The 72,089-nt window shown below is 37.2% G+C and overlaps 1 protein-coding gene and 1 pseudogene across 1 annotated transcript; both read right to left on the bottom strand.

The window, feature by feature from the left end:
• Nucleotides 1-7,883: 7,883 nt before the first annotated feature.
• On the bottom strand, nt 7,884-10,575 carry LOC113323193 (mitogen-activated protein kinase homolog NTF6-like). The gene is made up of 6 exons (XM_026571469.1): nt 10,333-10,575; nt 9,557-9,686; nt 9,325-9,462; nt 8,809-9,141; nt 8,522-8,705; nt 7,884-8,418 (listed from the first exon to the last, which is right to left on the bottom strand). Exons 1-6 carry the CDS (start codon nt 10,509-10,511, stop codon nt 8,240-8,242), a joined length of 1,143 nt encoding a protein of 380 aa, XP_026427254.1. The 5' UTR covers nt 10,512-10,575; the 3' UTR covers nt 7,884-8,239.
• A 159-nt stretch (nt 10,576-10,734) lies between these two features.
• Nucleotides 10,735-36,346, bottom strand: LOC113324535 (annotated as a pseudogene).
• Between the last annotated feature and the right edge of the window lie 35,743 nt (nt 36,347-72,089).

Raw genomic sequence — 72,089 nt, forward strand, 5'->3', positions numbered from 1 at the left:
TTTATAGGGGAAAAACAAATATTTAGGGTGTTGTTGGTTTCCTGGAAAACAAATTAAGTTAAAATATGAAAAAGAATTATCCCATAAATAAAACACTAAAAGAAAGTATTTTGTAAAACATTATTTATTTTTTTATCAAAAATATATTTTGGTTGACGCCTACGCGCACATATGCTCATATGCCCACAAGCCCACGTTCAAAGGCATGTGTCGTTTGTGCGCCCATGCCAAACTACCCATATAGTTATATGGTGGAGTTCCTTTTTAGTTTTACCCTTGGGTCATTAGATCAAATCACACCAAGATCAAAAAATCATGTTATTAAACTCATTTTCTCGAACAATCCCCCACATGAATGATATTCCGGTAAAAATCGAAAAATCAGAAAGTGGAATATACCATATAGGAAAAGGTGTTCATAAAGTCTTGAACCCTTAGAGAGAAATTAGTGAAACTACTTTCTAGAGACAGTGAATGTGATGTCTTGAACTGCTAACATTTGGTGTAATTTACGATAACAACCTCACATGATATCTTTTTGTTGTTGCAAAGTTCGTGTCATTATGTCCATTTTGGTCCTGGACGTATTCTCATAATGCACTAGAGAATCAAAGCTCGTATTCTCATAGGAAACGACCCACTTCCTCATTAAGATATGTGAGTTTCTATCAAAAGTGTTACTGCTTCAACACACTCCAATCTTGAACTGAAACTGTATAACTCATTAAGACTTCTCAAAATTCATCCTTCACATGCAATTAAATAGGGATAAAAAATTGATTGTTTATAAATTTAAGGGTAATTTTTGTCATTATAAAATTAAATAAGGATATGTAAGATAAATCAAGTATTAAATTCAGGTGGGACCGAATCTTATGCTCCTTTCCCAGCTTTTAAAAGTTTGGGACTTTTCGAGATATCTTGGATAAAAAGCACGAGTCATGTTGTGACGAGGTCATCCTCGTGGCAGTTTCTGTAAGAGCTCACCTTTTAACCGTTGGATATTACATCATAGACATGGATGAATCTCGAGACAAAATTTAGAAAATAAGTTTCATATTTTTATGTCCATAACCCTAATTTAATTTTATTTGTAGTACATCCAACCAAATCAAATTAATCTTCTTTGACATGTGAGTACATTATAGTCAATTATGAACACCAATGAAAATCTACTTCCCGATGAAAATATCAACTAAGAATGAATCTGTAACTTGGGTTCATTAGAGTTCAATATCCCATTAAGCAGATCACCACATCAGGAGTAAAACCGCAACTTGTTCATGTACACTCTTTTGACATATAATGTTTTCTAATTAGTTTATATTAGTTCTTCGATTAGGCATTTATATTCTTCAATCATACATGCATTTTAAAAATGTTTTTTTTTTTCCATTTTATAAACTCAAGTTTTTATCCTCTCTCCTCTCTCTAAGCTCGGTTATGGAGTAAATTTCTCTATGAGCCTCATGGTCAACATCCGAAGCGCCAAAATTATGGAATTGCAATCATCTCTCTTGATTTTTGGACTACCTTTTTCTCCTATAGATCTTACCTGTCAGTTTTCTTCTTAAAAATACATGGTAAAACTTTTCAAAAGTTTTTTATTCATTCCTGTTTTGTTGCAAATAAGATGTTTTGAAATAAAAAAAATCAGTAAATCAGTTACAATAAAATTCCATTAAAACTTACCATACTAATCTCTGAAAAAAATATTCCAAAATCTTTTCTTAAATATATCTAGGATAATAGTAGAGATTGGAGATAGTTTCCTCTTGTTTTCTTGGCCTTTCGTTTTGGACGTCGCCATTGCATTCTGAATGCTCAATGAAAATGGTAAAACCTTGCTCTCCTTTACTATGGGCCTCCAAGATTTCTTCTGTAAACTCAGCTTCATCTTCGGTATTTTGATAAGTTAACAAATGATGCAAATGGTGATCGCGACACTCATAAATTAACTCATGAAGTAGAATAATGTCCATCTTTTTTTCCCTCTTTTGAGTGATTGAATATGTGTAATGTGTAGATATGTTTCCTTAAATCTAAGGAGAGTCATATATATAATTGAATCCTTTGAAAACATTATTAAGTCTTCTATACATCTTGTACTCTAAATTCATCTATATCTTCGACTTTTCGTTTCTTATCCCCATTACTAAATGTTGTTTTTAAAAATGTTGGTCAATCCTTTTCCTATACGTTACTTACTATTGATTGATAATCCTCCAATCTTTTTCTGACTGATCCAATACATTATTGAATGAGTTTGCAGTTTCTTTTTCTGTCTCCTAGATGTTTTCCGATAACGATAAGTTTTTCTTCCGGTGGGTTTTTGTTCTGACTAGTGTGGGTGTTTGGGAAAGAAGTTCAAAATGGTCAAATTTATAAAATAATATTATTATAACAAAAAAATTGAATTTAAACTTAGAACTGTTGGGCTTTTCTGAGAAGGAGTAAAATTTTTTTGACACTGGTCAATCTTTTCTTTTATCTTTCCCTTAAATGAACAAATCAATCATTTTTGGTTTTTAAGATGCTGGTTCTTATCAAACTTTAGATTTGACACTGGTCAAATTTTTTATAAAAAAAATTAAAAACAAAAAAATTGTTTTCTTGTTGATCTCGTGATTTTGGTGATTGGGTTTGCTCCTTAAGCATCTGTAGGATTGTGACACTGGTCGTTTTTCTTTGTTGGCTTTTCCGCATTGCTACAATGTTTTACATGGTGGTTTCCAATCCAATTTTTGTTTATCTAATTTAGTTTCAACAGTGGCATCTTTACAGCAACTAAAAGTCTTTTTTTTTTCTTATACAAATGATAGGTAAGACTGTACTTCCTCCAATCTTACCCTCATATGGCTAAACCATATTGTATAACGATATGAAGCATTACCTCTACCACATAGGTTTTTCTCTCTCTCTCTCTAAGCATGTCCATTTAACTGAAGTACTTTTTGTTTCCACTTTTTGCTATTTAATGCGTCTCATGCACATCTGTAGTCACTATCCCAATTCTCTTGTAAACTTTTCATTGCAGTAGAACTTCTTATCCCTTTCTTTTAAACTATTCTTCGAAAGAGTTTGTTCCATCTGATTTTGTCCTTCATCATTTAGTATTTATGTTTCTTTTCTGTGTTTCTTAAATGAACTTACCAATGTTGTTGCCTGTGGGGCTACATCCCTTAAATGCTCAACCAATCTTAAGTCGTGCTTCCACTAGAGAATTACCTCCCCACCTTTATTTCCTCTGATTCTTGATGTTGTTAATTGGCGGAGTTTTCTCCACATCTATCTTTGATAAAGACTACATCAAATATGCTTTAAAATATAGATGGGGTCCTAGGATTAAATTCAAAATTTCTTTTATTTTTGAGATTTTGTTTCTAGTTGAATTTCAACGGAGGGAACACATAGCTCTAATACTGTCTTATAGACCATGGCAGGTTTATTGTGATGCATTTCCTATGTGCCCCATATTCTCTGATGGTCTAATTGAAAGAGATGCTCTTGAGTTTATTTCGATATGGGTCCAATTACTAAATCTACAAAACTTTCACTATTATGACTGCATCTTAGCTAGGATATGTTATAAGCTAGATCTCTCTGGTAATGTCGTGGGTTGTAATAGGGGATTACAACCAAGTCCTTAGTCCTTATGAGAAGTTAGGAGGATTGCCTGTCAATAGTATGGAAGTTGAACCTTTTCTCATAATTTTGCGAAGAGCTGGCCTATCTGACTTAGGTTTTAAAGGAAACATTTTCACGTTGAACAACCAATTGAAGGTGTAAAAAACATCCAGGAGAGACTAGACAAAGCTTATACCAATGATGATTGGATAAGCCAGTATCCGGAATCTTATCTCACCCATCTTCTTTTTTTGGTTCAGATCACAGTCCAATTAGATTAGACCTAAACCAGGAATCAAATAATAATTTGTTGGTGCCACTCAAATTTTTTGATACCTGGTTCGAGAAAAGTTCTTGTATTCAACTAATAATGAATACTTGGGATTCTTCCTTGTTGAATGCCACTGAGGTGGTTCTTCAAAATTAAGACTTCAGGAGAAAATCTAAAAATATGGCGGAAAAATGTCCTCGGAGTACCAGACAAAAAAATCTCTAAACTTCTGAAAAGTATTGAAAATATTCAATCTAATAGTAAAAAATTAAATAAACAATTTCTTCTAAATAACATATACCTTGAGCTTGAAAATTTGTATGATACATAAGAACCAATCTCAAAACAGCTCTCACGTGACAATTATGTTAAACTAGGTGAAAGGAATACTAAGTATTTCCATATAAAAACACTTGAACGAAGGAAATGAAATAAAATAGATGTTTACTGAGTCAAAATGGGGATATCTTAAAGCAAAAACTCTAGATTGCCGAAGAACTCAAATTGCAATTTGAAACACTTTGCACTGCCTCTCTTATTGTACATGATCAGGAACTTATGGATTTAACACCAAAAGTTATATCTGAACATGATAAAGATGCGCTACTTGAGCTTCCATCTGCTGAAGAAATTTGGTTGGTATTTAAATCTATGTAGCCAGATAAATCGCAGGGACCTGATGGCTTCCCGGTGGGTTTCTTCAAACGTAACTGGAGCTTAGTAGGGAACCAAAAAATTGTCATCATACAGGAGATTTTCAAAACAAAAAAGATAAATCCTAAACTAAATGAGACTTTTTTTATTCTTAATCACTAAAATAACCCAAATCACCTAATGACCTCAGACCCATAGGTTTAAGTAATACCCCTTACAAGATATTATCCAAACTGTTAGCAAATAGGTTCAAAGTTTTCCTAGAAAGAATGATCTCTCCTTACCTGTTAACATTTTTGTCTTCAAGACAAATTGCAGATAATATTATTTGTCTAATGAAGTAACTCATTCTCTAAAGAAAATAAAAACTAAAAATTGAGGGCTAGGAATAAAATCTGACATGTCAAAGGCTTTTGATAGAGTCAGTTGGGAATTTTTGATACTTAAAAAGCGGGGGTCTAACAACACCACCCAATATTTCGCTTAGAAATCTGTATGAACTAAGTCCAATATACTTTAATAGAGAATCAACTAGACAGTCAGACTCAATCTAGATTAAAGTATATCGAGGAATTAATATCTCTCTCTTGATTTGATCTTTACTCAAGCTAATAACAATCAACGAGTCTTTATCAAATACAAGGAATAACTTGGATGGTACCAAAGACCAATATCCAAGGATCAATCAATATCAATCAACAACCAAAGGTCGGATTTTCAATTGATTGAATCAAATGCACAACCTGTATTATTTCAATTATAAAGATAAAACAATATAATGCGGAAATTGAAATAACACAGACACCAGAAATTTTGTTAACAAGGAAACCGAAAATGCAGAAAAACCCCGGGACCTAGTCCAGATTGAACACAGACTGTATTAAGCCGCTACAGCCTACTCCAAGCTAATTTCGGACTGGACTGTAGTTGAACCCCAATCAATCTCCCACTGATCCAAGGTACAAATATGCTCCTAAGCCTCTGATCCCAGCAGGATACTGCGCACTTGATTCCCTTAGCTGATCTCACCTACAACTAAGAGTTGTTACGACCCAAAATAGAAGGCTTTAATAATAAACAAATCTGTCTCCCACAGAAAAGTCTATCAAATGATCAATCTGTCTCCCACAGATAAACCCTAAAGGTTTTGTTCCGTCTTTTGATAATAATCAAGGTGAACAGGAACCAATTGATAATCCGCTCTTATATTCCCGAAGAACAACCTAGATTAATCAATCACCTCACAACAATCTTAATCGTATGGTAGCGAAACAAGATGTTGTGGAATCACAAATCTCAATCCAATCAATATCTTTTCGATAAGCCAATATAATAAAAGATATTGAGATGAATTGTATTTTGTGTGAAGATGAATGTGAATCCCTTAAACGTCTATTTTTTGATTTCCCTCATGCTAAGTCTGTGGCCATGCTACCTCCTCTTGTAGATATTAATTCAAATAATGATGTTAACTTTTTCTCAGTACATATGTATGAAAACTGGATCGCATGAGTGATAATAATGGTGAAATAGAAATTATGGCAACCAAGTGCTGGTTGATTTGGATATTTAAGGATATTTCAATCTAAATCAACTACTAGCAGTCTTAAATTGCTTTTAGTTGTTTAAAGACATATAAATTTCTAGTCCCCTTTGAAAACCTTTGCACATGTAAGACTTAGAAATGGAACAGTTTCTAATTGTGATGCACAAAGTTCAAATGAGCTTAAAGATGTATGATGGAAAAAGCCTCAAACTAATCAATTAAAGATTAGCTTTGATGTTCCTTGGATTGATAACATCTCACTTGCTAGATATGGTATAGTTTTGTGAAATGAAACAGAAGAAGTTGTACAAGCTAAAGCTGGGTCCATCAGTGCATTCACCGCAAAAGAAGCAGAGGCTTTGAGTTTGCTGGAAGCGGATTGTTGGGCAAAGAGTATGGAGCTAAGTTATTTCTGGGTTGAAGGGGACTGTCAAAGACAAACTCTTTATGCACAGAACAAGTCCAACAACATTTTTTGGAGGAATCATGCGATAGTTTCAGAGGCAGTGAGGATTCTTCAGTCTTGCAACAACTTTTTGGGAATTGTCTTTAAAAACAGGCACGCAAATGGGGGATACATAAGCAAATTTGATTACAGATGCCTATTTTCATTTCTAATACTTTGCTTTCGGATTTTCTTTTTTCAAATTTTGTTATGAACTTTAGTCCAGTAAATGAGGTCAATAGTATGTTGGTAGAAGCAAATATCTCAATGCATTGTAATGGGATAAGGGCAACCAACACACTAGATGATCCTATGTAACCTCTGTTTTTGTTTTCAATCTAAATAATTTTCAAGAAAAAAATACACTTGAACAAAACTTGGTCTCCACTTGGAAGACACATAAAACCTAAAGAGGATCTAAATATAGAATACGCCGTACTGTACCAGATTATACAATACTTTGTTTTGCGCATTTCATGAAATGCTTACGAAATTATGAGTGAGTGGTCCTATTGATAAGTTTAATTTATAGGGTAGAACAATGATCCTCATGGTATATACAAACTCCTTCAAATGAGAATTTACTTGGTAATTACAAGATTCGAACTCTTATCTCCCCGATAAAAGGGAGCGTGAGAACCATCAAATTACTTGATGGTTCTCATAAACTTTCTTTCTAAGCGATTTGATCATCAATGTTGTTACTGATGCCTTCTATTACTTTTGAATGCAATCATAAATAAACAATGCCGAGTTTTTCGGAGCACTCCAGACTCAATCAATTAATCACTCATTAGAGTGACATAATACTCGTCCAAAGTCCACAATATACTTTGTTTTCTAATTTTGTCTCCAAATTTGTCCACATCTATATATCCAAGGGTTCAAAGGCGAGCTTTTATGGAAGCTTTCACGTGGGTGACTACATTACAGCACGACTCTAAAAAGTGTTTCAATTTTTTTTACCAAGCTCCAATATAAAAATTATTCTCATATATACTTTTTGAAAAAGAAAAAGCATTACTAAATCCAACCTTATTCCTCACCAAATTTGATCAGACGTACCTCTAAAATCATCCCTTTATAGCCCAATTTCCTATGCGAAAAAGATATCTCACTCCAAATGACAACATATTTGACTCAGGCCATATATTGCTCGAGATCTTATTGGCAGTCCTACCTAGAGGCCGAACAGGCGATCATTTTCTTATTTGGTCATTTAAGATACTCGAAGTTGTTTCTTAGTATTTTCCAAGAACATACAATAGTACTTCATTCTTCATCCGAAATACTCCAGCTCCAGTTTACACACAATTAGCAGTAGACAATACAGAGCAGTAAGAACATAAAATATCTCCAATTCTTCCGATATATAAAAATCAGTAACTCAGAATTTGACAGAGCAATAAGGTTTGAGTAATGGACTATAAGACTTGTAGGAAACTTGATCACCGTCTCCTTCTCAGCACAAGTTATGGGTTCGAGTAAAAAAAAACAAATGTGAATTAATGGCTTCAACAACATCACTGGAACACAGCATCTCAATGAACACGCATGGAGAACCTATCTCCTGGATCACTCAGCTCATGCATACAATGTGAAAATATACAAACATACCTTTCAAGCGAAAACAATCTCTCCACTGTGTTTTTGCGGGAACGAAGAAAGAGAACCAAAGCAAAAAAATGATTTAGGATCAAAAATTTAGATCGTGTCGTCTGGATTGATTAAGAGACTCCTCCCATATAAGCTGTTTAATATCTTCTTCACTCAAGTTTGACTGTTCAAAATCGAATACAAAGGGAGATGGACAAATGGGTTCCTCGTTGATCTCATGGAGGCTCAACAAATACGGGTGATTCAACGCTTCGTCAACTTCAAAAACATATCACGGAGAAAAAAATTGTTAAATTCTCGAAACATAAGGAATGCCTCCTAAAAAACATTGCAGTTGAATATTTTACTGTAAGAGATGTACCTGTTATGCGTTTGGATGGATCAAATACTAGCATCTTTTCCACAAGATCGATGGCTACTAATGACATATTTGGAAATTTTTGAGAAAATGATTGCTTTGGGACTTGTTGGAGCTGTTTAACATACTTCTTAGCATTATCGCTCTTTATGAAGCCAAGGTCTGACTCTTCTGGTGATCCTAATAGCTGTATTACGACATATTATAGAGAAAGCAATGAAATCAGGTCTAACTTGGTCGAACATATCTTCATTTAGGAAAAACTGCAACTGATGGGAGGATGCTAATACCTCAGTGATAAGTTTCAACTGTTGAACATAATCTTTTCCCGGGAAAATGGGCTCTCTCTTGATGATCTCCATGAGAATGCAACCAACAGACCAGATATCAATTGCACTGGTATATTCAGAACAGTTAAGAAGCAACTCTGGAGCTCGGTACCAACGTGTTACTACATACTCCGTCATGAAATCTGTCTCTGAAGTGGTTCTTGCAAGCCCAAAGTCACAAATCTTCAAGTCACAGTTTGAATTGAGAAGCAAGTTGCTTGGTTTAAGATCTCGGTGCAAAACATTTGCAGAATGTATATATTTCAGCCCTCGTAGTAACTGGTACAGGAAATACTGCCAAAAAGCAACATAAGGTTACTTTTAAATTGGGATGACTTCATGACTTTACTGGATACACAAGTTTATAATAGTTTACGCAAGAAGGCTATACGGAATCTATAGAGGCGAACATATCTTCTCTTAAGGAAATGTCTAAAATAAGATTGACAGATACAGTGTACAGAACCACAAAATTACCTGACAATGATCTTCAGTCAGTGCCTGTGTAGAGCGTATTATTTGATGCAGATCTGTATCCATCAACTCATATACAATGTAAACATCATCAAAAATGTCTCGTGTTGGTGGGCGTATGATATCCTTAATCTTGACAACCTGTTGCAGAAAAACAAGTTCAGTTTAACTTCAACTCTGAGTCTGCGAATTCAAGGATAGAAACTTCCAGAAGAGTTAGTTCCATTTATCTTACATTTTCATGATCCATATGGCAAAGAAGTTTGATCTCCCGAAGTGTCCTCTTTGCATCAATCCTATTATCAAATGCATTTCCAATCTTCTTTATTGCAACCTCTTCATCTGTCTCAGAATTTTTCGCGCAGCTGTATAATAAGAGCATAAATAATAATGCAAGTGCAACACTAAACAAATTATGGGTGAAGAACAGCAAATCACTTATTAAGTTTATAATATTCCACAAAGGGGTATTCAACCCTAAAACTCATCAAGTCTGTATCTCTGTGCTATCAATTTCTCAACAGTTATTTAATGAAACAGTGGACATACGCAATCTCTAATCAAGTGTTGCAGCTCATCATCAAGACTTCCGCATTCACATATTCTTTCTCCACAAACAGTATTTCAATTGTTCATCTCATGAAACTTTTCACTACATACCGCTAAAAACTAATTGAATCAATCAATTCCTTAGCTCCAAAACCAAACAATTTTCACTTTAAACCTTATCCAATACAGAAATACTACACAGTGAATAAACTCTAAACACATTAAAAATCAGCTATAAATTTGAATTTTCCACCACGGATGTACACAAATTTCAATTGAAACTATCAAAACTAGATACAATAACCTTGAAGTTCCCAACTGGACAGTCAAACAAGTAGAAAATAATTTCAAATGACAAAACCCTAATTAAAAATTATTACTATGAAATTCAGATTATTTCAGCTGAAATTAAACTTAAAACCTAAAAATGAAACCACAAATTTAGAGTTGAAAATGTAATACCAAACGATTCCATAAGCACCTCGACCAAGTGGTTGGATTGGTGGGATGTATTTAGCTGAGACTTCAAACAAGTTACCCAAAAGATTATACTGAATGTATTTACCTCCATGAGTTTTTACCCCCTTCACTTGTACTGATTTAGGATCAGATATACTCGTAGCTGCAAATTCTTCCTCCATTTTTAGGTTTTTGGGTGTGTGAGAAAGAGTTTCAGAGTCGAGAGATGATGATATAAAAGGAGATTTTTAGCCTACCCTTGTTTCAATTTAAAAAGTTTGATCAGAAAAATAATAATATTATTATTATTTTATTAAATTAAAGAAAAAAGTAATGGGAATATTGAGTTACGGCCGTTGGATTATTCCCTCCTTTGAGCTTTGAAATTTGAACTTGTATGCATCCTTAAGACTGAGAAATGAGATGCAACATGTCCGGTCGAGGCCTACATTTAGCTTCCAAAGGATGTGCCTTATTCAAGGTGAGTCCAGTACCCTCGGTCATGTCCACCAATTCATCTGTATGAACCCGTTCCCACTCTAAACTTTGAATTAGAGACCCTAAAGCTGACCCAATCACACGCATAGCCAAGGCATCACCAGGACAAGCCCTCCTTCCTGCTCCAAATGGCATCAACTTATACCCATGTCTTACTCCTTGAGTAAATAAAAACCTTTCTGGTTTGAACTTGTTTGGTTACTCCCATGTTTTCGGATCATTTTGTATGGCCCATACGTTCACAAAGAGCATTGTACCACTAGCAATGTTGTAACCTCCAACGGTGCAATCATCTGACGACTAGTGAGGTGTTAATAGTGAACCAGCTGGATACATTCGCAGTGTCTCGAGGATGATGGCATGTAAATATGGGAGATTGTTGAGGTCGGTTTCATCGACTAGATGATGCCGCCCCACGGTGATGTCGATTTCTGCTTTGGCCTTTTTGAGAACTTGTGGATGGTTTAGTAATAGGGATAGAGCCCATTCCATTGTTCCTGCTGTGGTGTCCGTTCCTGCAGATATCAATACCTATGAAGATACGTACATACACTTGTAAGCAAAATAATAAATAAATATTGTAAAAACGATCGCCATTTAGTTTGAGGTAATCTTATTTAGTGTTCCCGTCTTGCTGAATCTCTGCCAGAGAGGTTATTAGATATATATACATATCTACTAATCATCATGTATATATATTACATTCTTAAAAAAATAAATGTGTTTTTGCCAATCCGACGGGCTTCAAAAGGGTTTTCTTTATGATCGATGGCTGGCATTTGCTCTCATTTTCACTCAGAGTGGAGAGACAAATCGTGGTTCAGGATCAACCCGTGTTTTGCGCTCGCATCCAACCGCTCATATCAGCTTAATTTATGCAACAAATCCCCACAAGTCTTCTTACGTTACTTACATAATCTGTTATTTAATCACATTGACTCCAGTTACCAGAAATAGGGTTCTTCTCTCCATCATTATCATTCCAATAATATCAGTGTAATTTATGCAACAAATCTAGAATCGCTTAAATCTCTCCACGGTTTCAAAATTTGCAATAACATCATTCCAATAATATCAGCGTCAAATTTGCCAGAAATAGGATTCTTCTCTCCATGGTTTCAAAATCCTCACCTAATCTAATTTATGCAACAAATTTCCTCCCTCTTAAATTTAAAAATCCTCACCTAATCTTCTCTTCTTACCTAGCTCCTCTGATTTAAGGAAACAAAAACGATTTTCTTTAAAGACCCACTAATAATTTCTTCATCCGTTACATGCAGCAACATCCCTACATAAACTCTAGACGAGTTCATCATCACACCATGTTTCCGTCGTGTTTTTGTGTTCAGAAAATCATCAGGGTGTTCGTTTGTTGTGTTCAAAAAATATTAGGTCAGTCAATTCTATTTATTTTTTTTATTTTTTTTTGGGTATTTTACTTTATTGATTCCTGTCTACAATTGCCAAATCTATGAATGTAATTTATGCAACAAATTTATGCGCTCGCATCCAACCGCTCATATCAGCGTAATTTATGCAACAAATCCCCACAAGTTTTCTTACGTTACTTACATAATCTGTTATTTAATCACATTGACTCCAGTTACCAGAAATAGGGTTCTTCTCTCCATCATTATCATTCCAATAATATCAGCGTAATTTATGCAACAAATCTAGAATCGCTTAAATCTCTCCACGTTTTCAAAATTTGCAATAATATCATTCCAATAATATCATCGTCAAATTTTCCAGAAATAGGGTTCTTCTCTCCACGGTTTCAAAATCCTCACCTAATCTAATTTATGCAAAAAATCTCCTCCCTCTTAAATTTCAAAATCCTCACCTAATCTTCTCTTCTTACCTAGCTCATCTGATTTAAGGAAACAAAAACGATTTTCTTTAAAGACCCACTAATAATTTCTTCATCCGTTACATGCAGCAACATCCCTACATAAACCCTAGACGAGTTCATCATCACACCATGTTTCCGTCGCGTTGCTGTGTTCAGAAAATCATCAGGGTATTCGTTTGTTGTGTTCAAAAAATATTAGGTCAATCAATTCTATTTATTTTTTTATTTTTATTTTTTTGGGTTTTTTACTTTATTGATTCCTGTCTACAATTGCCAAACCTATGAATGTAAGTATCTGAAATAGTCTATGATATGTCGCCTATGTGCTATGAATATTCAGTCATTAAACAAAATTGGAGCCGCTAACTATATTATTTGAACCAGGGGGATGAATTACATGGTGTGGTCCCAAAAAAACTCATATGGAAGTTTGATCCATTGCTGCGCGTTGGTGGGATATATTCCTTGAAAAAGTTCGTCATTCTGGATGAAAAAAAGATATTCCGCCCAGCACACAATGAACACCGCCTTTTCTTCAACTGGGATACCGAGGTCAAATGTCTGGGCGGAACTTCCGCTGCTATTCCTCAATACAAGTTAACCCAATAATTAATACCTCGGTATCCCAGTTGAAAAAAAGGAGGTGTTCATTATGTGATGGGCGGAATATCTTTTTATCATCTAGAATGGCGAATTTTTTCAGGGAATATATCCCACCAACGCGCAGCAATGGATCAAACTTCCATATGAGTTTTTTTTGGGACCACACCATGTAATTCATCCTCCTGGTTCAAATAATATAGTTAGCGGTTCCAATTTTGTTTAATGAGTGAATATTCATAGCACATAGGCGACATATCATAGACTACTTCAAATACTTACATTGTCATCAAGCATGAAGACGTCCATTATGGTGACCTCGCTGGTCCCCATGAAATCTAGTTCATTCCACTTTCTTGAGATTCGAACGCGAGTCATCTATTTTGTGCCTTCCTCGGCTTCACCAATATGGGAGAAAGTTTTGTAAGTGTTTGCAGAACTTTTGGAAGGGCTGTTGACAATATGGGATCCCATTTGGAAATACTGATTGGGTATACACTGCACAAAATTGGAATAAATTCAGTTCGTGGTATATGTTAAATTGTTGAACTATATATGAAAATATATATTAGGTGGGACTTATTTGAGTGATGGGTATAGCTATAAGGACTTATACCCAAGATGCAATGCAGAACAATCTAATACGCGTAAGAAGACAATTATAACAAACAAAATTGAATCATCTAAGATGTTTAGTAATCCGATGATGTTCTGAACACAACAATTTGAAATCTACAATAAAACCATACAATTATTAGGAATTCAATTGGTAGGAACCACTCATTCATAGATTTGGCAATTGTAGACAAGAATCAATAAAGTAAAAAACCCAAAAAAAAAGATAAACAATACTAAAAACCCGGGGCGTCACGGCACGGATCACACCCTAGTATATGATCATGATTTAAGTTGAACCGTAAATGAAACCCTAAATTTAAGTTGAAAAAAGAATTTCCTTAGAAACACTTATTCATATCGTTTTGAATCAATAACTTCGGCAACCTGAAACTTTTTACCAGCTAAACGAACAGAGCGTTCGGTTACCTGGTGATTTTTTTCAGGTTGCCGAACTGTACTGAAAAAACACTTGTTGGCCCCAAAAATAAAGTTCGGCAAAATCCTGTAATCTGATTCTAACCGAACTATTATCTGTCAACTCAATAAAATACTAAAATTAACCCAATAATTAATACCACACTTCAAAAAACATAGTATATGATTCATAAGCATACTTAGTACCATTTCAAGTGTCATTTAATCATCCTCAAGTGCAATTTGACTTTCATGTACAATTTCGTCCGACTTCTTCAAACCTTTCCACATCTCCATGTTATGCTCATAGATAATACACCAACCCAACATTATATCGGGGTTAAATGAAGGCCAATAAGAGGTTCCGGAGATCGGAGGCAATGGATAATCGGGTTCTAACCGGAGGCCTATAAAGTGGTTGTTGTCAATCAATGCAATCACACATCTCCCTCATTTGAGTTGCTCGACACATACCGTTGTTTTTGGGGTGAATGTGAAACTAGTATATTTTGATAAATAATGAACAACACAATTAAATGCCTCGGCGATTAAGTGTCCACATATCAACATGCTCATCCAATAATCCCTTGTGATCGGATGGCCCCCATGAAGACGACTTTGATACCTAATGTATTGCTCAATGAAGAGTTGTGTTATCTCTCCATCCGAATCCACATCTTTTTGAACCGCGTAGTCTTTCTCTTTGGCCAAGAAAAATAATTGTTGTATCACTTGTCTATCTTTCCATTCCTTCCTCTTAATCGTCTCAATTGCATTGTAAATGGAGGACAAAGATGAGTGGTTATCCTTGTTATATTCCTTTAGTACTTGGAGCATTTGAACTGGTGAAATACCCATTCTCCTCAATTTTGCTACCTTGTCCATTTTTTGAGGAGTTAGCTTTGCCGCCATGAAATGTCCTTCAAGATGCTCCGGACGAGGGTGGTTATGACGACCTTCCATAACCCGGAAGATAACCCATCCATCCAAATCTTTGTTATGATTAAATGATAGCTTGAATGGGAAATTAATCTTCTTTGAGAAAGTTTTGTTATTCCTATTTGTCTTTCTCTTATAAACATAACCCTTCCTCTTGTAGCTTTTGTTGGGGATCACCGCTTCTCTCACAAACCATTTCAAAGCGAGTTTTTGTTTCATTCTCATTCAAAACTAATACACACATGTCTTTTTGTGCATGTTGTCTAGCCCAACACTTTGCCTCCGCCGGATCATTGAATACCAAGTCATTCATGTAGTGATGGGATGTGTCCTCGTACAAAATATCAACTGGGGAATGTTGAATTTTCATTGGTATTGGATCACATTCAACCTACGAAAAATAACACAACATCAATGACAACCACAAACAAGAAACACTTAGAAGTTCGTCAATGTAAATTTTTTATCGGCCTTACCGAACTAAGAGTTCGGTTATCTATTCACTAAAATGTTTTTACGAGCTTACCGAAATTTGATGAAAAATTTTCTCCTTAGAAGTTCGACAGCAAATTTAGTTCACACGACTAAACCGAACCCTATGTTCGGCAACCCTGACAGTATACTAGACTAAATCAAACTATTTTTTGTCTACTATATGCTATTAGTTCGGCAACGTTATCTGGAAAAATATAACCGAACTTTGAAAAACCTCCATTAAAAAGGAGTTCGGTTACCTGTGAAAATGCGGGGGTCTAACAACCACACCCAACAATTTGTTTGACAATCTGAGAGGACTTACTCCAATGTACTTTCTAGAGAATCAACTAGACAGTCAGACTCAATCTAGATAAAAGTATATCAAAGAGTTTAATATCTCTAACTCTTAATTCAATCCGCAATCAGCAAATAGAAATCTTCGAGCCCGATTGAATATAAGAGGAGTAAACTTGAACGGTACCAAAGACCAATGTTCAAGTGTCAATCAACGCAAATCAACAACCAAAGGTTGGATATTCTAATTGATTGATCTTAACGCAGAACCTGTGATGTTTCAATTATATAACAAAATATAATGCGGAAAAGAAATAACACAGACACCAGAATTTTAACGAGGAAACCGCAAATGCAGAAAAACCCCGGGACCTAGTCCAGTTTGAACACCACACTGTAATAAGTCGCTACAGACACTAGCCAACACTACACCTAAACAGCCGATTTGGGACGGATATACCGTTGCAATGAATTTAACCAACGGATATAGCGTAGCAAATTTTTGTGCAACGCCAAAATCCGTTGGGCAAATTAATTTGTGCAGCGTATATAAACGTTGCTCAACCGGTCTAGCGACGCTTTATTTTGCAATTTGAGCAACGGATTCTTAAATTTGTGCAACGGCTACATTAATTTAGGAAACATATTACACTAATTTGCGCAACATTTATATACGTTGCAAAACTTTTTACAGGTAAAAAAAATTCGATCGCAGAATTCTGCACCTGAATCAACTAAAAGACCATTGCAGAACATTTTCATGAAAGAAATTTCTGTTATATATAGTAGTATAAATTAACAAGTAACCATAAAAGCATTTGGCGTTGATATATGCATAACGGATATATCTTGAAAATACCAAACGGGTTAAACTAGATACATGAGTAACACAGTGACTTGACCTGTATCTGATCAACATTTCTGGCAGTGATATTTGAAATGGCTCAACAGGTTTCTCTCTTAATGTTCTTACTGTAATTTTGAGTCAGAAGTTGATGGAAACAAGAAAGCACTTGGTAGTCAATCAACACCTGAAAACATAAGCAGAGATCAGGCCAAACACTTTAAACAAACAAACAATTAAAGTCAAAAAGAGATGTTAAGAGAACATGGCACGAAATACACACCAAGTCAGAGACACATTGACAAGCTTCGAACCGGCAAACACATTTTGAAAGGGACGTGTAACAGTGTATTGCTGGTCCAAAGTGCGGTTTGCAGTTGACTGAACACAGAACAAAAAACAAAATAAATTGTAAGAATAATTACCACTACAGTGAAAACAACATATGAAAATTTTGTATAAAGAATGTTACATCAATTGGAGCAACAACGTCATTGCAGAAGTAACAACCCAATCGGAGCCTTTCATCTACATGTTTCACGGATAAACTTCCGATTTGAGAAGACAATGTGTCCTCTGCTTCACTCTTCACGCCTGAGGAACAAGTTAAAGGACCAGCTCCATGACGCATCACTACATAATTGTCAAACCTAATGCTGCAGTAATAGATATTTGCAGAGTAGAACAACTCACCATGTAAGCACAAGATGCAGCTTAAACGTGTATAATACTTTGCACTGCAACTTTCACCACCCAGGATCATCAAAAAATTTCACAAGCTAATAGAGGAAAACAAAATAATTTATTTTAAGAAATATAACAAAAAGAGGTCAACCTTATGATAATTAGTACATAGAAGTGTTGGAAGCCATCGACTTTCCCTGGTATCAGTCAGCAAAGTTATACACGGAACTTGAATCACACCCTATAGATTTTTTCTTTTTTTCTTTTAATTATCCAGGGTATCCAGGCCTCTTAGACCTGACTAATCCCCTTGGGCAGGTTAAGACTATGGACATCTCCATCCATACCTGACTAATTCCCTTGGGGAATGCACGCCATCTCATGAGTTATAAATTCAGATCCGCTGCAAATAAAGCTAACCTGCGCATATTTTAGTAGAATCTCAAAGAAAAAAGATTTGAAAAAAAAACAGGAAGTGCTACTGAAAAGAAAAAGCAGGACGTACCTAGAGATAGCGTATCAATTACTCTACTATGCATGCTAAGCCTATAAGCATTGATGAAAGCCTATATGCATGCTACTCAATTACTCTACTATGTCTGGTTAATTCTCTGAGATTGATGGTTTGAAGCAAAGTGTATTAATTTTATTTGAATTGGTTTTTCACTCCTAATTCAATGTCCTGTCTTTTCATATGCATGCTCCAATCCTCTGGACTCCCCATAACTGGTATAAATATGCAACATTGTATTATTCGGTTTTTCATCCAACACACATTCTCTACTATCTGTTTCATTTACTTGTATCTTCTTTTGATCTGGTTCCTTAGAAAGCTTTTGAGCCAGTCTAGTATAATGGGTCAGCTTAGTAAATTGGCAATGCCTGCTGATCAAGTGAGAGTACTTGATTTAGATGAAGCTGTTGAGGAGTTCCCCTTTAGGTTTGCTGCCCTCCTCTGTGATGACAGTAAGAACTACCATAAGACTTCAGTCAAACACCAACTCAATAAGGCATGGGCTGTCAATTCTCCAGATTTTAAGTTAGCTAAGCCTTTTATTAGAGGTAATGGGATTCAAAATTTGTTTGTGGTGATGTTTAAGAAAAATCAGGATAAGGAAATAGCATATGCTGCAAGGCCTACTTTTCTATTTGGTCAACTTTTCGTAGTCCAGCAGCTTAGTCATGTGGAATCCATCTTTGATTTGGTATGGGAAATCACTCTGATGCATGTGCAGATCAACATTCACTCAGACCTAGGATATGACCTGGGCCGCTATAAAAAAATCCTTTTTGTATTATTTTTAATAGTATTGATTCCAGAAGTTTCGGATTTTATCACCGATATATTCTTATTTTACACAAATTTTTATTTGTAATTGTGAGTTATTAACTCTCTAATTACAACATCTTATATTTGAATAAAATATATCAAAATTAAACCAATAATTTGACCCATGCAGATCAAATTGAACCTTAAATTTAAGTTGAACCTTTAAATCATGATCAACAGAGAACTATTAGGCGGCAACGGTGAAAGTTGATGACATCTTCTTTCATGGAATCATATAGCAGCTGCAAATAGATAGATTCAGAAAGAAGAATATTAGGTCAAATACGAGGGGAAAATTGATGACGTCTTCTCTTTTCTGCTTCTTCATCATCCTCAACTGAAAAATCTCGATGAAATCATGAAGAACAACCTTTGTTGAATCATCCGTCAGCGATTTTAATCTGCAGGGATTTCCGAAGTGAAAACTATCGAGCAGCAGAATAAAAGAATTTGGCATTGAAAAAATGAAAAACTGAATTTTATAAATTATGGGTCTGGGAGAAATTTTCTTATAGAAATGGGTGCGCGCCTGAACTTTTCTGGGTGTGGGTTTCTTAGTGTAAAAAATCTGAAAAATGGGTGTGGTAGTAGTTTTCACTAAACTCAATTAGTTAATAAAATCAAAATTGACCGAGCAAATCCTCCACGATTAAAAAGGAAACTATATTTTACCATTTGTTTACCGTCTTTGCTTTGAGATAGGGTTTTAAAGTGTTGACGACTAATTAGGGCCGGGTGGTCTGTCCGGGCCCAATTTACACCCATGGATCTCATAAAATTTATGAAGAAGCTGAAAAATGCCTAAGGTTGACAAATGCCTTAGTTTCAAACCTTGTGGTGAGTCGTTTTTCAAACCTTAGTTTTGACCAATGAAAAATAAATAAATAAACCAATAAGTAAGTTGATAATTATTCTTGAGAGTTAAGCCCGTCCTCAATTATTCTTGAAATTTTAATCTTCGTGACACCTTTGTGTATGCATAGAATCATCACTTACTCGTTTGACTTGTATATTTAATCTAGTGGGGGATTGTTGAATATCTGATCAATATTCAATTAGGGTTAGATTAAATATATATTTGGTTAGTTATGTAACCTGCAAGAGATAGAGGGTAATAAACAGTATGTTGATTTTTTTGGTTTGAAGAGGCACAAGTGGTTATATGGAAATTTCAATTTTGGACTTGAAGAGACGTGTCCATAAGAAGTGTGACCTAATGCCTAACAACCTAAGAGATATGTCCATACAGTAACTGGGTATTCCAATTGACGCCTTTTCGCATAGTTTCCAAAGAGACATGTCTGTATCTCTTGGTAATCTATATAAGGGTTCAAGTAAACTGGAAAATCCACAAGAATTCTAACTCTTCTCCCTCTTCCCTAAACGAGTAGAAAATACCAGTAGAGTTCAAGGGTGATTCGTCGATTGTTGTTGATCGTCGGTCACACAAAGGCTTGATTGTATCCTGGGAAGCAGTTTGCATTCGATCCCACAACAAACTCTTAGCGAGTGGGAGCAAATAACGTTTTAAGGAAAGCGATTACGCGTTATAAGATTGTTGGAAATTTTTGTATGCATAGAATCATCACATTACTCGTTTGACATGTATATTTAATCTAGTGGGGGATTGTTGAATATCTGATCAATATTCAATTAGGGTTAGATTAAATATGTATTTGGTTAGTTATGTAACCTGCAAGAGGTAGAGGGGAATAAAAAGTATGTTACTGTTTTTGGTTTGAAGAGGCATAAGTGGTTATATGGAAATTTCAATTTTGGACTTGAAGAGACGTGTCCATAAGAAGTGTGACCTAATGCCTAACAGCCTAAGAGACATGTCCATATAATAAATGGGTATTCCAATTGACGCCTTTTCGCATAGTTTCCAAAGAGACATGTCTGTATCTCTTGATAATCTATATAAGGGTTCAAGTAAACTGGAAACTCCACAAGAATTCTATTTCTTCTCCCTCTTACCTAAACGAGTAGAAAATAACAGTAGAGTTCAAGGGTGATTCTTCCATTGTTGTTGATCGCCGGTCACGCAAAGGCTTGATTGTATCCCGGAAACGGTTTGCATTCGATCCTGCAACAAACTCTTAACGAGTGGGAGAAAATAATGTTTTAAGGAAAGCGATTACGCGACTTCAAGCATTGATATTTCCATTCCATACCCTAAATTTCCAACATAAACAATCTCCAAAACTAGCATCGAGCCGTCATATTTGGAAAAGCATTGATGATTCGTTTTATTGCTTGTCCTTTCTCGATTAACTACGGTCTGTGCTTGATCCCTTTAGAGTAGGGAAAGGCACGTAGGCAGCCGCAATGAGTTGCAGTATTGCCGGTCCAGCACATTGTCGCTCATATCATCTAATTGGGAGATGATTGCGACCTTCTGGCCTCTCATATCATCTGGCTCGGTAGCTCGATGCAAGAGATGATTGTGGTCATACTTGATGAGCACATATGAAGTAGTAATCTCAGGACGTACCTAGAGATGGAATAGAGTAATTAATACAGTTAGCTAGAATATGACCCGGGCTTTAGGTTTTGTTCAATCTCTATAGCACGTATGAATCCTTTTCTATCTGCATTAAAAATCTCTCCAGCATGTCGTATCACTGCATATAAATAGCTAATTTCATGCAGTGTAATTCGATAATGATATGTTGACAAAACGTACTGACAGACAATAGCTGATTTGGCAACAAATCTCTACAAATCAATTCTTGCTGAAGCCTCTGCAAAAGAAAACATAAGAAAAGAATATATATTCGCATCATGGAGACATTCTCTTTACATGCACATCATGGCTTACAGTTACATGAATATGATATGGGGAAATTAGGGGGAGACCCAAAAAAAAAATATTTTCATTCTCATGCCCACAATTAATTTTGTATACCGTGACACCCATAATTATATGAAATTATTATATGAATTAATACATAACTGGTTATGCATACTATCTTTTCAGGCATAACTCGTTACGCAACCTAATTTTTCAAGGGTATAATTGGCAGCGCAACTTGGACATAACATATCTAAAAATCAGCGCCTTAGAATTTTACAAACTTTATATCGTTGGAAATCTTTTTAAAAGAGCTTCGCAACGAGTACAAACAAGAATATCAAATTTTTTGTTTTAAATGAAAAAATCGGAGGTGATCCTCATTTTAGGGAAATTTTTTGAAAACTTGATACTTAACAATTATGCAGTCACCAAAAACGATGCATAACACATTCTGCAGACGCATAACGAATTATGCAACCATTTTCTCCACTGCATAACAAATTATGCATTTGGATGACAAAATTATGCATCTATGACAAGTTATATTACCATTTTTTGGTTGATTTTAGCCGTACATATAAAAAATTGATGCATAATGCAGTATGCATCCATATTTACGGATGCATATCAGGTTGTGCATCTATTTTCTCGATGCATAATGCATTATGTAGCCATATTTTCGGACGCATAACAAGTTATGCAGGTTTTCTGGACTGCATAATAAGTTATGTAACAAATTTTGTAGATGCATAACAGGTTATGCATCCATTTTCACGAATGCATAACATGTTATGCAGACAGTTTCTCGAATGAATGACATGTTATGCAGTCATAACCACATCATCATCTTCTTTCATGTTTCATTAACTCCCACGCAAACCATTATCTTTCAGTTATTCGGGGGCTCTTGGTCAAAATCATGTATTTACACCATCATCTTCTTTCATGTATTCACAATACATTACACAGCCACCAAAAAAGATGCATAACACATTCTGCAGATGCATAACGAATTATGCAACCATTTTCTCCACTGCATAACAAATTATGCATTTGGATAACAAAGTTATGCATTGTTTTGGTTGATTTTAGTGCGTACATAAAAAAATTGATGCATAATGCAGTATGCATCCATATTTACGGATGCATATAAGATTATGCATTTATTTTCTCGATGCATAAAAGATTGTGCAACAATTTTATCGATGCATAATGCATTATGCAGTCATATTTTCGGATGCATAACAGGTTATGCATCTATTTTCACGACTGCATAACATGTTATGTAGATATTATTGTAGGTGCATGACAAGTTATGCAACCTTATTTTTTGTTGGTTTCAATACTAAGAAAAAAGTAGCCGCATAACGTGTTATGCAACTGTTTTCTGGACTGCATAACAAGTTATGCAACAACTTTTGTAGATGCATAACAAGTTATGCAACCATTGTCATAGCTGCATAACAAATTAATCAACCATTATGACCAAACATCAACACCAATATGACCAAATACATATGTGGCTTCCCAACCAACAACACCAACACCTCTCAAAAACGACTAAAACTATAAAGTACCATAATAATTCTGAAAAAAAACAACAAAACAAAAGCATCCACAACAACTATTTTCCACTGCCCCTTGAAAAACAACTAATGAATCCATTGAAACCGGCAGCAAACCTTTTTTACAGGGTCAAGAAAATATGGCAAACTGACCCACCTTTCTTCCTTGTTTTCTCGTCAAATACCAGAGCCAAATACTCATGTATTCATAAGCAACTTTTTCTTGAATCCAGCTCAACTGGTAATCTTCTAAACGGACTCAGACACCACTTTAAATCCTCTCCAAAACCTGTGCCAAGACTCACCACTCTATAGTTAAAAGGTGGCAACAAGAACTGGCCGGTCATTCAGGCATTTATCCAAGCACCTTGTGTGCAGTTTTGAGTTGGTGACGGATTGTGTAATGGATGCATCTTGGAAACTACCAGAATCAATTTCTTACCAGAAAATGTGGATTAGAGACAAACCCACTGTCCTAAACATTCACATAAACCTCAGACATTCATCAAAATGCACTTTATTCACTGAAATTAACAACAACAACAACTTGCCTCTCTTCCCTGGCTGATATAACTTATGAAACTGTTCACTATCAATCCTTGTTGTGAAGCCAAATTCGATAAAAACACATCTTCATTTTCTTATCCGCTTCACATTCCTTGTCTTAACCTCCTCCATTACTCACCCAAATCGATGGCATCAACTCGTTTTCTTCCTTATCTCCATCGGCCAAAACTTCCATCTCTTAAACCTTCTATTGATACCTTCACATACGACGACGGAACCACTGTCAAACTTCTGAATTAACCAACCAATTTCTGCATCTTCCTATGTTGAACTCACATCACAATTTCGAGACCATCTGTTGCCATCTTGGAATCAAAGATAAACCCAAGTTCTTAAATCTTCTCAACATCACAGACCCACCTTCGAATTCCTCTTTCTTTCCAATCAACACACAAACTACAACCCATTTTTCGCAATTCAAAATCAGCAATTTCTTCTCATCTGCTTTGATTTCAAAATCTCACAGATCCCCTTTCCTCTTCTTGAACAGCAACCTTCCATCTGATTGAAAAAACCCCAATCTCAGTTTCTTCTTTGATTCAACCAAAATCATAGTAGCAAACTCTCCCTCGAATCTTCGTTGTCTAAATTCTTCGATTTCCTTATCTGAGTTAAAAAGAATTGAAGATGATGAAGAAGAAAAAAGAACGACAACTGAATTTTTAAGTTATGGGTCTGAGAATAATTTTCTTCCAAAAAATGGGTGCGCACCTTTAGTTTTGGGAGCGTGGGTTTCACAGTGGAAAGATCTAGGAAAATGGGTTTCCCTGTAGTTTTCACATATGATATATGTTTGCAAATCTCTAATACAGGCCCACCTCTATCACCACGGGAGAAGCCCAGGTGCTTATCTCGGTCAACCTAAAATTGTTCAAAAATCATGTGTGCCATGAAGCAGAATTTGTTAGTACAACATTCATTTCATGCCAATTTGCACATCTTTTGATCTATGTGATATAAAATGAATTGCTCCCTTTGTTACAATCCTGCATTCCGTCCGAGTCACTACTGTATTAGTCTTGCGGAAAACCTTATCGGAAATCCGGCCCTCTTTTATTCATTTAAGTGTTTGGAGTAATTGACGGTCAAGTTTATCCCATGCTGTTAATCACCCGGATTCGTCCCATCCGTCTAGAGGAGTATCCCAAACACTGGTAACGGTGGTAAGATACAAATATTTTTATGTTGTTGTAATAATTTAATTCACCATATAATGTCATCGCTTTTCGTACAGATATTTCAACGTTGTGCATCACGTGTGAAGAAGAAGATTAATTAAGAACCAACAACAAAGTATTGCTCTAGTTGACATGCACTTGTATCAAATAATATTTTCCCGAAGTACGAAAAATACATGGCTGTCGATACAAAAGTACGAAAATGGTATCCATCTGCCACATTTTAAGCAAAAAAAGTATTCCTTTAACGTATCGTATAAATACTAGTTTATGGTTGTTCAGGACGGGCACATAGATTCCCAAATGGGTCCACTGTTCCTACATTCCCATAACCCAATAATCTCCTAGTTTCAGTTTTTCCATTAATAGCACCGTTATCTAATTTATATTAGAAATCGAAAGGGATAACCACTTCTACCCTTCTTCCACATACCCGCGCCTGTGCCTTAAGTGTCTAGTAGTTTCGGGAATAGTCAATATGGCAGTGATGTTGCCTATATATACTTTCACCGGAACAATAGCATCCATAGGCCAACAACATATGACAATTGTCATGGCGATCTCCAGTTGACGAACTGGACGGAGCCAATTGATTTAAGTTTTCGTAATCAAGTCACTATGGTTACCCATTTACCATGTGTGTGGGGTTTCTTATATACATCCCCATTTATTGCCGCATCTGGTGTTACTGTCAGGTATAACAACAGTGCGAACAAATTCGTTTTGAAACCAAAAGCATACAGTTTATTGCTTGAATAGTTGATCTGGATTGGTTCACAACAATTATGGTACATAAAAAGAAATCACCATAATAGTTCAAGAATTATGGGCATGCAAACAAACACTCACATGAGTATGCTCTAATAGCACAACTTTAGTCCCACAATGAGAAATAAACACTCCATTTATGTTGCTCTCTTTGTTTGCGCTCTTGCCCCTACCATACGAGGTGTCTTTCTTTTCCAATGGTTGGTCTTTAAATTCTCCTCTTGTGGGTTGTCATCGGCAGCCTCAATAGAAACAGAAAAAGGATTCTGAAAAACTCATTAAGTCTGACATTTTCAAAGCTTAGTAAATCCAGAAACGTTATTTGAGAGATAAAAGTTCTGAAATTGGAACCTTTTTGTGGAGATCTGTATATGCTTTTCATCTACGCCGCTTATGCTTCTGGATGCATATGCTCACAGACAGAAGCAGTTGTCGACCACTATTATCCAGGGACGGATTCAGGATGACCGATTTTTCATTTTAGACCCGGACTAATACACATGATTAATCAAAAATTTGGCTAAAATGGGAAAAATTAGGCTTGTGGACCGGAAAGACTACCGGGACTAAAACCCCGGTTAGCCCTCTCATAAATCCGTCCCTGCTATTATCTACACTGTAAAAACTTAAGCTTCATTTTCTTGTTTACTATGAAAACTCGTTACACGAATAAAATATGTACAAAATAAAAGATTACGAAACTTGACAAAAACTGAAGCAAGAAGGTGACTTGGTAAATTTTAGCCGGTGTATGCGCAAAACTGGAAAAAGGCGTACAGTATTATCAGCACCTGTTTCCTTATCCGCGTCCGGAGAGACTGCATTAGTAACCACAAAAAAACTAAAATGAAACCTGAATGATGGTCTGCATTAACCTCAGCAAGTGATACACCCATATCAACTTTGCATTTTCATTTTTTATTAACAGAATTCATCCTCTGATACATATAATAGAATTACTGATTTCTGGAACTGAAAAACAAAAATAAGTTATGAGCATAAACCATAAATTAGTACTTCAAACTACGTATCTAAGTTTTGTCGGTACCTTATTTTTCATTGACTGAAAGTTTTTTCAAACTCCTCTGCGATCATTTTTTCGGACACTCTAAGGCCATAATCACTCTTACCTTGCTGACATTACTAAATCTCTTTAAATTAGGATTACTAAATGCAACATGCACGAATTCGCTCAGTTATAGCGAAATTCATTTTTAAGTAAGGATATATCGCAACCAAAGAATGTCTACGTTTAGCAATTGGATTGTTCCCATTGAATGGCATTGAAATGAAACGACGGAGACATTAAGTTCTTCTGTGCGATTTTTCCTGTTGATTTTAGGCTAAAGACCGAATTTTATAACCGCAAAACACATTTTCGACCAAATGCACAGACATATAGATAAGTATTTTGGTGCAAAATTATGCTGTTCTGTCTGGTAAACACCATTTTTTTAAAACTGTAGGACCAGTTTGAATACTTAAAGAGACCACACTATTGAACCTATGAAGCAACCAAATTCACCACCACTGATGCATAATTATGTAGAACAATCGGAATTGACACATATTTCTTAAATTTCGATACTAATTCGGTTACTGAAAGAGACTCCACATTGTTGAACCTACGAAGCAACCATTGTGAGGTCAAACCATATAAGGTTTACATTCATAGCACTGCCAAAACAACAAATATCAAGAGATGAAAAGCAATCCGGTTGCTCCTCCCTTGCAGTTGAGGAACAATCGTGCAAATTGAGATCTCTAGATAACGGGGAGCAATGTCCATGCATAAGCTCCACAATCAATCGATAAATTAACAGATGTAGCTGATAAACACAATAAAGAAGGAAAAGGTTTTCAGAATACCAAGGTAACTCTTATAAATGACAAACTCTGGCCGGAAAACCCCTTTAAGAATGAAAACAAAACTGAACTTCTAAGATGGTTCAGGAGTTGATACCTCTTGCTAGCGGTGTAAACAACCTTTCCGGGTTATTTCTTAACCCTGCGCGCAGTGCACAACCAATCACTTCCAAATGTTATTTTACATATCTATAAGCAAATCCAGCTGAAACTCATAAAACCCAGTTTCACACAAAGTACCCAAAACTAACACAATCAAAAGAAATATGAAGGTCAGACAAATAATAACACCATCTACACATATCACACTACCACAGACCGCAAAGTTACAAACAAACATGTTGAGGGTTAACAACTCAACTGGTAATACACTTGTGACAGACATGATTAAATCACAATTAAAGGTTAGCAACAACTCATGAATGGTGAAACCAAAGATACCGAAAAATACAGCTAAATAGAATTACTATGAAATAAAGAGAAAGGACAATGACAATATCACCAATAACGCATTTGTAAACTCTTTTCCTTAGAAACACTTATTCATATAGTTTTGAATCAATAACTTCCGCAACCTGAAACTTTTTACCAGCTAAACGAACTGAGCGTTCGGTTACCTGTCTTCACCTCAAGTGAGATCTAGTATATGACCCGTGCCGTAAAGGCCCGGGGATTGAGCTGATGTTGTGGCCTCTTAGCGTGACCTTATTAACTTGGCCAATGTTTCTATTATAATTCTTTTTTTCTTCTTTTGTTAGTGATATGATATAGTTTCTAGTAATACTGATTCTAAAATTTTCATTCCCTGAATTTAGTTCAAGATACACTACATAATTTATTACAGGTATTTTTGATTTTACAGAAAAACAAATAATTTACAATTTACTAATTTATCGAATGAACATTCCGATTAGTTGAGAGGAAGAATCACAATTGATCTTCCTGATTTCCTTCTAAACAAAGTAAGTGAGAGGAAGAATCACAATTGTGAACCTCCAGTTGAAACCAATTTATTTTTCAAAATTACACATAATAGTTTTGATTACCATCACAAACTTATTTGCCAAAAGCACCCCACAGGCAAATACCTCGGGTGGTAAGAAATGTTTAAACTTATTTGTCAAAACCACTCCACAAAGGCAAACACCTTGGATGGTAAGAAATGCGTAATCTTTAACTAATATACATTTTTCATTTTTGGTCTAGTTAATCACGGTTGATACGAAGATGCGAACATATCAGGCTTTAATATCAGGCTTTTGTATAAAAGAAGCTTAATATCAAGCTTTTGTATAAAAGAAGTTCGTGTTTACGCTAAAAAATTGGACCTTTATAATTAATCTAGATAACCCACAAAATTATACACAAATACGATATATAGCCTAAAAATTATACTCCCTCCGTTTCTGTCAAATTGAAAAAGAGAAAGTATCTCTTTTCCAAAAACGGAGGAAGCATACATCATCAAATTTTCAAATAATAATAAGTTCAAATTGATGATATCTAAGTTAAAATTTTTGGCTACAAAACTAGCATCGGCACGTATCAAGATTCAAGTGATGGAGAAGAAAACTAAACATTAATTGGCTACAACGAGTTTGCTAACTGTATGCTGATGATTCAAAAATCAACAAATCAAAGCTGCATTTAACAAAATATTATGTGGCGTGCATGTTTTGTTTTCCCCCTTTTTGTTTTTGAAGCAATAATCTGTTGGTTGCTTCCCATTCAATTTTAATAATAACAATATGTTTTTTATAAGATGATGCATATTAGAAAGAATGTTTAGTATATGAATCTTTAAGGTAATGGAAAGAAATATAGAGGTATTGCCCTTTATAAAGCAACACAATCTTTATGGATATCGTTCTAAGTTGACACACCACAAACGATATATACTTTGTATGCGGTGCAACTGATTTTTTTCATCTAATAACAGTATGTTAAAAAAATGTAGCTTCTCCTTTATACCATAGCAAGAGCCGCATGCACCTTGATTTTTTTTACATTAAACTATCAAGAAATTTCGTTACAAACAAAAATAATCAATGACCATACTTAAAGTGAACTGCACGTAAGCCGTCCATAGAGATTAGAGAAGGTTAACTGATTCGAGAAAGAATGTGGATGTCTATCAATGTTTCGGGATCATTTGTTTTAAGGATGATCCCCTGTTATCATATCGGTTACCACTTGCAAATTACTATCGATTTCAATGCTACAACCGTTATAAAAAATCCCGTGGATTATGATAACGTTTACAAATAAACAATATATTTGGAAGCAAAAAGTATTCATATACGAACCGAAAGTTTCTCCTAGACATCATTCTTACCTTATATATGTATATATATATATATATATATAAGATATCCATTGATTTATGATACCCAAACTTTGGTCTATATAAAACCAGCGAGGAGTTTCCATTCCGATCACATTCTTTTCAAAATATATTCGACCTGTTATATTCGATGACCACGATTAAGTTGCTCATCCCTACGTCTCTTGCCCTAACACCAGGTATTTTACTCTACCTTGCTTTAGGCTTATAAAAATTATTATATTTAGTCGGATTTACCAATAGAAAAAATGTCTTAGTAATCCTGTTATTTTGTTTAAAACATGCAGAACACACTAATGGCAAGCCAAATAACATTTAGTACCAACAAAACCGTGCAAGTATGCATGATGATTTCCAGATAATGGGAGAAATGCCTAAAAGAGGCCGCGATGATGAAGACTGGATGCCAGCTGCGGAAACTTTTTAGTATCATACTCACTCATTGTAGTGCGTTGAAACCAGAAATTCTTTGGGCAAAATTTGGATTGGATATATGCGACGATCTCAGACACACGTTTACAACACAATATGTGATAAAAGATCCAATGGAAGAACAGATTCTGGATTACGTGCTATATTTTATGGAGAAATTACTACAAGAGAATGGAAAAGGAATGAAAAGGGAATTCAGCTCAATGCCAAGGCCGACGGGTAGGTGGGGCAAGGGAAATTGAGTGGGTAAGGAAAAAAAAGGGAAATTATCACTTTCATTTGAGCGAATAAACATCATCGGCTGCTATTAAGCTTCCGTATGGAAACTTTGTTGGAAAAAAATAAAATATTATGTTTAATGGTTGTAATGGTTAGGATCATATCAGTCAAAAATAATTATGGGTAGCAATAAGGCAATTTGAGTGATATTAATAAGGCAATTAGGCAATTCATCAGTCTTCATCGCTATTGACTTGATTAATGATATTGATATTATAACTAAGGATTCGAATGGGTACACGGTTAACCAATCAGATGAAAATTATTGATTCCCAATTAAGAGCAAACTCGATATGTCGGCGAAATAACAATACTTAAATGAAAAAAATAATTACCGCCGTACCCAATAACCCGAGTCGTTACAGCATGGATCATATCCTAGTATATATATATATAATAATATAATATATAGGACAAAGAAAAAAACATTGAGAATGAGAATTGAGATATATACCCCAATAATACCTCGAATCATATGATCAAAATAGCAATCTGGATCTTTGCGTTGAAGCGACAGCAAAACATCAATCATGGTCATTTCCTCTCTACTGACTACTTTATCAGCATCATCAGTACTCTTTGATAATATTCGTCTGCGTTGCTCAATTAATTCCTGCATGAAGTCGTCTCCTCTTTCCTTCAATCTCACCATCTGCTTCTCCACTTTGTTATAAAACCCAATCCATTTCAAAATAACAAAGTAATCTCCCAAACTTGCAGCTCTACTCAAAGCCAACGCCTCTTTAATATCTCTCTGTTGGTTAAACTTCTACACAGAAGTCACTAACAAGCTGGTTAGGACAAGATTAGGAAATTGATGTAATCCTAAGGGAATTAGAAGTCATCTACTTCTAAGAAAAGGAAAGACATGTAATAAGGTAATAGGACTAGGAAAAGGAAGTCATAGTTCTATATATATATGATCACCAAAGTTGTGGTTGATCATATGAGCAAGATTAGATCTTGTGTTTAGTTTTGAGAGATTTTCTAAACATCAATAAAGAGAGTTGTCTTTATATAATCTAAGTTTCATCTTGCAGTTGCCATTAATTGGTATCAAAGCTTGTTTCTAGAGCCATGGAAAACGAAACCACCAAGTTGGGTGCAAAACAGTTCACACCACCATCAATACAAGTTTCAATCCTCAACGCCACAAACTACACAGTATGGGCCATGAGAATGAAGGTACTGATGAAAATCTACAAAATTTGGGAAACAATTGATCCTGGTACATTGGACCCAGACAAAAACAATGTTGCCATTGGATTACTCTTTCAAGCAATACCAGAATGTCTTGTTCTACAAGTTGGTGAACAGGAAACTTCAAAGAAAATTTGGGATGCAATAAAGGCACGTAATCTCGGAGCTGATCGAGTTAAAGAAGCCCGTATGCAAACCTTAATGTCTGAATTTGAAAGAGTGAAGATGAAAGACACTGATACTATTGATAGCTTTGCAGGAAAGCTATCAGAGATATCCTCAAAAGCTGCGTCACTTGGACAATTCATTGATGAAGATAAACTGGTAAAGAAGTTTCTCAATAGTTTACCAAGATCCAAGTATATTCATATCATAGCCTCTCTCGAACAAGTCTTAGATTTAAAGAAGACTAGCTATGAAGATATAATTGGAAGATTGAAAGCATATGAAGAGAGAATCCTTGATGAATAAAACAATGGAGAAACTCAAGGAAAACTCTTGTACACAAACTCTTACCAACAAAACTCTGCGACAACAGGAAGAGGTCGTGGAAGAGGTGGTAGAGTAAACAGAGGCCGAGGAAGGGGAGGAAGGTTTAACTCACACTCACAAGATAGAACAACAAGTAAGAATGATCAAAACCAAGGGAAAGAAAAGAAGGATAGATCAAACATTATTTGTTACAGATGTGATAAACCAGGACACTTCTCCTCTGTATGCCCTGAAAGAATACAAAAGATGGAAGAAGCAAACAAGAATGAAACAAGGGAAGCAGATACAACTATTTTCATGCAAAAAGTTGTATTCTTAAACGAAGGGAAACTAATACCAAAGAACTACGAATCAAAGGATGGAGAAGAAGGAATCTGGTATTTAGATAATGGAGCCAGCAATCACATGACTGGTAAGAGACACTACTTTTCTGAACTCAATGAGAAAATCAAAGGACAAGTGAAGTTTGGGGATGGATCTTCTGTATAAATTGAAGGGAAAAGATCAATTCCATTTCAGAGCAAGACCGGAGAACAAAATCTTGTCACAAACATCTACTTCATCCCAAACTTACAAAGCAACATTCTAAGTTTAGGACAAGCTACAGAAGTTGGATGTGATGTTAGAATGCGACAAGATTATCTAACAGTTCATGACCCAAGTGGAAGAATTTTAGTCAGAGTCTCACGCTCACAGAATAGACTCTACAAGATAAGTCTCATGATTGGAAGGCCATTGTGTCTGAATATGAGACTGGAAGATCAGACATGGAAGTGGCACGCAAGGTTAGGACACATAAGTTTCAGAACCTTAAAGGCAATGTCTCAGAACAAGATGGTTCGAGGACTACCACAGATAAATGATGAAGCAAAAATATGTGAATCATGTTTAGTTGGGAAACAAACTCGTCAAGGTTTCCTAAAAGCAACAACATTCAGAGACTCAAAGCCATTAGAGCTTCTTCATGCTGATTTATGTGGTCCTATTACACCACAAACCCTTGCAAATAACAAATACATATTTGTTATTATAGATGACTTCTCAAGATATATGTGGTCTATTCTTATGAAAGAAAAGAGTGAAGCATTTGACAGATTCAAAGCTTACAGATTACTCAATCCAACAACGAAAAGAGTAATAGTGAGTCGAGATGTGGTATTCGATGAAAAAACAAACTGGAACTGGAAAGAAACTAATGATGGACCAAGTAGGGACCCAGGAATGTTTCACATGAGATAAGGTCAAGTAATTGATGAAAGCGAAGGACCCATAATCATCAATACCAATGGAAACAATGATGTTAATCAAGAAGAAGAAGAGAATAATGAAAACACTGAGAATAACGAAGAAATAGAAGAAGAAGAAGAAGAGATCGATGAAATAACTCAACCCATTCCACTGCGAAAATCAACAAGACAGATACAGAAGCCACATATGCTGGAGGATTATGTTCTTCAAGCTGCAGAAGAATGTGAGATTATGCTACTTTCTGTTAATGATGAACCAAGGAATTTTCAGGAAGCAAAGGTCTCGACTAAATGGCCACAAGCATGTAGAGAAGAAATTATTTCAATCAACAGAAACAAGACTTGGTTTCTGGTTGATAAGCCAGGTGGGGTAAAAGTGATTGGTCTTAAGTGGATTTTCAAAATAAAACGGAATGCCGATGGTACTGTCAACAAATATAAGGCAAGACTTGTAGCTAAGGGATACGTTCAAGAATCAGGCATAGACTTTGATGAAGTTTTCGCACCAGTTGCTAGACTAGAGACAATTCGTCTCTTAATAGCAGAAGCAACATCAAACTCATGGGAAATTCACCACTTAGACGTTAAGACATCATTCTTACATGGTGAATTGCGAGAAGATGTGTATGTTGAACAACCAGAAGGTTTTGAAGTAAAAGGACAAGAGCATAAGGTTTATAAGTTATCAAAAGCTCTATATGGTCTAAGACAAGCTCCTCGAGCCTGGAATACAAAGTTATATCAAATCTTAAGAGAAATCAGATTTGTTAAGTGCTCTAAAGAAACATCAGTATACAGAAGAGAAGAAAAGGGAACGCTTCTTGTGATTGCAGTCTATGTAGATGATCTATTTTTGACTGGAAACTCCCTTAAGGTGATTAATGAGTTCAAGAGAGAAATGTCATCAAAGTTTGAGATGTCAGACCTCGGAAAACTCACTTATTACCTTGGCATAGAAGTCCATCAAGGAGTAGATGGGATTCAGATTAAACAAGAAGCTTATGCAAGGAGAATTCTGAAAGAAGCAGGACTTGAAACTTGTAATCCAACAAGAATTCCAATGGAATTTGGACTGAAAATTTCAAAAGCACAAGAGGAGCCTGAGATTGATCCAACAAGTTATAGAAGAAATGTTGGATGCCTTAGATACTTATTACACACAAGACCAGATTTGGCTTTCTCTGTGGGAGTAGCAAGCCGTTATATGCAGAGTCCACGCAAGTCTCATGGTGATGTAATAAAGCATATATTGAGATATCTAAGAGGAACAATCAGCTATGGATTGAAGTATGGTCGAGAAGGATCAAAAGGAATTGTTGGGTATAGTGACAACAGTCATAATATTGACCAAGATGATGAAAAAATTATAACTGGTCATATATTTTATCTAGGAGAAGCACCTATTACATGGTGTTCACAGAAGCAAGACACTGTAGCCCTCTCATCCTGTGAAGCTGAGTTCATGGCCGCAACAGAAGCAGCTAAACAATCAATATGGCTTCAAGAACTGTTGGGTGAAATCAAAGGAAAAGAACCTGAAAAAGTTCTCATCAAGATTGATAATAAGTCTGCAATTGCACTCACCAAAAATCCAGTGTTTCATGGTAAGACTAAACACATTCACAAAAGGTATCATTTCATACGAGAATGCATCGAGAAGGAGGTCATTAACGTAGAACACATACCGGGAACTGAGCAGAAAGCAGATATATTGACAAAGGCATTAGCTCGGATCAAGTTTGAAGAAATGAGACAACTGATTGGAGTACAAGATATGTCACGGGTAAGGTTGAAGCTTAACGAGGAGAATGTTGGTTAAACTTCAACATAGAAGTCACTAACAAGCTGGTTAGGACAAGATTAGGAAATTGATGTAATCCTAAAGGAATTAGAAGTCATCTAGTTCTAAGAAAAGGAAAGACATGTAATAAGGTAATAAGACTAGGAAAAGGAAGTCATAGTTCTATATATATATGATCACCAAAGTTGTAGTTGATCATATGAGCAAGATTAGAGCTTGTGTTTAGTTTTGAGAGATTTTCTAAACATCAATAAAGAGAGTTGTCTTTATATAAGCTAAGTTTCATCTTGCAGTTGCCATTACTCTCTAAATCGTTTTGCCTCTTGACTCAATTCTGATTCCTCTTCCTGATCTATATTACCATAATACCTCTTCCCAGCCGTCATTCTCATCATGATATTAACCGTTAACTCATTAAGCACAGAATTCATATTCATTATCTGATCAAAGCTGGCGCTACTGAGCCGTAACAACATTGACCGAACTTCATCGGCTCGAATGCTGTATAACATTTTGAGTCGGCTGGATGAGAAAATTTCAAGTGCGGATATTCATCTTAGGTTACGCAATGAGGACCATACGGAGCCCAAATTAGTTGAGTATATTCATAACCCAAGTGCTTACCTATCAAAAGACGTGGGTTCGCAAAGATTACATCGTTCTTGCTGAAGCATTCCTCGACCATAGATGGTGATGACACGACTATAACGGGTTTAGTACCAAAACAAAGGTACATAATCGGACCATATTTGTTCGAAATGGTGGCAAGGGTTCGATAGAGCGGTAACTTCAAGAGATGCAGATGGCCCAGAATTGGGTTTGAAGGAGGACTTGGTGGGAGATTCTTTTTCTCCCACTTCAGGATGATGAATATTAGAATACATGTTGCAAACAGGGCCAAGGAAAGGATCAAGGACAGAGTTTGCATCATTTTTGAACAAAATGGAATGAGAGAAATTATTAAACTGAGGGGATTAAATATTCTTCTGGTCGTTATTAAATGTGAAGATCTTCCCTTTAGAGCAAGATTTGTCAATCTAATGATGAAAGATTGAATTTTCAAAACATTAGTGTATATTTATTTATATGGTATAATTGATTTATCAGTGCCAAAATCTTCATAATAAATGACGGTTTTATGTTTGCTAATGGTGATTTAAGTTACGGCTAATCAATAATTTCTATCCAATCATCCAATGTGCGCCTGTTTAATTATACGGAAAATAGATTGAAAGATGCAAGAATGCGCGTCCAGTGTGAGTATCGTACGTGTGATACGCAGCCCATTAACGGTTAACCTACCGTAAATGGTTTGAGACACGGCAGGTCTGATCCTAACACAATTACTGCACAGCTTCCAACAATAGCTATCCTCACGTCATATTTGTTGCTGAGGATAAATTACAAGGTGTGCTTAATATTAGAATTTATTTTGGCAAGCATATAATGTAGTTTATTTGTAAACATGGAAATATATCAACAACGTTAAATTCAATGAACCAAACGGTATGTTTCAGAGGCCAGCGTTATTGAAAAGGTATAATTGAGCCATCCGGCATCAGCCAATCGAAACTCAACGATGCTAAGGTGAGTGAAATAGTTATCTTCCGGGAAGAATGTAATAAGACAATAGTCAATCTAACGGTTGTAAGATATTAGCTTGATTCTAATCAGATTTTCATCTAACGGTGAATATTGAATGTTTTGTTAACAAGGTAGTATTGATTGCAAACCTTGATTCAAAGACTATATAAGGGAGAACTCTAGCAACTGGGAAACCTAATCCCCCCACCTCATGATACTAGTTGCGACTAGAGTCGATTCTCATGTAACCTAGGTTTTTCCTAAAACCATTATAGGTTAACGACTTAAAGACTTCATTGGGATTCTGAAGCAAGGCCCAACTATTTTCTATGTAGTTGCGTGTTCTGATCTTACTTTGTTCTATCGTTTTGATACTATCTTCTCTAATATTTGCTCGAGATTTAATCTCTGATAGGTAAGATAAAAAGTAGTCACAAATCTCTTCGTCTCATACTTTGTGATTCCACAATATCTTGTTTCACTACCATACAATTAAGATTATTGCGAGGTGATTGATGTTACTAGGATGTTTTTCGGGAATATAAGTCCGATATATCAATTGGTTCCTGTTCACCTTGATTTATCAAAAGACTGAACAAAACTAGTAGGTATTTCTGTGGGAGAAGATTTATCTATTCAATAAACTTTTTTGTGTGAGACAGATTTGTTTATCAAGTCTTCGACTTTGAGTCGTATCAACTCTTGGTTGTGGGTGAGATCAGCTAAGGGAATCAACCTGTTGGGATTCAGAGGCGTAAGAAACGCGACTATAACTTAATCAATGTGAGATTAGTCAGGGTTTAACTACATTCCAGTCCGAAGTTAACTTGTAGTAGGCTAGAGTATGTACCGGCTTAATACAGTGTGGTGTTCAAATCTGGACTAGGTCCCGGGGTTTTTCTGCATTTACGGTTTCCTCGTTAACAAAATCTCTGGTGTCTGTGTTATTTCTTTTTCGCATTATATTTTCTATATAATTGAAACAGGTTGTGCATAGTTCAATTAATTTGTGAATCCAACCTTTGGTTATTGATTGAAATTGATTGACGCTTGGATATTGGTCTTTGGTACCATCCAAGTTATTTCTCTTACTAATCCGTATTGATGGTGGTTTTTAGTTTAGGGCTAAAATCGTAAAACCTTGCATCTGACGTCACTTTGCAAGGAAACGGTGCCGTGAGTGCTAACCTCTCCACCAGCATATTTATTGGGCCATTCAATATATTTACATGAAATTTATCCAGACTGGCGAACCTAGAAACCATCCCAAACACTCTGTAAATTTCGGCACTTCGCCAATACAAGACTCACTGAGTACTTTCCTGTGCTATGTTTCCCGTCTGAACCCTTAATATCGGTATGGCATGACGGATTTGTGTTCACTCGCAGCGGAGTAGCATGAACCTCCAAGTACCAAAGTTAAGGCCATCGCACGAAATGCTCAGACGGAAAGCACACTGCATTCTGTAGATAAGGATTTTTGTGGCAGCATACAAAATCCAACCAATTATTGTGATAACTCAAAAAAACTCATAAACCCGACTAATTTGCAAAATTAGGGTTTCGCGCCCCACGCAGTACACTAGACCCCGTTGGTCGAAAAACTATGCTTAGTTAAACTAGGCGATTAAATCCGCCACAGCACACTAGAAGTGTGGCCACGCTCTAGCTTGTCGGCCCCACTTCCCATCGACCAATCAGGTCACTTTAAATCCGCCACACTCACACAAAAGTGTAGCCACGCCCATGCTTGGCCGACCCTCTTACATTAACCAATCAGGTTGCTTCAAACTCTCCACAGTGTTGAAAAGGAGGAAACCACGCCAGATGGTCGGAAAGCCAATTGGATTCCAAAAACCCGCGTCGAACGCGCATGTAAGGCACACATGCCAATCGACATTCCAAACATGCCAAGAAGCATGCCAAACTCGCCAAACGCGCATGACAGGCGCACATGCCAATCGGCACGCCAAACATGCCAAGCAGCATGCCAAACTCGCCAAACGCGCATGCCAGGCGCACATGCCAATCGGCACGCCAAACATGCCAAGCAGCATGCCAAACTCGCCAAACGCGCATGCCAGGCGCACATGCCAATCGGCACGCCAAACATGCAAAGCAGCATGCCAAACTTGCCAAACGCGCATGCCAGGCGTACATGCCAAGAAACATGCCAAACTCGCCAAACGCGCATGCCAGGCACACATGACAATCGACACGCCAAACATGCCAAGCAGCATGCGCCAAACGCGCATGCCATGCGCACATGCCAAGCAGCATGCCAAACTCGCCAAACACGCATGTCAGGCGCACATGCCAATCGACATGCCAAACATGCCAAGCAGCATGCCAAACTCGCCAAACACGCATGCCAGGCGCACACGCCAATCGGCATGCCTAACTTGCCAAACGCGCATGCCAGGCGCACATGCAAACGACATGCCTAACTTGCCAAACGTGCATGCCAGCACACATGCCAAACGGCATGCCAAACTTGCCAAAACGCGCATGCCAGGCGCACATGCCAAACAACATGCCATATATGCTAATTAGGGTTTCGGCATGCTAAACCCTAATTTAGACAAAGTTTCCAGGCGCCGACAGAAGGTAGCCATAATCGACGGCTATCCTTCCTCATGAGATGCAATATCAGCCATCCAAGTACGCCACCGAGCTGACAGGCTTGTGGCAACTTTCAGGCGACCAGCCGCCTAAAACTAATGGTCATGGCTACGCCAGGCGCCACTTGCACCATCGTGCCACTGGCATGCACGAGCCATGCCATCCATGCCTCATTACCACTGGCGTGCACCAAAAATGCCACTGCGCCATATTCAGGCGCCAACATAAGGTAGACATAATCAACAGATACCCTTCCCCCCGAGATGCAATCTCATCCATCCAAGTTCGCCACCGAGCTGGCAGGCTTGTGGCAAGTTTCAGGCGACCAGCCGGGACGAGTCTACTAGCACCACATGCTATTTTCCTGCGGAAAGCCCCTTGATTTTAACTTGACACACGTATCAAAGTGCTACATGTTTTCCACGAAAACATTCGAGACACCAAAACATGTCACAAACTGGGGGATACTCATCAGGGTATTGGTCTGGCGGTTTACAGCGTGCGGCGTGCAATACGCCTGTTACAAGAAAGTGTTATAAACCGAGGCGGTTAGTAATGGCAAGAAGTAATGGTGAAATATATCCTTCATTATGGAAACATCAATTCCAGGCGTTACCCGTTACTTTTTTCTTCCACCACTCAACCGTTTCCACTTCCTACGAGACCAGGGTAAGTTTTGTTGCGACTTGTATAAAAGGCCTCACCTATTTTCCACCAAAAACAAGTTTTGGTCAGCAGAACAATACAACATTCAGAAATCACCTGATAGATTTTTCATTCAGCTAGGAAGTCCAATTTTCTGATACAAGTCATAAACATCCAACACCATCACAATCTCAACACTTTCTTCACTTCCCTCCCTAAGACCAACCTTTCTCCTTCACTTTGTCACCGAAACAAGTCTGGAACGTCCATTTCTTGGTTTAGGCCAGATTTGTACAGATTGATATCTCGAATCAAAATTACCCCCATGCAGTACATTGTTTAGGGTTTAGACTCGTTTCTCATCCACACACACGAATTTACCAAAATCAGCAGAAACCGTTTTCACCCATAAACAATTGGCGACCACAATGGGAGATTAATCTATCGGTTTCAAAATCAATTTCCAATTTCCAATTCCCAATTTCATTTTTCAATTCCGATCTCAAGATGATAGAACTCAGGTCCGGATCAGCAACAAACCCTAAAAACACTAGTGCTGAAATCATCTTCGATGTTAACATTTCTTCCATCGGAATTAATGCGCCACCTGCTAAGACCAGCGGTGCGGAAAATGTCCCTTCAGGTGTTACACCTATGATCACGAGATCCAGAGCCGCTGCCGCCACCCCCTAACGTTTCTTCAAGTGTGACAGTTCCAACCGTCACCAGAGCCGCTGCTACTCCACCACCAGGATGAGAGACTGGAGGAGCCAGAATCAGCCGACCTCCTATTACCATTGTTGATTTGATGGAAAGACAAAAGGTTCTCGTAAAGATCCAAACAGACATGGATACAACTCGGAAAGAGATACCTATTTTCCTCATGACACTAATGGAGCGACCACCACAAGAGTCACGTCAACCCCAGATGGAGCTGACAAGGAATACTTTTAACATCCGGCGCAGGCACTTCAGCAGGATGCGCGTTTATAGATGAAAAGGCTCGCGTTGCTCTTCAACGCCCAGTAGACGGGAATCAACAATCCAATTTTATCATACGTGAAGATCAGGAACGACTTCTCCAAAATCGAAGCAGAAATCAGCAACCCTCCTGAGTTCACGAAGACCCTCTTCCCGTCAGGAGCTGCATGATTTCTGGGGACTTGGCCCACAAAACCGTGCAGTCTATGATGAAGCATTTGCGTGAGATTCTATATTTCTCCAAAGTGCAACGTCAAAACATATTTGCAGCCCTCAACCGCACTGTATCAGGAAAACAACTGTTTCCATCCAGGGAAGCCGTTCCCATACCCCAACCCCTCCTGGAAAGCACGGTTGATAGATGGAACTGGGGACTCCTAACTACTGTTCACTTAAAGGATGTCGAGTTTGACATCACCACGGCCTCCGACTTCACCATTGTAACCGTCAAGACTCTGAGAGTTGCGAGAGAAAATCAAACGAAAGAAGCGTATTTCTTTCCCATGAGGAGAAAAACACGACTTTCCGACCAGCGTTATTTGTGTGCCGTCTTCCCATATGCCATATCGTATCAACTCGTTTTTTGAAGTCAATGGTTAATGGGGCCCTCACTGGAGTTCTCTCCAGAAGACGCTTCAACATTCTCTCGAGAAGCCGCTCCGCTTCTAGAGCCAGAAGCCGCTCCGCTTCAATGTTTCTCCCCAGAAGACGCTTCAACATTCTCTCGAGAAGCCGCTACGCTTCTAGAGCCAGAAGCCGATACGCTTCAACATTTCTCTCCAGAATCCGCTTCAACATTCTCTCGAGAAGCCGTTCCGCTTCAATGTTCCGCTCCAGAAACCACTTCAACGTTCTCTCCAGAAGTCGCCACTCCTCACTGTCAGGATCGTGATCACAACCATCCAAGGTTCATAGTTGTGGACACTTTTTGATCCATCTCTTCAAAGCTCGTGGTTGTGAACAGTTTACTCGCTTACGCATCCAGCCAATCACTTTGCTTCCATGGACGCCCATACAATTCCATCCAACCTACTTTGTTTCCACGACAATGTAGTCTCTTCTGATCACATCTGCTGCCAAGAACTGTTGCCGCTCTTTTGTTGATACCAGCCAGAGCTTCACCATAGCAACAATCACTACAAAGGTAGAAACATGTAAACCACACTTGGGTACTGAGGCTCTACATGGAGTTCCTTCAATGTCAAAGCTCAGAAGACACGGTCAACCAAAAGGTCATAGCCACTACGAGGTCATATACTCTTCAAGGGTGTAGCATAAGGATATCATCACCTATTTGTCTAGAAGGCGCCTTCAACACTTTTCAAGGTCGTGGCGGATCCCAAGCCTGCTCAGAGAAAACAACTTCAGAAACTAAAGATAAGTGCAACTGGGGACTGCTCATCGCAGTCCATCCCGACAACCATCAAAGATTCATGAGATAACTCCAGAGATGCGGCTGAAACATTTTATTGAAGAAACAGAGGAAGCCACGATTAACAAAATAATACTCTTACTTCTACCTCTTCGTCGTCCATAATATTTCGTCCATGTGACGCAATTAAAGTAGGCTACACACGGGGACTACCAGCATGAGATGTTTTCAGTCCCCTTAACCATGTTAAAGTCGTACGCGTGCATCAAAGACTCCAAAAGCACGCCATAAAGACACATTCACATATCCGGCCACGCCACCAGATCTAATACAAGTGTAACTGGGGACTGCTCACCGCATCCCATTCCATACAATAGTCCAAGATTCAGAAGATAGTTCAAAGGATGTCGCTTGGAACGAAGTCCATGAAGACTTGATAGCAACACATCGTTAACGGAACGTCTCTCAACTCGTCTACTTCACTCAATGAAGATTTCAACCATACAAGCATCCACAACATGTCATCGTCGCGATCAGAAAGTCCAGACACCAAATAACCTAAAGTCAAGGATGGACCAACAACGCAACCACGATCTCCAAGATTAGCCCTGATATTATTTCATACATCCATTCCAAGAGTGCAATGGAGTTTGGTAAATTTTGAAATTCACTGGAGAGGTTAGATACTCATTCTTCTGGAGTCAGATCCTCATTACATATTCTAGAGAAGATCGGCGCTACTGTTGGGTGGCTACATGCGAGGGCACCTACCTTGAGTTCTCCTGGCCCGCCTTGCTACTGATTATAACTATTGGAGATTGCTTTGTTGTCGTTAATACTCACTCTACCGCCACTAAAAATGACAAAGGATCCAGACACCGCAGACGAAAGCACGAATCCAGATGAGCAACAAAAAACAGAAGAGGGGCGATACCTCTTTTCATGCGGACAGAGTTTCTAGAACTTGAACAGAATAAGGATTCCTTCTTGCTCCATAAACGGGAATAGATGACTGGACGCACCACGCTCATGCTCCATAGCCGAACAAGCAGTACGCCAATACCTCCGCTCCATAACCGAACCGGCAGCGCGCCACAACGAGGAACACCAGTTACTCAACCTGCAAGGCTCCATGGCTCCATCACTCCGTGGTCAATTAAACTCCCATGGCTCCAGCACTCCGCGGTCAAGCCAACTCTCATGGCTCCAGCACTCCGTGGTCAAGCCGACTCTTCGACGCTCCAACATTCTGTGATCCATCCAGCAAGCCTTCTGAGTGCCATTTTCATCATTCCGCGGACTGAAGCCAGTTTCCACCATTCCGCGGACTGAAGCCAGTTTCCACCATTCCACGGAACTGAAGCCAGTTGCCATCCTTATACGGAACTGAAGCCAATTGTCGTCATTCCACGGAATTGAATCCAGTTGCCATCATTCCGTGGAACTGAAGCCAGTTTCCACCATTCCACGGACTGAATCCAATGCAGCGCCATCTCTCTGCTCCACGACCAAGCCGATACCAACGGCTCCACGTCCAAGACGACGCCAATGGCTCCACGTACAAGCCAGCAACGCCAATGACCAAGCCAAACCATGCCAACAGATCTGTGTCCCAAGCCGAGAAAACGGATCCACGCCAATGGCTCCACGTTCAACCTTCGTGCCAAAGGTCCGCGTCCAAGCCAACAGCCATCTCAGCCATTCCGCGTCCAAGCCAGCAGCCATTACGCGTCCAAGCCAGCGCCACCATCTCTGTACGGCCAAGCTAGTATTACCACTCCACATACATCCCAAGATATCCGCGCCATCCACCATGCCAAGCTAGCCCTGCAACCATTCAAAGCAGTTCCATCTCCACCAGCCAAGGAAGCGCCATCCTGGCCGTTCAAATCAGCGCCATGTCCATACGTTCTGTAACCTTTCCATCTAGCGCCATTCACCGATTCGCGAACCAAATTGTAGTACCATCTCTGCCAATCGGTAGGCAAAGTTTCAGCACTGACGCCAACACCTTATGACCAAGTCAGAATTACGTAGAGCCGCCAACACAAGGATCACAGATTCCTCATGCCTTCCGCTAAAGGTTAGTTGAATTTCCTTGGCAATCTCTTCACGTATTGCTCTTTCGATTTTACTCTTGTCTGTCACCATCTCATGCTTACCCCGCAACAATACCACTGTTACGTGCTAAGCAGGGGACTTAATGTTGATGGTGGTTTTTAGCTTAAGGTTAAAATCGTAAAACCTTGCATCTGACGTCACTCTGCAAGGAAACGGTGTCATGAGTGCTAACCTCTCCACCGGCATATTTATTGATCCATTCAATATATTTACATGAAATTTATCTAGACTGGCGAATGTAGCAACCATCCCAAACACTCTGTAAATTTCGGCACCTCACCAATACAAGACTCACTGAGTACTTTCCTGTGCTATGTTCCCCTGCAGAACCCTTAATATCGGTATGGCATGACGGATTTGTGTTCACTCGAAGCGGGGTAGCATGAACCTCCAAGTACCAAAGCTAAGTCCATCGCACGAAATGCTCTGACAGAAAGCACACTGCATTTTGTAGATAAGGATTTTTGTGGCAGCATACAAAATCCAGCCAATTATTGTGATAACTCATAAAAAACTCATAAACCCGACTAATTTGCAAAATTAGGGTTTCGCGCCTCACGCAGTACACTAGACCCCGTTGGTCGAAAAACTATGCTTAGCCAAACTAGGCGATTGAATCCGCCATAACACACTGGAAGTGTGGCCACGCCCTAGCTTGTCGGACCCACTACCCATCGACCAATCAGGTCGCTTTAAATCCGCCACACTCACACAAAAGTGTAGCCACGCCCATGCTTGGCCGACCCTCTTACATTAACCAATCAGGTTGCTTCAAACTCGCCACAGTGTTGAAAAGGAGGAAACCACGCCAGATGGTCGCAAAGCCAATTGGCTTTCCAAAACCCGCGCCAAACGTGCATGCCAGGCACACATGCCAAGCAACATGCCAAACTCACCAAACGCGCATGCCAATCGGCACGCCAAACATGCCAAGCAGCATGCCAAACTCGCCAAACGCGCATGACAGGCGCACATGCCAATCGACATGCCAAACATGCCAATCGACACGCCAAACATGCCAAACTCGCCAAACGCACATGCCAGGTGCACATGCCAATCGACACGCCAAACATGCCAAGCAGCATGCCAAACTCGTCAAACGCGCATGCCATGCGCACATGCCAATCGGCAGGCCAAACATGCCAAGCAACATGCCAAACTCCCAAACGTGCATTCCAGGCACACATGCCAATCGGCACTTGCCAAGTAGCATGCCAAACTCGCCAAACGCGCATGCCAGGCACACATGCCAATCGGCATGCCAGGCACACATGCCAATCGGCATGCCAAACAACATGCCAAACGCGCATGCCAGGCGCACATACCAATCGGCATGCAAAACATGCCAAGCAGCATGCCAAACATGCCAGGCGCACATGCCAGGCGCACATGCCAATCAACATGCCTAACTTGCCAAACGCGCATGCCAGGCGCGCATGCCAAACAACATGCCTAACTTGCCAAACACGCATGCCAAGTGCACCAGACAAACAACATGCCTAACTTGCCAAACGCGCATGCCCGGCGCACATGCCAAACGTCATGCCAAACTTGCCAAAACGCGCATGCCAGGCGCACATGCCAAACGGCATGCCATATATGCTAATTAGGGTTTCGGCATGCTAAACCCTAATTTAGACAAAGTTTCCGGGCGCCGACAGAAGGTAGCCGTAATCAACGGCTATCCTTCCTCATGAGATGCAATATCATCCATCCAAGTTTTCCACCGAGCTGACAGACTTGTGGCAACTTTCAGGCGACCAGCCGCCTAAAACTAATGGCCATGGCTACGCCAGGCGCCACTTGCACCATCGTGCCACTGGAATGCACGAGCCATGCCATCCATGCCGCATTACTACTGGCGTGCACCAAAAACGCCACTGTGCCATCTTCGGGCGCCAACATAAGGTGGCCATAATCAACGGCTACCCTTCCTCTCGAGATGCAATCTCAGCCATCCAAGTTCGACACCGAGATGGCAGGCTTGTGGCAAGTTTCAGGCGACTAACCAGGACGAGTCTACTAGCACCACATGTTATTTTCCTGCGAAAAGCCCATTGATTTTAACTTGCCACACGTAGCAAAGTGTTACATGTTTTCCACGAAAACACTCGAGACATCAAAAACATGTCACAAACTGGGGGATACTCATCAGGGTATTGTCTGGCAGTTTACAGCGTGCAGCGTGCAGCGTGCAATAAGCCCGTTACAAGAAAGTCTCATAAAGCGAGGCGGTTAGTAATGGCAAGAAGTAATGGTGAAACATATCCTTCATTATGGAAACATCAATTACAGGCGTTACCCGTTACTCTTTTCTTCCACCACTCAACCGTTTCCACTTCCTACGAGACCAGGATACGTTTTGTTGCGACTTGTATAAATAGGTCTCACCTATTTTCTAGCAAAAACAAGTTTTGGTCAGGAGAACAATACAACATTCAGAAATCACCTGATAGCTTTTTCATTCAGCTAGGCAGTCCAATTTTCTGATACAAGTCACAAAATACCCACACTTCCAGAACAACGATTCTGGTCTCAACACTTTCTTCGCTTCCCTCCCTAATACCAACCCTTCTCCTTCACTTTGTGACCGAAGCAAGTCTGGAACGGACATTTCTTGGTTTAGTCCAGATTTGTACAGATTGATCTCTCGAATCAAAAGTACACCCGTGCAGTACATTGTTTAGGGTTTAGACTCGTTTCTCATCCACACACATGAATTTACCAAAATCAGCAGAAACCGTTTTCACCCATAAATAATCCGGCTCACAAATTTATATCTATTCGATTGCAAATTCATTTGAGAAATTGAGATATAACTCTTGGATATATTTTTCTTAATTGAGTCTGAATGTCTAGTTGACTCTCTTGGAATTATATTGGAGTTAGTTCATACAAATTTCCTAAACGAAATATTGGGTGTGGTTGTTAGACCCCCGCTTTTTCACATCATATCTCTGTTTGTCCCAACGAGGAGTTTTGTGATAAAACCAAAGCATGGATGGCAACTATTGACTATTGTTCTGAGGAAGCATCCTGTGAAGTTCTCTCACATATTTTGCTGATAATCACACTTGTCTCTCCAACAGCTCTGACTATTCTATTATAAACAATCTATCTTCCTCAGAAGAAAAAATTGATCTCTTGACCAAAAATTTGTGTTCAATGAAGATTATGTTTCTACTGGAGAAGAAATCATGGATTAAAAGAATTGAAAATCTAGAGTGTCAACTGGAAAACTTAAGACAAGAAAAAACGATATCTCGCGTTCGTGATCACAAGAACAAGAATCGATTCTTTTCGAAAAATTCTTTTAAAAACAGTAAGTATGTTACTCCTAAAAACGTGTCACGGTCAAACTCCTCTTGTAAAGAGAAAGACCAGATAAAGTACAAGGACACAGCAGATCATCCTAAGTTTTCCTTGTGTAAAATCATGGATCACCTAAAGTTGGATTGTACATCAACGACAAAGGTTCTTGTAAAATATTCTTCTAATACTTTATATCAGAAGAAGACAAGAAAATCTCATAAGAAATTAACGCCACTTTCGAAGGAGATGTTCAAAACCATTCATAGCCTACAAAAATTGATAAACAGGGCGTGCAAAATGTTGCAAGAATGTAAGATGTCTTCTTTTGGTCATTTTTCTATGATGAATAATCAGAGACAAGGAACAAGGAAAAATGTGTTGAAAGCACCTTCTCCTCTTGAGAAACCACCTGATCCTTCATTGGATAAGAGGAAATACAGTTTGTAATAGTTTCTAAGGCTATTATTATTTTCCTCCGGATAAGAACCACAACCTCTAAGAGGGGTGAGAAACTGTTCCTAGTGTATCATGCTTCTTGAGCTCTGTTCTGTGAATCTGCTCTCATGACTAACTTGTTTCTGGTTTTCTTTGTTGTGCTATAAATTCGTTTATTGAGCTAAGAAACCTTTTCTTGTGTTTTTTGTTCGTGAGTATATCTTGCAAACATCCTGGGTATGTGTACAAAATTTTCTGACAAAGCTTATCCGGGTAACCAAAATTTTTTAGGGTTTTGGTCAAAGGTCATTTGGGAAATTATCCTTATCATCTTCTTTTTAAGGTTGAATGTTTTATTTCTTGAGAAAGCATTTCATTTAGCTTTATCATGTCCTCGTCAAGTCTATCTAGTAAAGAAGATGATGTCTGGGAATTTCATTTACCTTTAAGTTTGATTCTTCTGATAATGAGTTAGGTCAAGAAAAACGTGATTCCTCCTCTTGTGGGAATTCATCAATCTCTCATCTTTATAAGCTCTCACTAACTATAAATCATGTTTGGAACAAGTACACGCTCTGAATAATGAACTCGAATCTTCAACCAAAAGACTTGAAGATAAGATCGATAATCTCGAATCCAGGATTAATCTGATCGAAGATGAACTTGATGAATACAAGGAATATGAGAAGAGTCTTCAAAGTAAGTGAAATGTTTTTGTTTTAAGGTTTAGATAATATCTAGGAAACTTCTTTTGAGAATTTATTCTTATGTTTAATAAGGATAACTAGGGTTTGGTAATAACAAATGCTGTGATTACACATAGCTATTTCCCAACAATTTTCATCTTGCAATATTTTTATATTTATTTATTGAAATTCTAAGTTTTTGGAAGATGAACTTGCAGTATTTAATCTTATTGGTTCTATATATTGCAAATGTCTTATGGGATATATGTGCCTTTACGTTCGTGAATTGTGCTATTATCTTATGTATGCTCAAAAGTTAAGTCTATTATGTCTTTATGCATATATTGATAAAATATAGAATGAACTTTTTTAAAAAATCCGCAGTATTGATCTTTCCCTGATCCACTTTTATGTGAAAGTACTGTATTTGCTCCGTAAGTTTCCTTATGTTGAGTGGTTTTCGGCTAAATTAATCAATAAGATCTTCTTATGGGTAATTTACTGGAGATTTACTGGATACAAATCCATGTGTGATTTGTTATTGTCCAAGAATTCCTTCTTTTCTTATAAAAGTAAGGTCGCTCATGTTGTTCTCTTGGGAATAACATCAAATGGGGGAGAATTCTTAAATGAACTTGTGCTTAATTGGCATATCTTTGTGGGGAGAGCAGTTGTGGAATTTGAAGGGGTTAATATGACGCCCCAATTACTAAACTTGCTTAGCTAATGGATTATAATCTAATTGAAATATCAATTATATCAATTTTAAGAATCATGCTTACATAAAGCAGATCAAAGTGAGACCTCAAAATCCAATGATACATTTTAAATGAGAATCTCACAAGTGATATGAATATGTTAATGTATTGTTTTACAGATAAACACTAGAATATGACCCGTGCCGTAACGGCCCGGGGTTTTGATTGTTGTATATAAAGTAATATTTTGATAAATTCTTAGTACTGCTAAATTGATAAATGTTATCTGATAAATTAATAAGTTATTTTTATATCGAAGCATATCAAGTTTAACTTTAAATTTCTAAAATAAGTGTGTAGTATCAAATAATTGAAGATTTTATTTTCAATTCAAATTTTCTAATTATTTTATAACATATTATGCATATAAATGTGTATAGTTTAATGTTAAAATTAAAATAAGAAAAAAAAACATAATAAAATCATTTCAAACTTTTCAAGGACTGCAAAAAATTAAAGATGAATTCCAATGTTTTATAAATGTGAACAAAATCAAATAACCTTATATTTCTATTTTAATAAGTACCGTTATATAATTTCACGACTGCAATAACTGATTATTGAATTTTTTTCACCACGCAACACACTTACATTCTTTTTCTTCTTGTCGTTCGAAGATGGTTCTTGCTTAGATGGACATCAAAAATTGAAATATATTGGTTATTTTTAGTAATAGAAAATTGGTATCTCCACTGTGTTGCACAACCTGTTTCTTTTTATTTTGTAATTTTGGTATCCCACCAATCCTCTCTTTAAAGTGTTTGTGATCTGATTTTCGTTATGCTTAGCTAAATCAATAGCTTTCTTTTGGAAAAAAAATTATGATAAAAAAGGAAACTCGGTTAAGAGCTGAGCTACTGTTGAGCAGCTTAGGGCTGCCTCTTCTTCCCAACTCATGAACTCGGGATATTGTACTTAAAAAAAAAAAAAAAAAGCTTAAGATACTGTGATAGTCAAATATTTTTATCTGCTCTTTTCCTGACAAAATTTTAAATGCCATTCTATAGATGAATTTCAAGGAGATAAATTTTCGTGTTGATTCTTGTACAATATGTAAATTAGTGACTTAAATGTGTGATTTTTAGTGACATAATATGATTTTTTTTTTTCTATCCATAGTGTACAAAAAAAGAAAAAAAAAAGGCTTCCATGAAAAACAACATAAGTCGTCTCCTTCTACTACAATCATTTTCACCTACTTCAACAATACGACCCAGAGACCCATTAGACAGAGCGGCACATCTCGGTAAATACATCTTTAATTGGCTAATAAACGCCACGAACAATAAAACTTGCAGGAAAAATATTAAACTCATTCTCCTTCATAAAGATCGTTGCAATCTTCCGAAGATAACGAATGATGAGAACATCAATGTTCTGGATGAACGTATTTACATCACCATAAAATTGTGGGGACAAATTTAACCATATCACACTCAGGCACACCAAACAGGTAGGGCTTCTTGACTTTTACTTCTTGTAAAAAAAATTTAGGAGATAATTTCCTTTCTTGAGTACAGTGTGATCCCGTCTCACCTATTAAAGGTCGCTATAATTGTGGAAAATCCAGATAAGGCAGCATAAAAATTATTTCCAAGTAGCTGAAGGGTGATATGGCATTCCCACGATTTATCACCTTATCAGTGCCTCCATTTCCAACGAAGTGTTTGGCATGCACAATAACAATACTTCTGCAATGAAACAAACAAAATTAGTTCAACAAACGCACATCATGATTTTTCTTAGCATTTCCTATGTAGAATTTCATGCTATAACACAAAAATCAGTCCAGAGTGAAAGGAAATGATGAGAAAGATTAAAAGGTTTGAGTTATACCCCACACTGCTCTGGGGTTAATTGTAATGTGCGGATTCGGCATTGAATATGGCATTCTATTTTAATCTTTCAGTAAAAAAATATACTCCATGACTTGTAGATATTTCCAGAACAGACCGTGCCCATCTTGAACTTTATCTAAAATATAAATTACGTTTAAATAAAGTCCACCGTTAGTAGTTGATTGAGATTCAGATCAATAGTAGATCATACAGAAGTGATATATTTTTTTACCTGAATTAAATGGAACTTCTACACAACACTGCATGTAAGGAAACTTAAAGTCCATGACCCACATGAAAAGTCAATGCTCCACATTTAGAAAAATGAGGAAAGATGCCTTGATGCTAACTGCCTAAGAAGCAAAGTGAAGTTCTGAATGTTACCCGCACAGGGCCCCAATCCACATTAATTGCAGCAAACAAATCTATTCCATTTTCACCAAGTTAACTGCGTACACCAATGTTCCTTATGCGGTATGTCTAGAAAGAAACACCAATGTTCCATTTCACCAAGTTAACTGCATAAACCAAATTCAAAAGAAACACATATATAGATAGGGATAGTCTACAAAACCCTAAAATACAAATCTAACACTATCATAATCTCCAAGATTAAATTGATAACGGAAATAAGGAAATAGAAATCTCACATCAACTATCCATGTATCAGAAGTGAGTTTCTTTATTGTTGCATACTGAACTTGATATTGAAGGGTTGCTATCCATCTCCTACGTATATTCAAGAAATTAATTCGTTACAGAACATCCCAAACCCCACTAAAAGAAGTGGGAATTTTTCTGCAAATTGTTAAGACTGGATAACGAAAAATAGGAGATTGAGAGTAAAGAAAACAATGAACAGGCAAAAATGCAACCGACAACATGAAAGAATCAGTAGAACGACAACAACCGATACCTGGGAATGGAGATAAACTTTGGGATTGATTATCAGATGTTAATACATATGGATGATGTAGTTACGCCATTAGTGAATCAATAGCTAATTTAAAAAAATCAAAATGAAAAATTCTGAATCAGAAATCTATGGTTTACATTTCGATTGCGAAAAACAAAAACCTAACATCGGAGGAGAGAAATAAGAACCTAAATTCTCAAAATCCTCAATTGAGTCAATGTGGACATATTTCTAGATGTGTGTGTGTTTTGAGCTTCTGAAAAGAAACGTATGTGTGTGAGTTATTATCTTCAAAGAATATTTCGTTCAATTCGACTCCATTGATAATTGATATAAATCCCATTCATTGCCAACAATTTGAAACGGCTTGGGCTGAGACTTTGTATGTCAGACACGCTCATCCATTGGATGAGTTCGTAGGAAAGGGTGCATTTTGAGCCACGATTTATCACTTCCTCTTTTCTGCATTTCAAAACTGATATCCGTCGATTGCTTAAAAAGACCCATTCAAAGCCGTCAGATGGAGCAAAACACATTTGTTTTTGTAAGAATGATAAGATACATATATATAAAAGATATGTAACTCTTTTAATCTGTTAAAGCTTTAAACTACGGAAAAGAATATCTTTAAGCGCGCTATTTCTTCTGGTAACTGAAAAACACTGAAGTGGGAACGAGCATATCATCCAGAAAGGGGTGCCCAGTGGAAACGTATAACTCCCAAGTAATCACCAGTGCTTGACCGTCCTATAATAACAATAATTAAAATAAAGAGTAGTGAATCTAAGCATTCAACAATTCATGCAGCAAGAATCAAGTGTTATGCTAACCTCTCCAAACTCATTAGAGAAGAAGACGCGAGAACAACCCTAATCAATAATAATAACATCATCCACGCAGAGGGCCCATACAAACCATGATTCAGAATATCACCATCACGATCAGAAAGTTATTCAAACAAGTATAATATGCTCACGAGTGATTTTCCCAAATAAAAATAGTATATATAATATTCAAACGGATGACTTACCGCCCTACTAATACTATTGCCGACGGATGACTTACCACCCTACTATCTTTATAAACAATAATATTTAAACGGATGACTTACCGGACTACTAAATGAAATAGTTATAATAATATTCAAACGGATGACTTACCGCCCTACTAATACTATTGCCAACGGATGACTTACCACCCTACTTAACTTAGCTAAGAGTCGTGGGGAAAACACAGACACTCTTCGCGGGAAAATCACATAATGTATATCACACACACATACACACACACAATTGCGTTCAAAGAAAACATCGAATATATGCAATCACAATAGACACTCATACAAAATAGTAAAAGCACATCCTGCTTGAAAATAGAAATTAAGCTCATTGATTACAACAAGCTTACAGAGTTCCCACCTGATTTGATGACAAGCCACGCCTAGCTCGATATCTTCAATCCACTGGTTCATCCTATGAATTGATCGTTGTTAATATAGACTAACTGCAATAGCAGTTACAAGCTTTCCCCTAGAGATATACAATTCACACATTCATCTAACCTTTATTCATAGAAAAACACCACCTTCATTTGTACTGAACCATCACCTGCAATCTCATTACATAGACCTCCAACCCCTTCCCCGCATTCTACAACATCAACAATAACACAACAACTACCTTATATTACATCCTCAAATCACTTCATACACAATCCTTCTTACTAGATGTGTACCTGCAACTTCAATTTGAGATCGTACTCATCTCAGGCCCTGTAGTCATCAAACCATTGATCAAGACAATTCAATCAAACTAACCAATTTCAGTTCATAAAGCTCCACCCCTGCATCATTCTAGTCCATACCATCTTCCTCTAAATGGATTCAATCGAGCATCTGAAACTAATTTTTCTTTACCTGACTCAATTCAGTACATTCATCATCACCAGTTCTCAACTAAACCCTAATTCAATTCCCAAATCTATTAAGAACCCTAATTTCTAATTCAATTTCCTACAGAAACTGGAATTAAACCCAATACACCTAACTAAACTTCAATTAATAGTAAACCCATCATTAATTCAATCCCTTAATAATTTCCTCTTTTGAATCTTTCCTGAGTTTTTTTAATGAAACATTAACTCTATAATTCTCGAATCAACTTCATTCTAAGTTTGATAGAATTCAAATCCAACTCCCTCTTCAGAATATCTACTTAAAACCCATCTCAATCGCTATCTCCAATCAAACCTTCATAAATTCACAGAACCCTAAAAGTTTCTATTCGATCTTCATCACAGCAGCATCAACTTTGTTAGAGCACCTGCTCGGTCGAACTCGCAAGTGTTGATATCTCAAGCTTGTTTGTCAAGTTTAGTTGTCAAAACTATAAGTCTTGATTTCTAGTCTACTTATAGCTATGTTTCGGATTAGTATATAATGTGTAGTTGAGCTTTAGACTTCATGGCGTTCATCGATTGAATACGAACAACTACTAAGGGGAGCTTGTGGAACTTCATCAACAAAAGGTATGTGGAGACTTGAACTCATCCATCACTCAGAAGTCTATTCAATTTTATCTCCTATTGAGACAAAAGTTGTATAGCTATATAGACTTTACATTATACACATTTGATATTTGGAGCTGAGTTTAACTCGCTTACATATTTCTCGAAATATGTGTTGGAAAGCATTTTGCTTTAACCACGTTCATCATTATTCTTGACGAAAGTCAAAAGATGATCATGTGAAAATCACCTGGAAACATCTTACATGATTTGTGTGAGACAGTCCTTTGATGTAGGCTCGGAATATTTCTTATTGATCATTCGGTCACTTGAAAATTGCTGATAAGCTAATAGTTTGTGTGAGACAGCTATTGTCGTCTTCTAAGAATTTTTCAAATGATTGAAATTGGAGCTAAGAGTTAAAACCCATGTATTGATACATTACGGTTTGTGTACTAAGCGTACAAACTGTTTTGACGGAATTCAAGACCGGAAGTTCGCATACCCGTTCACAAACTTAATAAACTGTTTAAGTCAGGGTACTTAAGTTTGTATACCCGTTCGCAAACTGATTTAACTGTTGAAGACCGGGAACCAAGTTTACGTACCCGTTCGCAAACATTTTCAACTGAATTCGGGCCGGAGCTAAAGTTGCGTACCCGTTTGCAAACTGTCGGCTTGTGACCAATGTCCATAACTTAAGTTCGCGTACCCGTTTTCAAACTTAAGTGGTTCAAGTTCTTAAATCGGTTATGTTTGAGCATAGCTCGGTTGAACTCACCAAACTTTGGTATGTCAAGTTTGGTTGTCATATTTTAGTGAACCAAAACTCATTTTATAGAGTCGCTTGATTATATACTAGAGTCAACTTCGTATAGGTTAGCTTGAAAGTATTAGGATATGCGACATTACAAGTATTACATGAAGACTTGAAGAAGGTGAAGAAGTAAGGAGCTACAACGACGACATCATCCTTCCACTTGAGGTTAATAGTATTTGACTTGAACTGTTTCATTCCCTAACGTATCTTTCAAGTCGTGCATATTGAAAACATAACTGCGAAGATGTGAATGATTATACTCTAGTTAGACATAGTATTAAGGAATACAATACGAAGTATAACGCTTATCTTTTAAACTTCGTATATAAGGCATCGACATAATCGTATGAATGCTATTGTGATTATGTATGGGTATGAGGTGAAGATTTCGTCCTAGGAAACAATGTTTTACATTCGTTTAAAGGAAGTAAATTCATGAACTTGTTTTATGAATCGAAAAGGAAATCGCTAGGCTTATTGGTATTGTTATTGATTGCAAATCTTTTGAATTACCAATATGTGTGTTTAGTATAACCGCTCATGACTTGTTTATGTTCTTGGTAAAACTATTCACAAGGCATGACTTTTGTATTGGTATGACTTTTATTAGTGAAACCGATCTTAAGTAATCACCTGAGATGGTATGATCGATTTGTTGTAATTGGTATGACAAACTCTATGCAAAGGGGAACTGATCCTAGTAAGAGGTGCAACCGATCACAAAAGGGGAATCGATCCTTGTAAGAGGTGCAACAAGTTTCTAATTATTGGGAAATAATCCTATGAACATGTGCAACACGTTTTTAGACATTGGGAACCGATCCTACGGACATGTGCACCAAATACAAGTTAGATACCATATATATGTGGGAATCGATCCTAGTACCTAGTCAATGATGTGATTTCAAATTGAGTTATAGTAAAAAGTTCATTGTGACTTGTGAAAGCAGTCGATTTTAGACTTAATTTTAAAGCAAAGAAAATAAAGCAAATAAATGTTGATAGGTTGTGAAAATTATGGAGAGGATGGAGATAGGATTTCACCATTCATCAATACTTATGTGGTTCTAAATTAATTTATTTCATGCAATTTAAACAATTGATTCGATTCTAAAGTATTGCCAAAATCAGATTCCCAAAATATCAAATGTTAGTCGCAAGTATAACGCATCAAGAGTCTAAAACTAAGCATGCATCATCAAGAGAAAACACATTTGATTAATAAGAATCATTTAATTTATTTTTTATCAATGCAATTAATCATATAAAAATATTTCATAAATTTATAAAATAAATACTACCACATAATTCTTGAGAGAATGGCTTCCTCTGTCGCCCAAGAATTGGGTTTAGCTCATCATCAGGAAAACACGCTCAAAAGTTGATTTCATTGCTCAAATGGTTTTTACAAATGATGAAATGGGAGAAACAATGATAACCGGGTTTGTAACAGTTATATGTGTTACAAACATAAAAGAACGATAGAAGCGTACTGTCGCTGATTCTCGACCCACGGCTGTGTGTCGTTTCCACTGTTGAAAAACGACTGTCTTGGATGGTCTGTTCTTCGCGTTCTTCAGATAAGCAGCAGCAAAAAAATATTTCTGGAATTTGATTTTCTCGACTCTGTGATGCTCTATAATCTCCCAAACTTTCCGTAACCCTTCTATGATATTCCAGCACCTATTTATAACCCAGCAACAGCAAAATCTCACGTAATAACTTCATATAATTCTCCATTATTCTTCACGGCCAGTTTAGGAAATAATTCAGATTTTTGATCTCTACACGCGTTCTGAAGCTTCCAAATTTCCATATTTAACTCCTTCACACTCCAAATAGTTGTTAGGGTCTTCCAAACACGTGCAAACTCCTCTGCTGCTCGCGCAAATCCCGTGATATCCTCTTCCGAGAACCCTATTTTCTTCTCGTGAATTATCTAGCCAAATTTAGCCAATTAAATCACTCATGATAGTTTTGTTGGGACATATCAAAACTTCCCAACAAATTTCAGCCCTTTAATCGACCCAGAACTCCTTCAAATTTCAATCGAAAAATCACACAGTTCTGTTTTTATTTTCCCGCCAAAATTCAGTTTTGAAATGTTGAAGATGAAGTGCCCCTATTCTTTTCTGGGGTGCGAATAGCAGATGGGTGCTGAGGACAAATTTGGGTGTCGAGGATGAATTTGGGCTACGCATAACCTTGGGTGCCCCTTAGCCAAATCTGGGGTCCGTATAGCAAATGTCCTCCAGGGGTCCAAATAGCACTTTTTGAGCAACTTTTTCCACACAAGTGTATTTCTCCAAAAACACCTACACAAACATAAAAACACCATAATAAGTACAAAATCAAGCACTAGCAATAGAGACACTGAGGACAATTCAGACACAAAAATGTGTTTATCAAATACCCCCAAACTTATTATTTTCTAGTCCTCGAGCAAATGTAATATAAAATGACTACACTTAGCACGAGCAGCAAGCCGTTAAACCGCTAGGTGGCCCTAGCGGCGGAGTGTTGTCTCCGGAGGGTTTACCAGAGGTGTACCCACAAAACCTTTACTCCAGACCCTAGCTATCTACGCAGAACCTTGGAAGGAACTAAAGAATCTCCTTGGTTGGCATACAATCATTGACTATAGGAGGAAGTACCCTGATGCGAAATTCCAATTGTTGTACACGATTTTGCACTCAACATACTAAAATTCATATATAAGTGACAGAGCTCTACTCAGATAGTTCCTAGACATCATAACCGGAGTCAACCAGTCACATGGAAAGATTAAGAAGATAGATAAAGAGAAAAATAGATGGTTCAAAGTGAACGGTGTTTTCCATATCTGTCTGAAGGCCTCTGCCAAGATGAACCTATCCTAATGGACTGAGATACTGGTCTGACTAATATCAACACAACTAGCATATACAAGGGGACCAATGGTCGATAAACCTAACTCTAGGTCAACACAACTGGCATATACAAGGGCACCAATGGTCGACTTTATTGAATTTATTCCGGTTGGTCTGATGGTCTGGTCTCAAACTTTTTTTTTTTTTTTGGTATCTCAATCACCCTATTTCACCTAGAAATAGTAACAACTTGAGTCGTTTGCCCCACCAAATCACTTAAAAAATAAAAACAGAAGGGATTAGGATTCAACGAGTTATGGCGAAACTACCATGTTTTTTTTTAATCCTAACACCTGGGCTCTGTGCTTTTATGAATAGACTCTTTAGATGTTTCCATCTAATCAGATTGGTTCCTCAATTCCTACAACCAAGATGTTTCCATCCACTTAGATTGGTTAGTGCCAACCTTAATAAGCATAAATTTCTAAGCTCTGGAGTTTATTTATTGCAACTAAAAGCTAACAAAAAGTTTCTTCCCCACCAAAAATTGATCGGGTTGTCGTTCACTCTGACTTTATTGAGATTGATTTAGGCTTGAATATACAAAATACTAAAAACAAAGGAAAATATACAAAACAAGGTCACAGGATGAAGAGATACTAGGACGCAGGATTTCACTACTTTTCATATTCTTGTGGTTCAATCATTAATTCTAAACAATATAGCTCAAACTAAATAAGTTGTGACTCTAATTCTTTGCCAAAAATAGATTTCATAAAACATTAGTTGTAAGTTGTGAGCATGACACATCAAAAGTAATTAAAACCAAGCATGCGACATCAAACAAAATAACAAATAATTAGTAGAAATCATAAAGCAATTAAATCTATACAAAAAGTCATATACAGAATTAATTCATTTACCACAATCATGAAAAGTTGCTTCCTCCGTTGTCCCAGTAATGGGGTCTAGCTCCTCATGATAATACCAGAGACGATAATGTGATTAAATAAATTTATTTTATTAATCACCATTGGAGTTCTCACAATAAACCGTACAATCATTTTTCTAAAATAATAATAATCAGAAACAGTAGAAAATAGAATTAAAAATATTAAACTCCAAATGAAATAACGCTCTTGGCTCCGGACTGCCCCCTTATCAGTTAGGTGCCCCTTATCCAAAATTGAGAGTCCGAATAACATGTGTCCTCCGGGCGCCTATACCAACTTTTCGAGCCGAATTTTCCAAAAATGTTTATTTTCCAAAAATACCTACAAACACATAAAACACCATAATAAGTAGAAAATCGAGTACCAAAAATACTGAAAATTGAGGACAACTCGGTCACAAAAATGTGTCTATCAGTCAACCAAGTTTTGGTAACTAGTGTGACTAATTCTAGTACCCAGATGGAGGTGGACCGAAACTTGTGTTTGGTAGAACCATGAAACCCATGTTTGGTGATTTGATAGGATAATCAATCACGTAGGTCTTGGAAGTCAGATGAACTAATTATAAACTTGTTTGCAAGTGTGGAAAATCGGTTCCAACATTGTACGTATGAAAAAGGACTTACAAAGTAAAGATGTCGACATACTTTGAACATGTGCAGTGACGCTTATCTTTTATTGTTCAAAGATATTCCTTAATAGCTAAAGGATAATCCCAGAATCGAAAATAAATTGAGAATATTTTAATTAAGTTTTTTAATTTTATATTTGGAAAATAAAAATTCGTAATGTGCACTTACTAGATGGATATTTTCTAAGAGATTTCGGTCAATATTTGGACAGTGCATTTCCAAAAATTATGGAAACCGAATTTGGTAATGTATTGCGTATCTTGAGAATATTTTCGGTTTTGGAAATTCCTTGGTGTCCAAACTTCCTTTGTCTATAAATATTGAAGTTTGAATTTCAAGCAAACTAATCCTCAGAGCCAGCAAAACTACCTAGTTATGTTGTTACTGGTGGAGCCGCCTATTCAGAGAGGAAAGTAACCTAATTAGGCGAAATCTCTTACGGCCGCTCAGTTCAAAGACTTCTTTGGGATTGAGAAGCTCTATTAGTACCGTTGGTGGGAAACTAGATAATTGCAGTTTATCTTTTGTTTTCGATTGATTTGATTGACTAACGGTTATTGAACTTTGATTGCACCTAGTTTGTTTATGCTTGGGAATCTTCTCTTCTGATATAAGATTCACTCAAACTAGATCGAAGTTTCGACGAGGATCTTTAGATTGTTTGTATATCTAAAGACATCTTGTGATAATCCATTGTTAACAGACTCCGTTCTGTGTGTAATTGATCACAAGAGATTCAAGTTGATTGTGTGCAGGTGTTTATTGAAGATCTAAGAAGATTTGAATACGAATAAGATTTCTGATTTGGGTTCATGATCTTTGGTGTGCACAATACTTGTTTCGGGTAAAGAGGATCGAACTATAATCGGTTTATCTTTTTGATAGATTTGATTGATTAATTGAGTAGATCGGCATCAATACGTTTCTTTGTGATTAAAAGTATTGATTGCAAAATCTTAACAATTACTTAGGTAGTTGTTATTGGATAAATCTAAGGACCTGGCAAAGGAGTTTATTGGGATAAACATAAGATCCTTTTGTCGAACTCATATCACTTGATTGAAAAGAGTTGTTACCGAACAGATTTGTTGTTCCTTTACTGTTTGGACTACGAACCAAAGGAATTGTTCCAAGTGCGTGACTTACTGCAAGTTGGAGGTACTTACTGCAAGTTGGAGGCGTAGGGATACAAATGGAACTAAGTGAAGTATAGATTTAGTTGCTTGGTCTTAACTATACGAAGTTGGTTTGATTTTTTATAACGGCTTAATCCTGAGAATATTCAATTCTGGACAAGGTCCCGGGGTTTTTCTGCATTTGCGCTTTCCTCATTAACAAAATCTTGTTGTCTCATTTAAATTTTATTTTCCGCAATTATAATTGTTGTTATTATAATTTAAATTAAATTACACAAACGTTAATTTCTATTTACTTGATATCAATCCTATTGTGCTTGGTTAAGTACGACCTTTTATCAAGTAAACATACTTCGTTGTTGTATTGTCTCGATCTCGTATTCATAGACGATCACACGAAGTGTGAACCGATTAGTTGTATTTTCTCAACTCGTTCCATAGATAATCACTTTCGGAAAGAGGACTTATAGGTGGAAAAGTTTTATATTGACGTATATTTGGGTAGCCTCGTCTTTTCAATTGGTATCAGAGCAGGCAAACACGAAAATATCTCTGTGTTTGGTGCGATCCAACCTATAAGAAAATGAATCTATTGAGCGATTCAATTAACGTAACAGCAAGATTTGACTACTTCAAAAAATCGTGGTGGAAGACACGAATGAAGTACTTAATACTCTTATTCCTAAATGTATTAGGAATTGGAATTATGTCTATGTTTGTCTTGGGTGACTTACATATTCCTTTGGATCAGATATAGATGTATATCATTGTGTTTGATACTAACTGCAACAATGATACAATTCTCTATGTGACAGGATGTATCTTGAAAATGCATAAGATTTCTCTTAGAATTTCTCAGTATTATATGAACCATGACCGTTGTGTTCTTGAAAAATCTGGAATCTTAAATATATTTTGGATGAACTACCAAAGTATATGTATGTACATTTTCAGATCTAAGATTGTCAATGTATCGCTACCTAGGATGCGATTTTGGATTGCTTCTTTGAATTTTCACGAAGAAGCTCTTAGTCCGATTTCACAAAATCGAAGCTTTCCCATCGAAATCTTGTTGATGTTCCAGGGATGATTATTCAGAATCATCACCGTTGTTCTCATTGCTCTGTTGACTGCTATCGTCGTCGTTGTCGATGCCCATCTCATGATCGCTGTAATCATTGCTATATTGACTGCCTGTTTCAGTTGCACTTCCATAAACTTCATCACCTGCATCTTCACTTCCTTCATCATCTTCATTCTCTTCCTCCAAATCTCCAACCTCAACTGGTTCACCATTCTCATCAACACCATCAATTGTTTCTCTATCAGAATCAACATTTAATCTCTCATTCATGGTTCTTGCAAAAAGCCTACGGATTGTTTTTTCTACTAAGAACCTTTCATACCATGCATCCTCAATCTTCTTTTATCTCTTCCTCCTTTGTTTATATTTCTCAGAATTTCTCTCATGATCATCACTTCTCTCAAAATCATTCTCTTTCTCTTCATAATCACTTGAGGTTGCACTGCGGGTCTTTCTCCAAACAAATCTGCTCCTTCTCCCCTCATCTCTCTCCTCTCTTTCTATGGCTTTCATCACATCTCTTGCAATTCTCTTCCTCTTCCATTGTTCATACAGTGGAGCATTTTCCTGACGAACTCTTTCGAACTCAATCAGACGATTTCTCTCGTCAATCTCTTGTTGCACAAAATCCATCAAATTCTCCAACTCTCTAGTAGAGAGAGTCTTGGAAACTTTCTTGGCGAACTTAAAAGGTGCAGAAGGCTGATTATCTTCGTTAGCATTGTTTCCTCCTAGATCACCCATTATCTCTAATCTATGTTTTCTTTTCTTAATTTCCTTGCCTAATTTAGGATGATTTTGTGTGTTTTGGAAATTCTCTGTTTAATTTCCTTTTGTAGAGAAGATGACATTCCTACAAGGAATGAGTTTTCAGTTAATAATTCTATTAACAATGGATTGCTTCATACACCTCACAAATGATTTAATGAAGCAGGTGATCTTTTGAAATATTACAGAGTTTATGATTCTAACGGTATTTTTAACAAATATCATGTTTTGTTCTAATTTATTTCTGCATACTCTAGTAGAAAATTCTTGAGTGAATTTCAAGTGATGTTATCAATCTCTGATAATAAAAGAGTAAACAGATTTTTGGACAAAAACATGGAATCAATCCAAGATAAAGATCCAGATCATGAAAAACCGATTTTCCAAAAGAAAGACCTAGATACAAAATCGGAATTGTTTCCCCACAAGCCTTGGTTTCAGATTTTGGCAGATTTTCCTAAAGCAGTTATTTCCGGTTTTTGATATTTATTCTTCCTATAAAAGATAATCTCTTGCTATGTTTACAAACATATTGGGGAAGATTGATCAAAACCGTAACTAGGGTTTTACATATTTTCACAAATACGAGGAAAAGAAAATCCGGTGGCACATCCTCTAATGATCGGTTCAGATGGGATGACATTGATAGGATCAGATTTCCTAATAGTATTGATGACAAGCATGAATTTACTCGTTTTGTTGACGGCTCATGTTGTAGGAAATACAAAACTCTTAAGGGAATGGAATTCACCACTGAAAAGATATTTGATCCAGATGCCCAAGATAAGGATTATGTGAAGTTTTTTCAAGATCCGAACTGGGGAAAGCTTTTTGATTTTGAGAAATTTTCACATGATATGGTAAGAGTTTTTTATGTGAATATTCATAATGTTGATCATAAAAATCTTACCTTTGTTACTCTTGTTGGTCGAGGACTCTACTATGTTGATCGTAAAACAATATCTAATGCTATTAATTACAATGGGGAATGTAATCACCTGATTACTGGAGTTGAAATTGAACATGGTACCATTTCAACACATCTCATTGGAAGATCAACAGAGTGGGAAAATGGTAGACTACCAACAAAAGATATACCCTTCCACCTAAGGGTATTCGGTAAACTTGCTTTAGCTACCCTATTTGCATGTACAAGAGATAAGTCAGTTTGGGATAAGGATTTTGTTGAATTCGTCTATTTCCTGTTGAAAGGAGATTCTCAAATTGATCTCTGCAGAATTATTGTTAGCCAAACGATCAAAATCTCATATTCTATTTCCTCCCAAGGAATAAAGAGACATCTCGATTTTCCATGTATAATCACAAAGATTTGTGAATTCATTGCGGGAGATGATTTTGCTGACATGAGAGGCATTACGACTGTCTCTAATAGAATTATATCTCAAATTATTGGAGGTCAATCCATTAATAAAATGGTTGAAAGGATTTCACTAAATTCTAACAACAAGTCTCTGCTAGTTCATCTTGAAACTCTTGGTAAACAACTTGACTATTTTTAGAAACAGTTGGGCTTTGCTGCTCGAAAAGATCCAGAAACTCTTAAAGGAATTCCAAAGATTGAATCAGAGTTTTGGAACCAAGAATTGAAAATAGAAGAAGAGCATCAAATATTACTTGATCTCAAGGAATGTTCCTCCCAGTAATTATTTCAAAAGTGAGAGAAATATACTTTAGGTTTTGATTATTTCAAAAGTGAGAGTAATTATTATGAATAAAACTATCTTATTTATGAATAAAATTATTAGTTTATAATTTTTCTTGTGATAGTTTTCGTTTACATAGCCCGTGCTTAAATGCGTTATATTATTGCTATGTATGTTTATGGGATGTTTTATTTCGGTTTTCATAACCTTGATATTCGATCTTATATTGTGTGAACCCTTATGGTTTGGGTGACTTTTTGATTTAGCAGGATTAAGTTCTAAACCATGTTGGTAGGCTTTATCAAAGGATCATGAGGGGTTTTGATTGAAACAATATGTGAAAAAGTCACAATATGTTGAATCGTTTGGTTTAGCATAAAAGCATATGTGTTTCGGGGTTTTCAACTTTTGCTATGCATAAGTTAAAACCGGTTTTCAACCTTTCTCTGGTAAAGGTTGGTTTTTGTTGTTCTTTTGTCTTGCAAGAGGATGACAACATAATGATATTTTGGTATCAATTCTCCATAGGAAGATGCAAACATTATTGGAGAAGAGGATGCAAAATTTGAGGTAACGACTTTGTTAGTTAATCGTTTTTCTATTTAAGAAAAGCCTAATTTTATTGCATATATTTATTGCTTTTGCTTAACAAAATTTCGGTACAATTGATATTCCATTATTTGTGTATGGATGTGTGTGTGATTCAATTGTTTCCGGTTAAGCAAAACTATTTTTATCTTGCTTTATTGTTTGGTATCAATTGTTTAGGCTTACAAAATTTCGGTGCAATTGTGGTACTTTAATGTCTATGTTGTTTCAATTGCTTCCGGTTGAGGTAAATAATTATGCAAGTTGATTTATTTGGTTTGTATGAATTTTTTATGGCTTAACAAAAGAGTTTTCGGGATGAATTATTTAGTCCGATTCGATTCCGGATAAGAGAAACTAAGTTAATTCTGATCTTAGTTAGACTTATCAAAGTGGAGGTTTCGGTTATTCAGTCTAATCGAATGCCTTAACAAGAAATGCTAGTTAACTAACCTAGTACTTGTCTTGTTTAAAATTGAAAGGTTTATGTTATTGATGAGAATAACTAGAGCCTGATGAGAAAAATAGAGTAAATTCTAATCTTTATTTTGGTCTTATCGAACAAGCGGTTGTATTTGTACAATCGGTTTAGCAAAGGAACTAAGATGCTTAGTCGATTTTTGGTTTGCTAAACTATTAGGGAAAATTGCTTCGGGAAATTGTTTCCTTGGTAACATATCAAAACAAAATTACTTTGTAGTTTCGGTTTTGATATTGGTTATCAAAAATGGTGTGTGGAACCCTCATGCTTGACTCTTGTAGGTTTTGCAAGTCTTGTGAGATTTGTAAGATCATTTCGGTTTGTTCTTTTATTTGCTCGTACCTTTGTCATTTTGTGCCAAAAAGGGGGAGAAATATATGGAGTAAACAAGTGATACTTATATTGATTTGTATTGATTTGGTATCACTAAGGGAAAGGAAAATGATGCTTAAACGTTATATCCAACAAAATAGTAAAGCATAGACTAAGGGGGAGTAACATATCATATGATGAGAATAACAAAGACGTGTGGATTGAAAATCTACCTTTAGGGGGAGTATTAACTTTGTTATTATGATGTCAACAGCGGTATTTAAAAGATTGAATGTATACATATTATTGTGTTGTTGAATTTGGGAATCAAGAGTATGTTTAACGAATTCTTTTAATTTGTTTATCCATATTATGTAAGAGTTTTGTCACTAAAATTGACAAAGGGGGAGATTGTTAAAGTATAGCTCGGTTGAACCCACCAAGCGTTGGTATGTCAAGTTTGGTTGTCATATTTTAGTGAATCAAAACTCATTTAAAGAGTCGCTTGATTATATACTAGAGTCAACTTTGTATAGGTTAGCTTGAAAGTATTAGGATATGAGACATTACAAGTATTACATGAAGACTTGAAGAATGTGAATAAGTAAGGAGCTACAACGACGACATCATCCTTCCACTTGAGGTTAGTAGTATTTGACTTGAACTTTTTTATTTCCCTAACGTATCTTTCAAGTCATCCATATTGAAAACATAACTGCGAAGATGGGAATGATTATGGTCCAGTTAGACATAGTATTAAGGAATACAATACGAAGTATAAGGCTTATCTTTTGAACTTCGTATATAAGACATCGACATAATCGTATGAATGCTATTGTGATTATGTATGGGTATGAGGTGAAGATTTCGTCCTAGGAAACAATGTTTTACATTCGTTTAAAGGAAGTAAATTCATGAACTTGTTTTATGAATCGAAAGGGAAATCGCTAGGCTTATTGGTATCGTTATTCATTGCCAATATTTTGAATTACCAATATGTGTGTTTAGTATAACCGCTCATGACTTTCTTATGTTCTTGGTAAAAATATTCACAAGGCCTGACTTTTGTATTGGTATGACTTTTATTAGTGAAACCGATCTTAAGTAATCACCTGAGGTGGTATGATCGATTTATTGTAATTGGTATGACCAAATCTAGGCAAAAGGGAACCAATCCTAGTAAGATGTGCAACCGATCAAAAAAGGGGAATCGATCCTTGTAAGAGTTGCAACAAGTTTCTAATTATTGGGAACCGATCCTATGAACATGTGCAACACGTTTTTAGACATTGGGAACCGAACCTACAGACATGTGCACCAAATACAAGTTAGATACCATATATATATGGGAACTGATCCTCGTACCTAGTCAACCAAGTTTTGGTAACTAGTGTGACTAATTCTAGTACCCACATGGAAGTAGAACCGAAACTTGTTTTGGTAGAAACGTGAAACCCATGTTTGGTGATTTGATAGGATAATCAATCACGTCGTTCTTGGAAGTCAGGTGAACCAATTATAAACTTGTTTGGAAGTGTGGGAAATCGGTTCCAAGATTGTAAGTATGAAAAAAGACTTACAAAGTAAAGATGTCGACATACTTTGAACATGTGCAGTAATGCTTGTTTTTTATTGTTCAAAGATATTCCTTAATAGCTAAAGGAGAATCCCGGATCGAAAATAAATTAAGAATCTTTTAATTAAGGTTTTTAATTTTATATTTGGAAAATAAAAATTAGTAATGTGCATATACTAGTTGGAGATTTTCTAAGAGATTTCGGTCAATATTTGGACAATGCATTTCCAGGAATTATGGAAACCGAATTTGGTAATATATTGCATATATTAAGAATATTTTCGGTTTTGGAAATTCCTTGGTGTCCAGACTTCCTTGGTTTATAAATATTGAAGTTTGCATTTCAAGCAAACTAATCCTCGAAAACCAGCAAAACTACCTAGTTGTGTTGTTACTGGTGGAGCCGCCTATTCGGAGAGGAAAATAACCTAATTATGAGAAATCTCTTACGACCGCTCGGTTTAACTTCTTTGGGATTGAGAAGCTCTATTAGTACCGTTGGTGGGAAACTAGATAATTGTAGTTTATCTTTTGTTTTCGATTGATTTGATTGACTAATGGTTGTTGAACTTTGATTGCACCTAGTTTGTTTACGCTTGAGAATCTTCTCTTCTGATATAAGATTCACTCAAACTAGATCAAATTTTCGACGTGGATCTTTAGACCGTTTGTAGATCTAAAGACGTCTTGTGATAATCCATTGTTAATAGACTTCGTTCTGTGTGTGATTGATCACAAGAGATTCAAATTGATTGTGTGCAGGTGTTTATTGAAGATCTAAGAAGATTTGAAGACGAAGAAGATTTCTGATTTGGGTTCATAATCTTTGGTGTGCACAATACTAGTGTCGGGTAAAGAGGATCCAATTATAATCGGTTTATCTTTGTGATAGATTTGATTGGGTTGATGGTGGTTTTTAGTTCAGGGTTAAATTTGTAAACCTTGCGTTTAATATGTCGTCACTCTGCAAAAAAACAGAGCCATGTAAAAGTGATGAGTGTTCAACCTCTTCACTGGCGCATTTATTGAGAAACTCAATATTTTCTTATGAAATTTACCTAGAATGGTGCATGTAGCAACAATCCCAGATATTCTGTAAATTTCGGCACCTTTCCCTGCCTGTATTATAAGTTTCTTTTAATACTTTCTGTGATATGTTCCCCGGCCGAACCCTTAATATTGATATGGCATGACAATTTGTGTTCACTCGCAGCAGAGTAGCGTGGATTTCCAAGTATCGAGGTTAAGGTCCTTGCATAAAAGTACTGAATCAGAGAGCATACATCTCTTTGGCAATAAACTTAAAGAACTCTGTGTCAACATATAGAATTCAATCAATTTTGTGATAATTCACAAGATTCAAATATTACCCTGATTAATTTGCAGAAATTAGGGTTTTGCGTCTTGCGCAATATATTAGACCCCGTTGGTCAAAATTAAGCTTAGGCGAACTAAGCAATTAATCCTCCATGGATTAGTAGGTGCAAAATCCTACCCAAAATCAGAAAACAAGAAATAAAAAGAAGCCACGGAATAGGAGCAGCACCAAAGGGTGCCTTACGCCAGTCGACGCCATTTGCAATTGGCCACGCCCCATGTTGCCCGGACGGCCTTATTTCCACGTCGACCAATCAGGTCGCCTTAAACTCGCCACACGTTGGTTGGGCCCATATTTGCCGGTCCTATTTCCCATCGACCAATCAGGTCGCTTTAAATCCTCCACACGCACACTAGAAGTGTGGACACGCCCATGCTTGGCAGGCCCTCTTATATTAACCAGTCACGTTGCTATAAACTTGCCACAGTGTTAAAAAAAAAAGGGAAACTGCGCCAGATGGTCACAAAGCCAATTGGCTTTCCAAAAACCACGCCAACATGCCAAACGTGCCATGTTGCGCCAATAAGTTGAGCGACATTCCAACATGCCACTCCGCCACGCCAAACATGCCACTTTGTGGCAGCATGCCAACGTGTCGTAAATAGCGCCCTACATGCTAACCTACCTCATGTTCGTGGCCAACACCATGATGTGCTTAAATTAAGGTTTTCTAGTCAGAAGCACGACTCTGCTTTAGGCGCATTAATCAAAACCCTAATTTCCAGTTGTGGCTCAAATCACGCCACTTTGGGCCCCACAACATGCCACGAGCCATGCAGAACCCAGAAAACCCTGGGAATGGCGATATATCATAGACATTCATAGCAACTCTTGCTCCTGTGGCCGTTTCCACATTCTGGCCTTACTATAGTTCCTTTGGCATGACTATGGCGATGTTTGCACCCAAAGCGTCACCATGCTGCGGCCGCATGCCAAAATCTAATTTAGGCGAAGTTGCTACGCCAACCAAGCCAAATCATGCTACCCAGAGCATTGGGATTGATGTGGCAACTAGAACTAATGCTGCCAAGCCATATTTGAGTCTAACACCAATATGACAAAATCTAGCGGCCATCGCTACGCCAGGCGCTACTTGCACCACTGTGCCACTGACATGCACTAATTATGCCAACATGCCATTGTGCCACTGGCATGCGCTAAATATGTCACTACGCCATTGGCATGTACCAATGACGCCACTGTGCTATTATTAGGCACCATCAGAATGTGGCCATAATCAATGGCCACCCTTTCTCATGAGTTATAATCTCAGCCGTCGCCACATAATTGACAGGCTTGTGGCAAGTCTTAGGTGACCAGCCAAGACAAGCCTTAGGTGACCAGCCAAGACAAGCCTAATAACGCCACATGCTATTCTCCTGCGGAAAGTCTCTTGACTTTGACTTTCCACACATAGCAATCTGCTACACGTTTTTCACGAAAAACACTCGAGACATCAAACATGTCACAAACTGGGGGATACTCATCAGGGAATTGGTATGGAGGTTTACAGCGTGCGGCGTGCAACACGCCCATTATAAGAAAGTTTCAGAAAGTAGGGCAGTTAGTGGCGGCAAGAAGTAGTGGGTATAAACTAACCCGTCTCTTTCATAGTGGGAACGTGGTTTTCTGGCATTTACACACGACCCCACTTCTCCATCATTCAATCATTCCCACTTTCTACGAGATCAGGGTGCGTTCAATATGACTTGTATAAATAGGTTATACTTATTTCAACCAAACGACAACAGTTTTTTTAACAACAATACAGTATCCAGAAAAACACCAAAGAACTGATAGCTTACATTCCGCAAGCCAGTTCCACATTCTGATACAAGTCATAAAAAAGCCACACCTTCAGAATGAACCATTCTGATCTCAACACCTTCTTCGCTTCCCTCCATAAGACCAACCCTTCTCCTTCACTTTGTGACCGAAGCAAGACTGGAACGACCATTTCTTGGTTTAGGCCAGGATTGTACAATTGATCTCTCGAATTTAAAGTACTCCCGCGCAGTGCATTTTTTTAAGGTCTAGGCTCGTTTCTCATCCACACACCCAAATTTACCAAAACCAGCAGAAACAGTTTTTACCCATAAACAACTGGCAACCACAATGGGAGATTAATCCCTCGGTTGCAAAATTAATTCCCAATCTTCAATTTCATTTTTTCAAACCCAATTTCAAGATGGTAAAGCTCAGATCCGGGTCAGCAACAAACCCCGAGGCCACCGGCGCTGAAAACGCCATTGGTACCAACGTTCCTTCCAGTGACATCAATGTACCACCTGTCATCATGATCAACACTAGCGACACAAGAAGCATTCTCTCATGCGTTACATCTCCGATCACTATGGCCAGAGCCGCTGCCGCCACCCCCAATATTTATTCAAACGTGACGCCCCCAGTTGTCACCAGAGCCGTCGCCACTCCACCACCGGGACGAGAGTATGGAGGAACCAGAGGAGTCCAACCCCTATCACCATTGTTGATTTGATGGAAAGACAGGAAGTTCTTTCTAAGGCTCAGACGGACATGGCTTCAACTCAGAAGGAGGTGCTTACTTTCTTCAAGACACTAACGGAGCGGTTACCGCAGGAACCACGCCGACCAGAGCCAATGTGGAGCATTTTTAATACCCCTGGCGCCAGTACCTCA

This window comes from Papaver somniferum, chromosome 11 (assembly GCF_003573695.1).
Source record: "Papaver somniferum cultivar HN1 chromosome 11, ASM357369v1, whole genome shotgun sequence".
In the NCBI taxonomy this organism is placed as follows: Eukaryota; Viridiplantae; Streptophyta; class Magnoliopsida; order Ranunculales; family Papaveraceae; genus Papaver; species Papaver somniferum.

Bases quoted from the DNA above. Each gene is read 5' to 3' on its own strand.
- LOC113323193 (XM_026571469.1), bottom strand. From the start codon at position 10,511: ATGGAGGAAGAATTTGCAGCTACGAGTATATCTGATCCTAAATCAGTA. The intron at 9,687-10,332 runs GTATTACATTTT...CTTATTATACAG, and splicing joins GGTGCTTATGGAATCGTTTG to CTGCGCGAAAAATTCTGAGA. The intron at 8,419-8,521 runs GTACATCTCTTA...ATGTTTTTGAAG, and splicing joins TCCATCCAAACGCATAACAG to TTGACGAAGCGTTGAATCAC.